Source organism: Heterocephalus glaber, unplaced genomic scaffold, assembly GCF_053883595.1.
Source record: "Heterocephalus glaber isolate CG9 unplaced genomic scaffold, H.glaber_assembly_v1.0 deba00001577, whole genome shotgun sequence".
Taxonomy (NCBI): Eukaryota; Metazoa; Chordata; class Mammalia; order Rodentia; family Bathyergidae; genus Heterocephalus; species Heterocephalus glaber.
Genome location: NW_028258358.1, coordinates 12690781 through 12762869, shown reverse-complemented (window position 1 = coordinate 12762869; position 72089 = coordinate 12690781). Strand labels below are relative to the sequence as shown.

Sequence of the window (72089 nt, the reverse complement as noted above, 5' to 3'; positions counted from 1 at the left end):
ATAGGTTTCCAAGAAGAAGGAGAGACTTGGTAGTGAGAATAGTTGTATAGATTGTGGGCTTCTTCCCCCCCCCCATGCAAAAAAGTAGGCTCCCTAGTTAAATTTGAATTTTAGATAATTATGGATAAATTTTGGTATAGATATGGCCTATGCAATGCTTTGAATATACTGAATATTAAAAAGTTGTTGTTTACCTGAAATTCAAATTTAATTGGATTTTGTATGTTATCTGATAACCTTAACTAGGGACAAGGTTACCAGAATGGTGGGGAAATAAAACAAAAATGCAGCAACTCTTCAACTCTTCCCCTAGCAAAGGAACCTGAAGAGCCTTCCCTTTGGTTTTAGTCATCTTTGAGTTGTCTAAGAGTATTGTAATGGCAAATGTTATAAAGAGTAAATAACACTCATCTGGTAGATCTTCAAGATCAGTTCTATACAGTAGATTGACTGGATCAGTTTTATTCTTTTTACAGCCCTGTGACTCATTTCGGGTATATCCAGCTTGTGTAACCCTTACAGAACCATTTGCTATAAATTTAACATTTTTTATCAAGGGTTGTTTATTTTCCAGAAGAAATAATTTCTGATTTATAGATTAGAAAAAAGGCACATCAGAGAACTCTTCTGGGTTCTTCAAAATATTTTAAGTCATCACTGGCTGTAGGCTTGGCTTGTAATCAGAGTTAGTAGTCTAGAATAGTGGTTCTCAGAGTTTACATGCAACAGAATCACAGAGGGCTCAAAACAACCAAGATCACAGGTCCCATCCCCAAAGTTTCTGATTCAGATGATAATTCGTCTGTCCTAAGTTCTCAGGTCATGTTGATGCTGTTGTTTGGGAACCATGCTTAGAGAACCACTGGTGTAAAGAAACTTAACCAAAGGATAGTATTATAAATACCTCTGAAATTGTAATATAAATTAGTGTATTTTATACCAGCTTTTAAGCAGTATTGGGATAAAGTAATATACATGAATCTGAATATTAGAGTAATGATGCTACTTTGAACTATTCTGTTTTAAGATGCTTTTTAGCCCAGGAAACAAATAACTTTTTAAAACCTCTCCTTCAGGGTTTTAAAAGATTATTTATTTATTTTTTGGCCATATTATCCTTTTCTTTCAGGAAATGTCTAGCCAGATGAATGTATGAGAATAGCTACCTCTTTTGGTTTAGATTTTCATGCTTGATAAGTTGAACACCCTTATTTTACTTTATTTTTAAAATTAATTAATGTATTTTTACAGTACCTGGGGATTGAACCCAGGGCCTTTGCACCAAGCTACACATCTAGCCCTTTATTATTTACTTATTTATTTATTTAGTACCAGGGATTGAGCTCACAACCTTGCACTTCCGAGGCAGGCGGGGTGCCACTGAGCTAAATCCCCGACCCAAGATCTTTATTTTTTGAGACAAGGTCTTGCTAAGTTGCTCAGGTTGGGCTCAGTCTCCTGGGGTGCTTGGACCTTATTTTACCTTACATACATCTTTCCATTGAAAATGTTAATGAATTCCAGGTTTTGCTCATGTGAATATTCTGAGTAGTCATTAGTTTTGGGTGCTTTAAAACGTTTACCATAGAAACTATACTTACAGTCTATTATTTGATCTACCAAATACAGAACTATTTTTCAAAGTCTATAAATTTGTTCCATTAGTTTATAGTCAGTTTGAAATAAATAGTGCTTCCAGTACTAAATAGATGTCTTATAGTAGGCTGTCTTAACAAATGCACTTATTTCTCAGGCTGAAGTTATAGGGGAGAGTGGACAATTGAAAGAGTAAATGTTCTTTTCATTTATAATGAAATAAACTAATAACTTTCTTTTTTAAAATTAAAATATGTACTGAGAAGTATAAATATGTGCATGGATAAAAGGTGTTTTCTTTATTAAGGTGGACAGCAGCAAAGAATCAGCTGAAGCAGCTTGTGATATTTTATCACAGCTTGTGAATTGCTCTTTAAAAACACTTGGACTTATTTCAACTGCTCGGCCAAGCTTTATGGATTTACCAAAGGTATCTCCTGCTTTTGTTTTTTTGACTATTACTGAGAAATCCAGTGAAAGCCTAAACACTTACAGTATTGACAGTTAAGAGTATAAGGAAAGTGAAGTACATAATGGAAAACAAGTTACTGTTTAGAATGTTGAGAAACCGTATTTTAAAAATAATTTTTAAAATCACTTAGTGCTTCTTGATTGGTAAGGTTAAAGAGTAAATGAATTTAGAGAAGATTCTCTAGGATGTGCTAAAAGAAATTAAGTAAAATTGAAGGCTGGGGATTTAGCTCAGTGGTTCCGCCACCTGCCTCTCAAGCACAAGGACCCAAATTTGATCCCCAATACCAAAAAACAAACAAACAAAAAAAGTAAAATTGAGAGGCATATCAGAAAAAAGAACATAGATATGTATTCTCTTTGGGCTTTCAGAGTAGATTGGGGAAGTGAGAATAAAAAAAGAGAGTGCCAATGTGGCCTACTTATATGAACTCTGGCAAGTGTAAAGATGTGTTCTTGAGCATAGTTAGTATCAATACAGCTTGCATTACTGTACATGTTTTAGGTAAAAAGAGCCTTGTGGAGAGTTAACTGTTTATATTCACATGTAAGTTTGAACATGGTGTTGCACATAGAGATAGCCTTTCTCACAACTACAATATTCTCTTAAATTAGAAAAATAAGGGCCGGGGATTTAGCTCAGTGGTTCTGCCGTCTGCCTTGCAAGTGGAAGGACCTGAGTTCGATCACCAGTACCAAAAAAAATAAAAAAAGAAAAAAAAAAGAAAAATAAGGTAGTTGATAAAGGTGTCTAAGGTTTTTTTTGCGGTACTGGGGATCGAACTCAGGACCTTGTGCTTGCAAGGTGTGTACAGTGCCTCTGAGCTAAATCTCTGGCCCCTGGTGCCTAAGTTTTATTAGTTGAGTTACATGATACAGTACAACTTTCTTCAAGCTTCATATGGGAAATGAAATGTTCTAGATTGATTTTGTATATGTCCACCATAGCTAATAAACTCATATACTTACATGTACTATATAAAATATACCATATTAAAGAGTATGTTGAATATAGTTTCTGGGTTTCTTATTTGGGGTTATCACTGCATAAATCTAGTGCTAATTTGAGAGCCATTGATAACAGCTGAGACAGCTTCTTATTAAATAGACCTGGGCTGCTTATACTGTTATCCTTTTCCTTTTAAGGGTTTTACAGAAAAGATTGAAATAGGTGTTATGGTGTCTTGGAAATCCTGAGAGAAGTAAAGATAACATAGAAGAAATGTATTTGACCATGGAAGAAGTTACTTGACTATAGTTAAAGCAGGGCAGTTGGAAAGAAATCAGTGGTACAGATATGCATATTAGAAAGGAAATGTGATTGCACAGTATACAGTTGAGTTTGATATGAAAATATTAGATGTTAACATTAAATAAGTTATTTAATCAAAATTTCAGTCATTAGCCAGTTAATCACAGTACAGAGAAACTGCAGTAGGGAATGTGACCAAGCAGGTGGAATTGCATTGTACTTTCTTGTCTGTTAACTTGCCTTCATCTTCTTGGTCCTGTTATAGAGAATTTATAAAGCTAAGGTTGGTTGTATAGAGAAATGTGTTGGGACCTTTCCTTATTCTTCAAATTCTTTGTGCATTAGCTATAGCTTATTTCAACTCTGATTCAAAGTCACGTACTTTGAACATGTTTTAACTCCTCTTTCACTACAGTGGTCCCCCTTTGATTAGATTCTGTGTCAGATACTTAACATGTATATAGTAAATTGAAAATACTCACTGATATATTTGTGGCAAAATAAAATCAAATAGAAGACTTGAAAATTTTAACGTTTTTGAATTTTAACATTTTTTGGTTTTGGGGTTTTGAGACAGGGTCTCACTGTGTAGTGTGGCTGGCCTTGATCTCAATATGTAGCCCAGGCTGGCCTGGAACTTGTAATGATCCTCCTGCCTCAGCCTCCCAAGTGCTGGGATTATAGGCATGTGCCACCACACCCAGCTCATTATTGCTATTTTAAATTGATCATTACTATGCAGTTTAGTGGTACAAAACACAAGAGTAAGGCTACCAGATATGGTGAAGGGAATTATCTGAAAGGTATTCTCATCTTGGCTTCCAGGCTTCTTCATTTTACTTACCACTGGTTGTTGTGATTTAGAGACGTCTGAAGGCTTGATATTCATTGTTCACCTATAGGTAAAAAGGTTCCTCTCAAAGACAGCAGTTAGTAACTTTTTTTTTGGTACCAGGGATCGAACTTGGGACCTTGTGCCTGCGAGGCAGGTGGCAGCATCACTGAGATAAATCCTTGGCCCAGTTAATAACTTTTTTAGAAAACCATATAACCAGTTACAGAGTATAGTGGTTCTAGCCCTTTAACAGTTTTAAAATACACCATTAGGATTCAAGTGAACCATATCTGGTATTATATGGAAACCTGTAAGTTATTCCTAAAATTTAAAACAATGTTTTAACCTTTTTGCTTTTCAGTCTCACTTTATCTCTGCACTGACAGTTGTGTTTGTAAACTCCAAATCCCTGTCCTCGCTTAAGATAGATGATACTCCAGTAGATGATCCATCCCTCAAAGTACTAGTGGCCAACAACAGTGATACTCTCAAGTTGCTAAAAATGAGCAGCTGTCCTCATGTCTCTCCAGCAGGTATGTTGATTTGTTTTTGCCAGACACACTTTTAAAATATTTTATCTGTTCATCAGATTATGGAAAAATTATGATTAATAATTTTAATAGTCCTTTTAACCCATTTGTAGGTAGGTGGGTTAAAAGGACCATTTCCTTTAATGTCATAACACAGTAGTGTAAATTTTGTAGTGTTATTAGCCCACAAACTGATAATTGGACTTATTCTCTAATCATTATTTGATAATACATGTACATCATGTGTTTAAAACAAGTATTTTTTTTAAAAGTGGAAAGATAAGAGCCCTGAGGTCCCTCTTGATGTAAAATAGCATTTTCTGTAATTGTAGTTGAACTAACAGTAGGTTTTAAGACATAGCAGTCACATGATTGTTTTTCTTCTTACTCTACATACAGAGGGAGAAGAGTTGTCCTTAGTAGTTGTCTCATATTTTGTAAGCTAATGCTTTTCTTAAGTTGAACTGTGGAGTCACAAGCCCATCACATGGGGAGTAGTAGCATTATAAGAGCGCTTTCCCACTTCCATAGAATTTAAGCATTGCTACATTACTCATTTTGAAATTAATTCCAGAGGGTTTGTATTAAAAAGTATATAAAATGTGATTTTCATATTATTCTCTGTTGTTTTATTCCTGACTCTTCTCACTATTGACATCCCTTCTTGTTTGTAGCTGTGTTATTTGGTAAACCTTTTTTACCTTCTTGCCATAACTAAAGCTCAAGTTACCTCAAGGAAATGACTTCTTGGATGGAGGTTACTTACAGTTCCAGACTTCCCATGTGGGAAGTCTTGGTGATGGGAATGGCTAGGTTTATTGCTGTATTTTCCTGCTTGTCTTTGTCACTTCTAGTTTATCATTGAGGGTATTTTAAAATAGACATTAAGAAAAATATTTTGCTTTAGCGCTGACTTCCCATGTGACATTGATCACATTGTACTGAGTACTGTATAGATCTGCTATGAGATTAAGGTCCATACTTTATAGCTGAGTGTACAAGGCCCTTTGTCTTCACCTCTTACTTGAACCCTGTGGAACTATAATTGATTGTTTTTCCCTTTGTGTGTGGTCAGTATACTGTACTCTGGAGTACTTTTTTTTTTTTAACTTCATCTAGCTAACTCCATTACAGCCTTCAAAATTCAGCTCAGATGTTAACCTATTTTAACCTCCCCCCTTCTGCCTAACCTTAGCTCCACCTGTATGTTTTCATAGCACTGTGAACAAAACATCATCGCTTCTGACACTTTTTTCGGTGGGGTGGGTACTGGGGATTGAACTTGGGACCTTGCGCTTGCAAGGCAGGCGGCGACACCACTGAGCTAAATCCCCGGCCCCCTTCTGACACTTTTTTAGTTTGTGTGTTCCCATCTGATGGCTGTTGGACCAGTTGATCAGTAAGAAAAGGAAGAGAAAGACCACTTGTAATATTTTTTAATGGAAGAGCATAATCACAGAAGATTTTAAACTACAACATTATTTGTACAAATTCTCATTATTTGCACATATTCTATCTATACTTCTCATGTTTGGACAGTTTCTTCCTCCAAATTGAAATTGTGGGCTATTTTATGTTCTGCTTTTCACTGAACAGTTGATCAGACTTTTTTCCATTTTCATATAATTGTTATACCTGGACCTCTAGGTACCATTTGATGCTAATTAATTTGTTGGCTTTTTTTTATATCATTCCCCTGATATTTTTGCTTACCTTTCTGTTCCTGCTGTTTGCTTTGCTGGTTTTGTTTTCATCTCTTAAATTTTGCTGTTTCCTTGTTTTCTCTCTGTATTGGCTAGTTTTTTGTTATACTCTGTAAAATCTAGCCAGTGTCATCCTCGTCTGTGGTTTGACTTATGTTCTGTATGTTAATACCTTCTAATTTAGGGTCTGTGGAACTCCAAAACTATATGTTGGATGGCTAAGGGCTCAGTGTGCTAGAACATCTCACTGGTGCTTCAGACCAAAGAACTTCCCTATCTTCCTTTCTAAATCTTATTCTTCCTTTAAGGTGGGCTCAGGAGATGCACTGTCCACCTAGCTGTTGGGGACATGATAGACATCTTTGATTGTTCCTTTCCATATTCTGTGCATGCCTCTTATCACTGAGGTCTGGCAACTCTACCACCAAAATATGCTTTGAATCTTTTCAAATCTTTTCAAAATATGCTTTTGAACCCCACTCTAAATAACTGCTCTAGATCAGATCCCTCTAATCTTTATATAGTACCCTCTTAACTGATTTCCTCATTTGTGGCCTTGTTCTTCTTAATCTGATTTTTATGCTACAGCCAGAGTAATCTTTCTAAACTATATTTTTGTCCTTTTTTTTCTTCAGAACTTGTCACTGTGCTTTCCGTATACCTAGACTTACAAGGTCTGGTATGATTTGGCCCTTGCCTATTTGGGCTTCATCTTTTGATATAGTCCCTTACTTAGATACTGTGTTTTGACTCTTTCAGTTGTTGGAATGCTTGTATTCACTTCCATGTCTGGGTGTCCACACAGAAAATACTGTTTTCTTCCTTTTCCACTCTTTGTGCCTTACCTTCATGCTAACTTTTTGGGTCTCTTTGTGTTAGTTCTGGGCAGTCTTCACTGATTCCCTTGTAACGAGTACATCCTTGTTATTTATTTGCTACTTCCTATTAGAATAAGGATGACTAGTTCGTATCGCACCTTTACCCACCTAGCATCAGTGCTTGTTATATAAGATGCTCATTAATATCAGATGAACTAATAAGCATTTATTTAGTATTCTACCTTATAGATAAACATTTACATCATAGTTTTTTTAAGTTTGGATAATTGTTTCTACTCTTTTGCTGTGATTTAAAAAATAATCAACTATTTTGGCACATAGCAGCTTGCTTCTATGAATTTCTTCCTTAATGAAAAATTCTGAAGAAATGAAAGTCAAGGCATCCAAATTTTTTTTATACGTTTTGCTGCACCCACCTCATCCCATTAGGTGTATGAATTTCTACTACCAATAATATACCTGGCTCATGACAGTTTTATTGAAATGTAATTCAGGTACTATACAGTCATCATTTAAAGTACGTAATTTTTGGCTTTTAGTATATTGGCAAATGAATTCATCACCACTGTGGAACTTTAGATTTTATTATCCTAGGAAGAAATCACATGCCTCTCCTGTCAAGCCCTAAAACCTCCATCGCAGCTAGTCCCCATTCATTTTCTGTCTCTGTGGATTTACCTATTCTGTGTATTTCATGTGAGTGGATTCATATATGATCTTTTGTGTCTGGTTTCCTTCACTTAGCATGTTTTGAAGGCTTATCTGTGTTGTATCATGAAGCAGAACTTTCTTTTTATTGCTGAGTAATCTTATTTCTGAGTAATATTGTATGGCTGTACAATATCTATTGCTCAGTTGATGGGTATTTGGGTTGACTATTTTGAGTAATGCTGCTATGAATCTTCATGTACCAGTTTTTGTGTGTACATGTTTTAATTTCTCCTGGATATATGTGTAATAATGGAATTGTTGGATCATATAGTAACTGTTTACCCATTTGAGAAACTGCTAGACTGTTTTCCAAAGCAGCTGCACCAGTTTACAATTCCTTTTCCATATTCTAACACTTCTGTTTAAGTAGCCATCCTGGTGGGTATAAACAAGTATCCCATTGTGGCTTTGATTTGCATTTTCTTGATAACTATTGAGGATCTTTTTGTGTGTTTATTGGCCATTTGTATATTTTCTTTAGAGATAATGTCTATTTAGATTCTTTATTTTTTAATTGTCATTTATTATTTAGATGTAATAGTTTACCAGTTTTATCTTTGTCACTATGCTGTTATATATAGCATAGGAGTATAAATGTGGTAGTTTATACCAATACTATTTATTGGCTCCACAGTTCTGTAGGACAGAGATACAGGGAGGGCTGAATTGGCTTTGCTTAGGGTCTTAAAGTGCAAAAGTCAAAGTGTTACGCTAGGCTTTTATATGGAGGCTCTAGGGAAAAATCCACATCCATACTCATTTGAATTGTTCGCTGAATTTATTTCTTTGAGGTTGTAGGCCTGACACCTCATTTTCTTACTGGCAGTTTGCAAGAGCCTACTTGGGGTGTTTCTCTGCTCTTAGAGGCTGCCTGCATATCTTAAAGCCAGCAATAATATGTTGACACCCTCCTTGTGCTTTGAATCTCTCTGACTTCTTTTCTACAAGGAGTAATCTCTTAAAGGAAGTAAGTGATTAGGACTACCCAAATAATCTCTGAATTTTATGAGGCCATCTGTGTCATATAACAATGCTGGACATCATACCATATTCCTAGATGCTAGGCGTTAGGATGTGGAATGGGGTGGGGATTAAGAATTATGCCTGCCAAATTGCTTTAGTAGTTGTTAAATGACATTGCAAAGTTTCTGTTATTTGCACCTTTGTAATTGTTCATGTGTTTTCTTTCTCTTTATATTAAGCTTTTTGATATAAACAGCAAGAGATGTGCTCAGGTTACCTTGGGTGATCAGGAGAGCTATATATATTTATCTCCATCCCTCCCTCCCCCTTGTGAAGAACAGAAACGTGCAGTGGCTAGTGAAGCATACTGGTCCATTACTCCCTCTTCTGACTCTCTCATTCTGTTGATTCAGTTTATCTCTTCTGATTGTATTGCCTATCTTCTCCTTCCAGTGCTGGAAAGCTTTGGCTTAATGATGGTGTTTGTTATGTCACTTCTTAGGTGGATAAACTTATAAAGAGTCACTTAGCCTGTTTGTGTTACAGCTTCACTATGTTTTGCTAGCTGCCTCAATTTCAAAAATTTCTAGTTTTTTTTTTAAGTAGTTGTGGGATAACATATTAGTACTTGTGTATTATACAGTACTTCTAAAATAAATAGATGAAGCTATGTATGCTTTATATACTTATTCCTGTTTCTAAACATAAGAAAGAAATGGGTTGAGTGGTTATTTATCAGGTAGTACAGAGTCATTACTCTTTAGGGCAGAATTCTTATACTGAACTTACTTTGGAGATCAAATCAAATATTGACCTTTGGTAAAGTCATCTGTTGCCAGGGTAATAGTTGTGGGAAAAACATGGTTTCCTGAATTTAGGCAATTATTCAAGGGGCTGCTTCCTGAATGTGTTAAGAGCTTCAGAAGTCATAATGTGCATTTCCCTTCCTATGAATCAAGTGGTTATCCTTGACCCATTTAGCTACTGATATCTTGGTATTTCTTTGCCCTTAGAAATTTGATACACTATTATCAGTTAAACACTGTTGATTTGTTGGATTTTTTTTTTAACTTAATAAATGTTTAGTTACATAAATCATAGTTTCGTGTAGTTATATTTTATCCTCCCTTATGTTAGAATTAGGTTTTGAGTTTCAAAAAAAATACTCTTTGGCCTCTGCAGTGATAATTTAATTTTTTAAATGTATATTTAGTGTTAGTGGTATTTTTTTTTAAATATGGCACTGCATATGCACTACTAGGGTAAATCTTAGTCATGATAGATTTTTAAAATGAGTTATTATGAGTTGTTAAAAATGAGCTTGAGTTTTAAGGAATTAAGTTTCATTTTCTTGTAGACAGAATTAGTAACAGCTTTTAAATGTTACCTTCTAATTCAGCTATACAGCTACATTTTAAATTGTATTTTTGTCGTGTACGCACATGATTAAATTTTTTGAACAGATGAACTTGTAAAAAAACCTTATAATTACTATTTTTTTTTCCTAAGGTATCCTTTGTGTGGCTGATCAATGTCATGGCTTACGAGAACTGGCTCTGAACTACCACTTATTAAGTGATGAATTGCTACTTGCTCTGTCTTCTGAAAAACATGTTCGATTAGAACATTTGCGTATTGATGTAGTCAGTGAGAATCCTGGACAGACACACTTCCATACTATCCAGAAGAGCAGCTGGGATGCTTTCATCAAACATTCACCCAAAGTGAACTTAGTTATGTATTTTTTTTTATATGAAGAGGAATTTGACCCATTCTTTCGTTATGAAATACCTGCTACTCATCTTTACTTTGGGAGATCAGTAAGCAAAGATGTGCTTGGCCGTGTGGGAATGACATGCCCTAGACTAGTTGAACTAGTAGTGTGTGCTAATGGATTACGGCCACTTGATGAAGAGTTAATTCGCATTGCAGAACGTTGTAAAAACTTGTCAGCTATTGGACTAGGGGAATGTGAAGTCTCATGTAGTGCCTTTGTTGAGTTTGTGAAGATGTGTGGTGGCCGCTTGTCTCAGTTGTCCATTATGGAAGAAGTATTAATTCCTGACCAAAAGTATAGTTTGGAGCAGATTCATTGGGAAGTGTCTAAGCATCTTGGTAGGGTGTGGTTTCCCGACATGATGCCCACTTGGTAAGGACCATGTTATATAGGGCATGATGAATAGCACCTTACCTTCAACCAAATGTATTGTAATAAAAGTTTATTTGCTGTAGTTCTGATATAATTCTGTATTTTGTGGTACCAAAATTTGCTATCCTCAGTGCATATACAAGCATTGTTTATTGGAAGACCTACGAATAAGTTCTGGTCAGAAAACTGTTTCTTTAGTTTAATAGCATTCAAATCTCTGAAAAGTAAAAGAAAAAAGTGATTTCATATTTGAAAGTAATAACCAGTTATAGAGACTAAACAGTTCATAGTCTTATGGAAATAAAAAACCTATATATAATAGCCAACAAGTACGCTAATAGGTTTTTTGAAATGTTACGTTCTCTATGCATTTTTTTAAAAATGTAAACTTGACATTTTTAGGGTCTTCAGTTATACATACACCTGTTATAAGGTGTTTAATATAGCTCAGGAAAGTGAGCATTTTGTGAGAAAAATGTAGGATATACAATATCGTATTTAATGAAAAAAATTGGTTGAATGTTCTCAAATGTTACACACCTGTTTAAAACAAGGGGTGTATATATAAGTAATTGGAACACTTACAAAACTGTTAAATGTCACACAGTGATTGTAGAAGGACAATACACAGAGCCAAGATCAAATTAAAATAAATGGGATAGAAGGGAGGCAGTTATTTAGCTTTGTAAAAACTTTTAGATTTTCTCTATAATCTGCTAAACCGTATAAGTTCTTTTTTGTAGTATGTTGTGTGTGGCACCTGAGGCATTGTAAGTAAAGTGAGGAATGCCTTAACACTTCTCCTTGGTTCTATCTTTGTTTAAACTAGTCTTTAAGTATTATTCAATAACTGAAATGAAAAGCTTATCTTCTTTTAAAAAGCCAAACTGAAATAATTAAAGACAGAACTTTAAAATGTTTATGAATTGTTTCTAAGAAAGAATATTAGTCTCCAGTGAATTTTAGTGATGGCTCATTTTTCCATTTTTGAATTATATAGTAATGTAAGTAGAATTTTAAATAAACACCAGTGTACAGTTCAGCATAAACAGTAAATTTAAGAGATATTTAAGTTCATAATCATATTTTTGAGTAAATGTTGCTCGATGAACTGGAAAATTTTAATAGAAAGATCTGCAGTTTTGTGATTGTTAATCTGGTTAAACTGCTATATTATTTAAGTAGTGTTTTATATTACTTTCATATAAATAAAGGTAAACCCATGCATTATAATTCAGTTGGGTTTCTTTTTTAGATACTATATAAACTTTGATTCTGGGCACTTCTGCTATTGAATACTACCTTCTTAAGGAAAATGAGAAGTGATTTACCCTTAATGGAACACATTAATGCTTGAAATGGCTGTCATCAGTAGTGTTAACTTTCAGTATGTTAGTGGTTATGGAAGCTAACAGTCTAAAAAAGTAGATGACCTTCCTAAAGAATAAAATAAAAAATGATTTACTATGTAATACATGCTTTTCAAAAGTGATCATATGCTATCTTTCAGCCACATATAATTAAGAATAAAGGCTGATCCAGACTTGAAAACTAAAAGCATTATTGTAATATTTCCCCTCTTACTAAATAGTAAAAAGCTTAGATTGTATAAGAAATACCGAGTTAGTGAATTTTTTTCTTAACTTTGTAAAATGGATTTGACAGTACATTATCAGTTCTAACCAAAGCTTTATTTAAAAATTTACTTTTTGTACAAATTATATAATGCTTGAAATACCTTAAGTCACTTTATAAGCAAGATGCATAGCACTTAATTTGTTTATACTGTAAAATATGTTAAATGCTTTTATCAACTTGAGAATAAAGATAGCTACTAATGCTGTTGTATTAAATTTTTTAAAACTTCCCAAACATATATACTTATTTGACTTTAAAACTAGTTAAATTTACACATTTAGTTTTAGTTTCAAATCCTTTGATATGTGTACAATGTTTAATATTAAACACCGTTTATGTAGATGCTTTGAAGATAAAAGGTTAGACATTTTGAATCTATTCTTGAAGTCAGCTCTGATGCCTATGAAATTTACATGAAATATAAATTATTTTTAAAAAACCATACAAAAAATGGTTAAATAGGCTTTTTCTACACTTAGAATGAGGAATTATAAAGCACTTTATTTAGAAATAGAATTCTTGGTCATAAAGAATCCTTGACTCCAACTTGCCTCTTTAAACTATAGAAATTATTTTCATTTTCTGGCAGTGAGTTTCAGAAAACATCTTCATTTTATGTGAGCAGTTTAGGGTATTTTAACAATATTAAAAAAACAAGTGTGACTGAAAATTACTTATTGCAGTCTACAAAGAATATTTTGTATTTATTAAACACCCCACTTTATCTGTAGGCCTAATTTTAATGTTATCAAGCAGTCAGGAAAATCCCACCTGCTTGTTGATGCCCAACTTCCTTTAAAAAAAAAAGTCACAAAATGATATACTGTGAGAGTGAATGAAGTGCTCATCCTTAGCATATTCAGTCCAATAAAAGGATAATTATCCTTAGTTTAAATAGAGAAAGATCTAGAAAAGGTAAGTTTGAAGAGTACAAGACTGCTTGATGATTTCCAGCTTACTTCCCCTTTGAACAGGGAAAAACATACCAGGTTTTAGAACATTGCTTTCTATACACCATGCTAAGAATTTATTATTCAGGAAGTGCCAGTGGAGCAGACTTATAAAGCTAACACTTCCCTAACATCTGTAATTTTATTTCTGATTTTTAACATGGAGTCAATACTGATTGAGGGCTCCAAATATTTAAGTTATTTTTATCTTTTGACTGTTCTTTTCTACCTGCAACAATGTTTAGATAACACATTATAGGTAACTTACCTGATACTGAGCCACATTAATGAGTAAGGACATTTATTCTAAAGCTGTCATAGTCAAAATTTTCTCCTAGGAGAAATTTTATATGTTTATAATTTCAGCAACAATAGAAATCACATATAAGTTATACCGTAGCTCAAAGAGTAGCAAAATTTAATTGGCAGATTCCTGCCCAGGCTCGTTTTGATTTCCCAACTACCATTTGAAAGCATGTTCTTGAATCGTCTTTGCTTGAAAGTTCTACTTCATCTTGTAAAATACTTGACAGGTTTCATAAATTCTTAAATACTAAATACTTTTGTGAATGCTATGCTGTCTGTGCTGTTGCCATCTGAATATAGTTCTTTGACAAAATTCATTTATTAATACTCTTAATAATGAAAACTCTTCAGTGCTTTTATGACATAGAATCCTGCTTCAAAAGTCAAGTTCCACATGGAAATGTCTTTATTTTCGTTGTGAAACCAAGTTAAGGGCCAGGGATTTAGCTCAGTGGTGCCGCTGCCTGCCCTGCAAGCACAAGGACCTGAGTTCGATCTCTGGTATGGAAAAAAAAAGATCTGCAGTTACTGCAAACTTAGTACAAGAATATTTGCTTATCACTTGAGTGCAGATCTGGAAATCCAGAATGACTTGCCACTGCAATGTTAAGAATCTGGTAGGAGGGTCCGGGGATTTAGCTCAGTGGTTCTGCTGCCTGCCTCGTAAGTGCAAGGTCCCAAGTTTGATCCCTGGTACTGGAAAAAAAAAAAAGAAAGGAAGAATCTGGTAGGAGGTGGTGTTGCCTGAGTTTAGCCACTAGATGGTGATAATTCGAAGAGCCAGTTTCTTGTGACACTCCAAGGAGAGGTTAAAGAGGCAACCCCAATTAGGAATGGTTTAGGCACTGTAGGCCAAGTGAGGGGCAGTGGAAGAAAATTCTCCCTGTGCTTTTGAGGAAGACTAGGTAGAATGGTGTAGTGCAATGCTGCTCAAGCTTTCTGTGGTGACTGAGTTTTTATTTTCAGACTTAGGCCTACACTCGAAAAACAAAGACGAAAATAAAAGCTCCAGAGTTTTAAAAAAATTGATTCAACAGAATAACAGTACTTTAAAAGTTTCTAAATGTTTCCACTCAGTAGCTCCACTTATTTCATAGACTAGTAACATTTGGTAGCCGAACACTGGTCCAAGGACCACACTGTTGAATATCACTGAAAAACTTGTATCTAAATTCATCAGCAGAACCTGAATTCAGTATCTGGCTTACTAATAGGGTAGCCATGGAAAGGTCGCTTAACCTTTGTAGACCCCAATTTAATCATTTGGACGAGGTAAACAATGATTGGGCTTTTATGAGAGCTCAATAATGTACTAACCTCTCAGGAAGCACTCAAATGTTAGCTGAAACTAAAGAATATAATTGGTCCACTTACATATGAAACATTGTTTCCTCTGGTTTCCATCTTACTCATGTATTTTCCATGAACAGAAAAAATGGCATTCATTTGATTATAACATACTTAAAAGATCTTGAAAGCCTGTCTGATGTCTAACATGAACACTGATTTAGAGATCTTGTCTCTGCAAAATATACCCTCTTCCACAGTAGTGGCAGCATTTGTGGGAGAAGGGAGAACTACAGAAAACAGTGAAGGAGTTAGAAGTACCTGTCCACTCAGAGGTGTCTGCAGCCAGATAATTCCATGCCCCACGTGGTTGAAGAACTGCTGAAGTACTACACTGTTAGCTCAAAGTCTTGATTAACAAAATCCAGGAGAGCTGGCACATAACCCACATTAGTGAAGATCAAAGATGACACCGATTAATCTTTATAGCCACCATTCACTGTGACCTAACTATGCCAAACATACACGACTTCAGTCTTTACAACAATCCTAACAGATGATTCATTTCAAAGATCGGAAAACTAAGGTATAGTGATGTTAAATTGCTTAAATCATAAAACCAGTTATAAACTACAAGGTAGAAAGAATCTTGGCTTTTAATACTATTAACCACATATGGTAGCAAAATTTCTCCAGCTATATTGTCCAATTAAGTCTTTCAAGTTAAGTGAATAGAGCACAATTAGAGTACTAGGCCTACTTTTAAAAGTTACAAAAGCTGTAAAATAAGTGTAAACTACCAAAAAGCACTTAATAAGAAAAAGTGTAACTTAGAAAAAATAGCTCCACCATGAAAATGTCGCTATTGGAACCAAAGAACATACATATTAGGCATGAACGATTGTTCTCCATACTAACTAAGGCTTGGGAATTGAAATCAAGATTACTTAATGTGTTCACTTTAGCCAATATAGTAATTTCATCTTCTTTCCAAGAAGAGTCGAGATATTAATATGCAACAGTTCTACCAAGATGCATTTTACCATTCTGCTCTGAGGAAAAAAGGCTTAAGAAATCCACAAATGTAAAATCACCCCCTAAAAAACAGATGCTGGTGGTTGGAGAAAAAAGAGCAGTAAATAGAATTAAGGTTTTATAAACCAGGAAATGTTTTGTGCCTGTTAGGTAAAGGAATTTCTTCATATGTTATTTTAACAAAAGGGAATTTCATAGGTAAGAACCAATATTCAAAATTATAAAACAAATAGAACTGCCTATGCATAATCACTGAATCAAAAATTTGCAAGAGACTCAACAGAAATTCTTTAGTTGACAAGTGTGGTTTGAAAGGGTAATAAAATCTTTTTATGGCTAAAGCAAGAGTCTTATTTCCTGTTGGCCCAAAAATAGATGTTTCATTTCCCAAATAAGTTGGTTCTCCACTGTAAAGAAATATTCTTGTATAGTTGGTGTCTATCTTCTTGAACTCTGCTCCAAGTTCAGCCAACTTCTCATATGTCCGTAACACAAATTTTGAACAGTCGTAGGACTCAAACCATGTCTCTGCCCCTTTTTCTGGGCTGGCTTGGGCAGTCCATGTCTCATAATAAATTCCTGTTTCATTGTCCTGTTTCACCCACTTTGCCATTTTGTTAAATGTGTTTCCTAGTTTAAAAACAAAACAAAACCTATATGAACAGCAAACTAACATTAGTTCTAAGTAAATATAAGATTTGTTTTGAATTTCCCAAACTCATGACAGTAATCCAAGCTCAGCCAATTTAAATTATATTCTTTAAGGCATTGCTGAATTATAAACATTAGACATAAGCACACAAAGAGAAGGCTTCCTAAAATCATTTGGGCTATTGTCAAGAGGGAGATTATACAAATGCAGCACCCTTTACACTATTCAAATTTTGGATTCAGAGTCAGAAAAGGAAAGCAAAGAAGGAATTGTGGAAAGAGGAAAAGGTGAATAGGCAAGGACACTGTCAGAAAAATAGGATGGTAAAAGTTGTGCTTTTCTCTTACAAAGCATGGGATACAACCAGCAATGAATGAGAAGCAGCTGCACCAGAAGGCTGGCCTTCCTTGAATACTTTTCCCCACTGTACTTGCACAGCTGTTGGAATGCAGCTAATGACTTCCCACCCACCCATCAAATTCTTCAAAGAACCAACCACACTGGAAATGTTTTTGGCCAACCTATACAGGCTCCAAAATTGCCAACTCTCTCTGCTACTACCCCTTTGTACCAGATCAAAAGCATCTTCCCAAATATTTAGAAAACGTGCTCTACATGGCTACAACCCTCATCTGGGCATTTGTAATGCTCAATAGAGCTAGGCTTCAATATTTCACTCAGTCATTGTACACAAACTTTTCTTTGGCTACTCCAACTTGAGTCCATAAAATAAATACTTCATTGTTCTGTGAAATGAATAGAGTGTCTGCCTTTATCAATTTAATGGAATTTCAATTGTGGAAGTATATAAAGCCTGTTTTCTTAGACCTAGAGGCACTGTTCCTACCATTCAACTTTGAAAAGCTACTGCTATACTTAAAGAGATGTGGCACTATTGTACTTCAAAACACTGTGTTGTAATATGAAGAAAAGGTCACTGACAGAACATGATCACAAGTCAGATGGACAACTTAAGATTTAAGTAGTAGCATATTACAAAATACATTACAGAAAACAAGGATTACTTGTTCATATGATAAATGTAGGTCAGAAGGAAAAGTCAGATAATGATGTAGGTGGAAATGGAAATAAGAGACGTGAACTGGCTTGGAAGAAAAGAAAGCAGTTATTTATTTTACTGAGCATTGTGGAAACAGATGGACTTTCATATTGTTGGGATGGTTTGGGACACATTGATTAGAAAATAGGAGGGATATCAGAAAATTGCCCTGTGTTCTCAGTTAAAAGGTCCCCAGATGACATTTACAGGATCTCAATTCTAGCCTTGGTTCTGCTATATCGAGCTCTATGACTGAATAAAAGTCATACCTTACCTGGCTGAGCCTCAATTCCTTATTTGTAAAAACACAGGGTGTCCCTTCTCCACTGCTGGTGGGAGTGTAGACTGGTGCAACCACTGTGGAAATCACTATGGAGATACCTCAAAGAACTAGGACTGGAAGTCCCATTTGACCCTGCTATTCCCCTGCTGGGGATCTTTCCCAAAGAATTAAAAGAATCATACCACAGTGATATATGTGCACCCATGTTCATAGCAGCACAGTTTGTAACAGCTAAAACTTGGAAACAGCCCAAATGCCCATCAACTGGAGACTGGATAAAGAAAATGTGTTTTTTTTATATAATGGAGTACTACTCAGCCATAAAAAATGAGAAATTAGAGACATTTATAGCTAAGTGGATGCACATTGAGGCAATACTCTTAAGTGAAATAAATAGGTCACACATGTGTAAATACCGAATAGTTTCTCTGGTGTGAGAAACTGAAAGTGTAAATAAGGACTAAATGTATAATAGGTAATGTGAAATAGGAAGAAAAGGGGCAAAGGGGAAGGAAGTGGGAGGGCTAGGGGAAAGGATAGAAGGGAATGGGATTAATATGAGAAAATGGAAAAATAGGAACAAAATCTTTGTAAATAGGGAGGAATGGAGGGGTTGAAGGGAGGGCTGGGCAAGGGTGAAAAATAAGAACCAAGAGAAACTATGTATAGGTGCAAATTTCCAATGATGAATGTCATTATATTGTATACCTAAAATGTACCAATGATTAGAATGAATAATCGATAATGTAAAATAGGAAGAAAAGGTCCAAAGGGGTAGGGGTAGTGGGAGGGGCAGGGGAAAGGAAAAAATGATGAGAAATGGAAAAAATGGAAATAAAGCCTTTGTAAATAGGGAAGGGTGGAGGGCGTGAAGGGAGGGCTAGGAATGGGGAAAAAATAAGAACCAAGATGCATTATATAAAGGTACAGTTCCCAATGAGAAATGTAATTGTGTTGTATACCTACAATGTACCAATAAAAGAATTTAATACAAAAAAAAACACATAGGGTGTCTTACTCTCCCCACAGAAATATGAGTTAACATACCTAAAAGGGATTTGCAAAAGTTACATGAGTAGAAAGCCTGATAATTTCCTTAAGTCCTGAGATCCAGCAAGTGATTATTTTTACAAAGAGTGTCTTCATTTCTGATGTTTCCAGTTTGGGGTGCATCAATTTTTAACGTAGAGCTCTGTGAATGTGGCATGGGCAAGTTCTTCTAAAATTCGATGGTAGCATTCTATGCATGAAGCAATGTACCAACAAGCTATTGATAAAAATTCTGCTGAACTCCTTTCATCACTAACCAATAACACAGCACACAAAATTTCAATTACATTAGCAAATTTGTAATACATCCAAAAGCATAGAAACTCTGAGAGAGAAAATACTTAAATTGCTCAAGAGGGCCTCAAATATGAAAGAATATATATATATTTTGAGAGGTAACATGCCAAAGTTGTTAATAGAATGGCCTACTGGACTTAACTGTTAGGGTTACTTGGCTGTGTAACTTTAACCTCTCTCCATATAACTTTTTCTCCAAGGGGAAAATAATTGTAACTATCTCAGGGACTCTTGTGATGATAATGACACACGTACAGCACTCAGAGCCTGGCCTGCTCTTAAGTCCATATGAGTAGGAGCTATTATTTCTTCACATGAAAACATTTTAATATATCATCACTTAGAAGTGTTCTTAGACACAGTTAATAGGGCCTTTAATTGGGTACTTTAGGGATTTCCTTTACTGTTTTACAGTGGTACCTCAGTTCATGAACTTAGTTATTGCCACGATTCTGGTCACAAATGGAATTGGATGAGAACTAAATCAAATTCAGTGGTTAGGTTCCATATTGATCTTATGAGGAAATTTGATTCAGTTCTTGTCCAATTCAGTTTGCCACCAGAATTGTGGAAAGAATTAAGTTTGAGAACCAAGGTACCACTGTATTTACAAAGTCCACTTTAATTTTACAAAGCATATTATTTCATTTTTTTTCTATAGAATAGAGCAAGAGATAAGCTACATATCACCTATAAGTGAACTTGTGAACGAGTACTAGTTTGGGTCAAAGTGTAGTGGTCCCAGAACAGCATTTTACAAATGATCTCTAAGAAGTAGAACATTACTGAAATGTCTCTATGGAAATAATTTTCATTTGCATACTGATAAAATCATCAAATACTGCCACATTTTTTTAAACTTACCTGATATGGTTGCTACCAGAACTAATGTCCCATTTTCCTTCCAGTGGATATCATCAATTCTTTCAAAAAAGCAGGCAGCTCCTTGATTACACCAGAAAGGGGCATCCATTTCAGGTCTGAGATGGGGAAATGTACAATTGCCAAGTTGGAAAAGTTCATACCATTCCATTGTGTAGTTCTTGCCAGTTAAGGTATTCCTGAATCCAATGGCATCATGCATAATTTTCTGGATAAAGATAATACACATATGAAAGCATCTATGAAGTAACTATGGGTCCAGGTAACCTGATGGGAGAAACTGGTACACTACAAATGCACATCGTGAAAAACAACTGTTCAACTGTTCCTCTTTTGTGTCACTATTCTTGTGTTCCTCTGTGGTCCCTCAAACTCCAGGCCCTCATCTACTTTGCTTTTGGCCTCTTACAATCTTAGGAGGGATACGTGCTATGTGGAACTATATGTCATTTTCTTACCCTTCGAAATAAGTACAAGAAGCCTGCATGCCACAGTTCTAGGAACACTCAGTATACCTCCCAGAGTTACATGGTGACCTAGAAAAGTGAGAAGAAGAAGTGTTGCCTGTCTGCCTTGCTTCTTATGTATGTTCTTCCTGCTCATTTTCCAAGAGCTGTGTGTAGCAGGTAGGTTCAGATTTGTAACATTAAAAGGTATTAAAGTAAATGCATTGGTTACTGTTGGGATTACAAAATCTGACCATGACTGTTTTTCACTACTCATATTTAATATTCTAGGGGTAAATCAACAAATTTGATCTGAATACTAGCTCAAGTCAACTTAATAGCTAAATCATTTAATTAACTAGAGTTACAAGATTAAGATGCATCCTTACAAAATGTCCTAGAAGGTCTCCGTATTTAAATTCCCATACAGGGGTTTGTAGTCTAAAGACTTCAATGACATCATCATTCTTCATAACTGGGATCGGCGAGCCAGTGGGACAGAAAGTGTACTTAGCTTGACAGTAAGGATCTGGTTCTGGACGGAAGGAAAAGCGTCTAATAAAGAAAGAGAAGCCATCAGCTTAGATTCTAAGAGGAATTTGGTTTCACACACACTTTAGAATCCAGATTTTCATTTCACCATAACATTTTTAGGGAAAATATTCAAAGCTTAGACCATATAAGTGACTACATATAAACATACATTTTACTTATCCTGTGAACAAACTTTCAATGATACCTTTTTAAATTTTTTTTTGGTACTGGGGATTGAACTTAGGACCTTCTGCTTTCGAGGCAGGCGGCAAAACCACTGAGTTAAATCCCCAGCCCTCAATGATACCTTTAATGGCAAACAATAATATGGAAATATATTTTACATTTACTTAAGAATTAACTTTCATTCAACCAATATTTATTGAGAATCTACTACACGTAGGGCTAGACAGGAAGGAGAGAAAAATAAAAATTCTGGGAGCTGGGAAGACACTAAACATGCCTTGAGGTGCACTGGGGTAAAGTGGTAAACTAAGGAAATAGTGTCATACGGCACAAAGATGAGAGAAATCATTTCCTCCGATGAGGGATGGGTGGGGTTGGGAAGGCAAAGAAAGAGATGAAGATAAGCTTAGGTATGAAGTACTTGTAGAGAAGGGTAGGACAGAAAGGGTTATGAGACAAGTATGCACATCTGAGGTCTCCAGTGAGCTAGGGTTAGGGCAGGACTGGGGAGGGCTGAGCTACCCAGAGGCTGACGTCACTCGCCCTGAGGAATGTGAAGTGCGACCCTAGGGTGCTAGAGCTGGGCAGGGTTCAGCCCTGCAAGCTTGAAAGATTTAAAGCGGCAGATCTGATAGGATTGAATATGCTGAAAAGTAAACCCTATCTTGCAAAATAAGAGGTATGAAGGGGCCAAATTAAGGCTAAGAGATCAGTCAGGAGGTGACTGCATTAATGCAGACAAGAATAGACCAGAGAAGGACACAACCATTGGATAAGGGTGGTGGCTGGGGCCAAATTCAGCCCAACATGCACTGACTGGTTATCTTCTATCCTTGGCACTGGGAGAAAAGGAAGAATAAAAAAGAAGCAGCTTGTATCCTCTAAGACTCTTAAGATCTCCATGATGATAGTCAGATGTACTTTGTAACAATCTTACATCTGAACAAAAATTTCTATTTTAATTTAGCTACTTACCTGGTTTAAACAAATATATAATTATATGTGGGCTTCTTTTACCCACAGCACAATCCCTTTTAGGTCAAACATAATTTATGAAGCATAATTTAAGTATGAACTTAATACCGGTAAACATTATATGCAAATGAAGGAATTGAATGGGGGCATGGACTTAACTGCTGAAAACTGAAGAACAGTAATAAGTCATAGCCAATGACATAGTATGAGGCATAAATAAAATATTTTGGGTTTATAATCTCTTCTTGGTTTTGCTGGATATTACTTCTTTTCGAACATTTTAATATTTTCAAGACAAATCAGCTTCAACCCCAAACTTTTTTTTTTTTTTTTAAGAGTACTGGGGAATGAACATAGGGCCTCGAGCATGCTAAGCAAGAGTTCTAAGTGGCATTAAGCTACATCCACATCTCCCACCTCTATTGTAATTTTTATTTTGAGACAAGGCCTCTCTGTTGTCCAGGCTGGCTTGGAAATTACGACCCTCCCACTCAGCCTTCCAGCAGCTGGGATTACAGGCCTGCATTTCCAGACCTCTTTTCATATACATCAAGTATAAATATTCCATGAGCAGTATACATGAATATTTAGGTTTGACGACAGCTAGTATTTATTAGAGTTAATTCTGTACCCCCAAAAGGTGTTAACTACTATTTCTATTTTTTGACTCTGAACATGTGAGCAAAGGGTTACTGAGTAACTGTCCCATGATCTGACCCGGTTAGACCTGCAGCAGTAGGAATCCAGAATTTACTGACCGAAATACTCCTGCCTTGGAATTCATTATTCTGTCAAGCAAAACAGCTGTGTATATTCAAAAGCTTCTGGCCTTTTCCCCTGCCTGATGTCACCTGTGTTTAGCTACCTCCCATAGTGTTAGACTGGGTCAATACTCTTCTTGGTCAAAGACTGGAATGAAGCATCTGTAATCCCAGCACCCTGGGAGGATGAGGTAGGTCACTGTGAGTTTGAGCCCAGCCTGGGTAATTTAGGGACTCTCAAAAACAAAAACTTTAAAAGGGATAGGGATGTATCTTAGTGAGAAGGCCCTGGGTTCAATGCCCAGTACTTTTTAAAAAATCAGCTTCACAGGTTTGCAGCCCTGTCCTCGATTTATGACTAGTGTTCTATACCTCCAGGTTCAAGAAAGTGGACCAGAGATGGCCAACCTTCCCGTTGGCCCAAGAGGGAACTGGGACTTAGAAAACTAAAATTGGGAAGTTCACTGCAGAGTGGGGCAAGTTGATCACCCCATATATTAAATAATTATGCAGTGATGACTGCTGATAGTGCACGAAGTAAGTAATAAAACAATATCTAAAAAGCGCTCTAAACTACTCAAGGAGTCAGTTTCTTGTACCTAGAAGTCACTGGCGCAATAACCTACTCCCGTTTCGCCCACTATTCGGGACAGCTCCAGCGTCGGGGAGAGAGAAAAGCCCCAGCGCTGCGCGCCCAGAACCGCAGCGACTCCCGGGGGTCCACAGGGAGCTAACCAGAGAGTCTCCCGGGGTTCCCGAAGGCCGCCCCCGCCCCGGCCGTGCGCGCGCCCAGGGTCCGCGCGCCGCCGCACTCACTTGTAGGGCACGGGCCAGTGGCGCCGGGAGGGCCCGCCCGAGGCCCGAGGCCAGCCCGGAGTCGCCGCCAGCCAGAGCAGCAGCGTCAGGACCCAGCGCCGCGGCGCACCCCCCGCACCCCCCGGCACCGCACCCCCCTCCAGCACCATCCCTCAGGCGTGGTGCTTCCGGCGCGGCCGCGCGCGGCGACGCCGAGGCCCCTCCCGCGAGCCTGCGTGCACCCCGCCCGACTCGGAGGCCCCGCCCCTGCGCCGCAGCTGCGTGCGAGTCCCGGGCGCGCGATGACCGAAGGTGAGGGCGTTCCCTGGCGGCGCCCAAGTCTGCGAAGGGTCCCGTGTTCTCTCCTTCTCGCGCCCTGAGCCGACCGGGAAGGTCTCCGGAGCACTCTTAAGGGCCTTGGGGCCTCCTTTTTCCAGCACTGGCCTGTGATGTCTGTGCTTCTGGCTTCAGGTCTCAGCTCCTCTTCTGTGGAGTTTCTCGGATTACCGCCCAGTGACATCCACCAAAACAAAACTGACAGGAGTCTGCCTTCTGGCTTCTCTTCTGGATTCTCCAGCCCTGTCCAGGGCCCACAGGCCCAGACGAGGTGCCAGCAATATTTGAGTGAAGGACAGTCTGTGTAGGGGTGGTGGAGGCAGTGAGGAAGAGAGACCGGCTAGTAATGGGGTCGTGACTTGTTCTCACCTGCCCTGGGCCGGTGGAAATAGTGCTGAACACCCAAGCACTACTGAATCTGCCCTCCTGTGTTGGAGCTACCACTTTATTAGAAGATTCTATATTGCCTTCGTATCTTTGCCCCTTCAACCACTGCAAGAGAAGGATGGGATCAGCTGCCCTGCTTCTGATGAGACTCTCGTGGCCTGCCATGCTGCTTTACGCCTATGCTAATTTATTCGTAGGAACTGCTCCATAAAGGATTTGTCACAGAGTCATCTGTTTAACAAGAGAGCAGCCTGCAATGCTCTTAGACCAGAACTTCACAAGTCTTTCACGTGTGCATTGTAATATTTGTAAATATACTAGAAAAATCCTCTTGGTCAAAGTGACCAGAACTGAGTCGGTGGGCATATGTTGGGGGCTGAAGGGACACTGGCTTCTTAAAGTCTGACAGGCAACACGCAGACCCACACATGCGCACACACAGATTTGCCCACGTGCTGCACAACATTTGAGTTCTAGGGAGGTTCAAGCAGGACCTCCCCTTTTTTGGGGGTACCGGGGATCGAACTCGGTACCTTGCACTTGTGAGGTGGGCGGCGGAACCACTGAGCTAAATCCCCGGCCCAGGACTCCTTTTAACTTCCACTTTTTGTCTAAGCCTTTAGATGAGACATCTGTCTCCTCCACATAGTATTAGCCCCGTGTTTCAGAATGACCAGTGCTAAACTGGCTTCTCCAAAGACCCACCCAAGGTGAGAGGGGAAAGCATTCTAGCTATTAACAGCTGGAATGGAATGTGTGATTTAAAGAGAACTTCTGTGGGCCCACCCTTGAGTATGGTGTAGAAAGTACTCAAAGAAGAGAGCACCCTAAAGTCATTAGAGCATTTACAGTTAATGGAACCATGCATCAGGATACAGTGGAACTTCCATCCAAGTCAGAGCTACAAAAACAAGTTCAGATTGACCGTGACCAGTAGTGGGGGCCCTCTCTTGGGACTGCAGTCCCCACTCTGTCCAGGGAGCTGTCACAGTACGCGAATTTCCTCATGTGCGCCTCAACAGCCTTCGGCTAGCCCCATGTGATCTGGTCCAGTTCTGCCATCTGGGGCAACTTGGATTACACCTGTTTGTCTAGAGTCATTCTATATAATTTTTGGGAAAAATCATTTCATAATTAAAGTATGACAGGCTAAGGCCCAGTGTCACCTTGCCCGAGAGCTGCTATGGCATGTGTAAACAAGTCTGTTTTACCTGTGGTCACAAGCTGAGGCCTCAATGGTCCCATGATGGTGTGACACTCAAGGTAAAGATTACATCAGCAAAAGACATCCTGGTTCTTCAAGAACTGAGTAGTAATAAAAAAAGAGAGAGAGAGAAAGGTTTCACCTGAAGGAAGGACAACTTCCTTATTAGCTTTTTATCTTGTCCCACCTACTATTATAAGAATGTTCTCCTTACTGCCCTCATCAACATAAGATCCTCACCAATATAGGATTATTGCAGCCCTGTGAGTCACCTGATATTCCCTCCAATGATTGTGTGTACCCAATAAATAACAGCTGGCTAGCTCAGGGTGTCTTTGTCTTTGCCCACTCTGAGGCACTGACCTCCCAGCCCCCCATGTACTTTGAAATTACAAAAGCCTCTATTGTCCTTTTTTCTTTAACCTCACCAGTCCCCCTTTCTAGGCAGTTGGAGGATTGATCGCCTTCTGATACCTGTTCTTGCTGTGACTCCACATCCCAAGCCGCTGATGTTTGTAGATTATATTTGCCTGATTTTTCTTTGTACTAGGGAGTGTAAGCTAGTCAGTCACAAACTTTGATGGTGTTTTAGATATAAAGCTGAGTAAAATACTCAGCACTAGCACTTTTTTTTTTTTAATACCAGGAATGGAACTTAGGGCACTTGCCAGGCAGGCGCTATGCCCCTGTGCTACATCCCCAGACCTTTTTGTATTAGGTACCTTCCTCTAATCCATGGCTTTTAAACCCTGAGGCCAACAGATATAACTGAATTTTAAATCAACTGGTTTTCCTCATGCCTTTGCCCAGATGGCCTCAGATTACTAGGAACATTAGTGTAGTCTGAAAAAATCAAATTTATGAGGCCATTGCAATATGAGGTTCATTTAGAGAGGGTGGAGTTGAGATGAAATTGAAATGATCAATGTTGGCAGCTCAGAGCAAAGCAAAACTGTGTGTCACCGCACAGCCTACAGGCACTCTAGATTACATAGTGCACCCACAGTCCTCTTATAGGATGGAGGGCCCTAGAGGAGTTGTTTCCAGATTATTGGTATCTAGAAGAAATAATTGAGCAGAACACTCAGGAATAACAAGAGCAAGATTTATTAAAAGTGAAAGAAGCTAAACTGCTCCACAGGATAGGAACAGGCCAATAAGAATAGCTCACAGTCTTGAAAGGGGCAGGCACTGGGGTCACGGGAGGGTCTACAGTTGAAGGTTGACAAGAGTCATGGCCTTACAAGATACCTGCCTTACTTGGCCCACCCATTGGGAAGGGAACTTGACCATGCAAGGTTTGTAGAGGAAGTGTCATGGCCTCCAAAGCCCAGTGGGTGTAGGGGGATACCAGGGCGTGTCAAATCCCCAATGCAAATGAGATTTCCAGATTCATGTACTTTTGGTTTTGCTTATGCCTGGGAGTCTTGGAGCGACACGGTCCTGTCTGGCCTCTCATTTCTTGCCTCACAGCTGCTGTTGTTTATTTGTCCTTGTTCCACCTCCTACTTCAGTCCTATTTCCTTGGAATCTCTGATGTTAAAACAGACATGGAATTTCATATCCAGAGAATCCTCTATCAGAAACTTCACGTCTATCTGAGTTGTAAATTGAGGCTGTCTGAAGTTTTCCAGGCAGAGGTGGAATACTTCATTCTTGCAGATATAATTTCAAACAGGAAATTTCTCTATAATTTTAAGGAACAAAGTTTTAGAGTGAGTAACAAAGCAGGAGGATGTTATGACCCTTTATAATCTACTGTGGCTTGGAAGAAATATTATTTCTGGTAATTTTGTTTCCAGTTCCAGGGATTGAACCCAAGGCCTCAAACATGCTGGGCAAGTGCTCTGTCACTGAACTATGTCCTCAGCCATTTTTATTTTTATTTTGAGACGGGAATTGCTAAGTCAGCAGGCTAGGCTTGAACTTTAGATCTCTTATCTCAGCCTCCCAAATAGCTAGAATTATAGGTTTGTGGCTTTGTGCATGTTGTTTTTTGGTAATTTTAAGGCTGCTTCTGTCTTGTATTCCAGGATGATGAGTAGCAGGGAAGATTTTTAAAGTTTGAACTAATTTTTACTTTCTCATGTATGATTACATGGAAATTATAAACCATTATTCTGATAAAGGGGTTTACCAAATTGCCAAAAGAGTACATAAAACTCAAGGAAAGATAAGAGCCCCTGCCCTCAGCGCACTAATTTTCCACACTGATTTTAATGCAAGCGGTAAGGAATCAGAACTAGATTATCGTGCTTCTAGATTTCACTGTCATTTTCCTCCTTTTCTTTAATGCTAGTTATGGCTTCTATCTAAAATGTCCCCCAAAGTCTCATGTATTCAGGTAGGTCTTTCATAAGGTCACTGGATTATGAGTACTCTATCAGCAGATTAATCCGTTATTGGGATCATAAGCGTTATTGGGAGGTAATGGAAATTTAGGAGGTGAAGGAAGGCATAGATGAAGAAAGTGAGTCATGGGAGGTATGGTCATTGGGACTATATCTGATCTTTGGCCCCTTTTTTCTGGCTCTCGCTTTGCTCTCTCTTTATGGCTCCTACGAGGTGAGCAGCTTCCCTCGGCCACACCCTTATGCCATGATGTTTTTGTCTCACCACAGGCTTAAAAACCACAGAACCAAGTGACCATGCATGGAAGCCCCTGAAACCGTGAGCAAAAACAAATTTGCTTCCTGTTAGTTGTTTTGCTCAGGTATTTGGTTGCAGCAACAAAAATCCTGACTAACAACAATGGTGCCCATGGATACAAGCAGCTGCTTATGTGCATGTCACATATATTTCCTCTTTCCAAATCTGGGCATCACTGACTGTTTTAGGTCATGTAAATATCTCACATATATGAGTTATGACACGTATTCTACTTCCAGGCTAAAGGTAGCTTTCTTCTTAAAAGCAGATACAGGTCTGCATTCAGCATGGGCACATGAGGGCTTAGTGAATTTTTGCTGGAGGAAGACGGAGCTAATAATTTTGTTTTTTTGTTTTGTTTTTTGATACCGGGGACCGAACTCGGGTCCTTGTGCTTGCGCAGCAGGTGACGAAATCACTGAGCTAAATCCCCGGCCCCGGAGCTAATAATTTTAAGATTCAGTAGAGTAAATAGAGATTTATTTCCTGGAGTTTAAAGATTTCATTCTTTAATGATGCAAGAATAAATGTCTTTCAAATATCTTATGAATATATGAGGTTATGCAGAGGAAACTCAGGGAGCATCCTAGCAGAACAATGTAACCGTATTCTTTGCTATTTTTTCCTGTGATCATATAGGAAAACTAGGGTCCATACAAGTAGCCCTGAACTTTCTAAGAACTTGCTACATTTGTAAGACACAAAATATCACAAAGAGCAATTAATTCCTAGCCAGGCTGCCTAGTTTTACTGCCCTTAGTTACTGCCCATGCTCTATTGAGACCTCAAACTTCCCGTTTTAAGAGTCTAAGAAATTATTTGTCCTCCAGCGCTGATGCAGACAAACAGATGCAATGGTGTCTCTTAGTCTTCCCTGTCAAAAACATCACTTTAAATCCCAGCTTTGAAAATGAGCAGTTTAAAAATTTATTGAACAAAATTAAAATTTTGTGGAGAACTAAAAGATAATCACATCAATACTGACATTTTTTTTCCTGGTTTAAATTCTTTTATTGGTATTTTACATATACAATACGTTTACATTTATCATTGGGTACTTGTACCTGTACGTGATGTATCTTGATTCTTATTTTTTCCCCATTCCCTGTCCTCCCTTCACCCCCTCCACCCTTCCCTATTTACAAACACTTTGTTTCCATTTTTTGGCCTCAATATGCATCCATTTAGCTATAAATGTCTCTAGTTTCTTGTTCTTTATGGCTCAGTAGTACTCCATTTTATAAAAAAAACCACATCTGCTTTATCCAGTTTCCAGTTGATGGGCACTTGGGCTGTTTCCAAGCTTTAGCTATTACAAACTGCCGCTGTAAACATGGGTGCACATATATCGCTGTGGTATGATTCTTTTAATTCTTTTGGGAAGATACCCAGCAGGGGAATAGCTGAGTCAAAGGGAACCTCTAGCCCTAGTTCTTTGAGGTATCTCCATACTGATTTCCACAGTGGTTGCATTAGTCTGCACTCCCACTAACAAAGGAGAAGGGTTCCTGTCTCCCCACACCCCCACCATCATTTGTTATTGGTTGATTTCTTGACAGCAGCCATTCTTTCTGGGGTGAGGTGGAATCTCAGTGTTGTTTTCACCTGCATCTCTCGAATGACCAGTGATGATGAACATTTTTTCATATGTTTATTTGCTGCTTTTACTTCTTTGTCTGCCAAATGTCTGTTCATTTTAGATGCCCATTTTTGAATTGGATCTTTGAATTTGGGGGGTCTGATTTTTGTCAGTTCTTTATATATTCCTAGTAGTCCTTTGTCTGAGGTACAGCTGGTAAAAAATTTTTCCCACATTATAGGTTGTCTGTTAGCTCCGTTGGTGGTTTCTTTGCAGTGCAGAAGCATTTTAATAAGATGAGATGCCAGTTGTTGATTATTTGTGCTAGTTCCTATGCTACTGAGGTTTTGTTCATAAAGTCTTTTCCCATGCCAATGTCTTCAAGAGTTCTACCTAACTTATCTTCCAGGAAGTATAGTGTTTCTGTTTTAATATTTAGATCTTTAATCCACTTTGATCTTAGTTTAGTACATGGTGATAAGTATGGGTCCAGTAGTAGTATTTGGCAGGTTGAAATCCAGTTTTTCCAACACCATTTATTAAATAGGCTATCTTACCTCCAATGAGGGTGGTTGGCTCCTTTGTCAAAGATGAGGTGGCTGAGTATATGTGTAGTTGTTTCTGCATCTTCTAATCTATTCCACTGATCCTCAGATCTGTTTCTTTGCCAGTACCATGATGTTTTTATCACAGTAGCTTTGCAGTATAGTTTCATGTTGGAGATTGTGATACCCCCTGCCATGTCTCTGTTACCTAGAAATGCTTTTGCTATTCTAGGTCTCTTCTGGTTCCAAATGAATTTTTGGATTGTTTTCTCTAGTTCTGTGAAATATATGTTTGGAATTTCAATCGGCATTGCATTAAATCTATATAGCAGTTTTGGAAGCATGGCCATTTTCACAATATTGGCTCTTCCTACCGAGGAACAAGGGATGTCTTTCCATTTTCATATATCCTCCTTGATTTCTTTTTTAAGAGTGCTTTAGTTTTCTGTGTAGAGGTCTTTTACTTCCTTTGTTAGATTGATTCCTAGATATTTCATTTATTTGGATGCTATTGTAAAAGGAATTGTTTCCCTAATTTCTCTCTCAGTGACTCTGTTATTTGTGTATAAGACGGCTATTGTTTTTTGAGTGTTGACCTTGTATCCAGCTACTCTACTGAATCTGTCAATTAGATCTAGAAGAATTTTGGTGGAGTTTTTTGGGTCTTTCATGTAACATATCATATGGTCAGCAAATAATGACAGTTTAACTTCTTCCTTTCCTATCTTTATTCCTTTTATTTCTTTCTCTTTTCTAATTGCTGTGGCTAATGTTTCCAGGACAGTATTGAACAGGAGTGGTGATAGTGGGCATCCTGGTCTTGTTCTTGATTTTAATGTGAAAGTTTTCAGTTTTTGACCATTTAGTATGATGTTGGCTGCTTTTCATAGATAGCCTTAATCAGGTTGAGGTAAAGACTTTCTATTCCAATTTTCTGTGGGGTTTTTTTTTTTTTTATCATGAATGGGTGTTCGATTTTGCTGAATGCCTTTTCTGCATCTATTAAAATGATCATATGGTTTTTGTCCTTGACTCTGTTGATCTAGTGTATTACATTTATTGACTTACATATGTTGAACTATCCTTGCATCCCTGGGTTAAATCCGACTTGGTCAGGGTGCATGATCTTCTTGATGACCCTCTGTATTCTGTTCTCCAGTAACTTGTTGAGGATTTTTGCATCTATGCTCATTAGGGAGATTGGCCTGTAGTTCTCTTTTTGGGTTGGGTCTTTCCCTGGTTTTGGAATCAAAGTAACACTTGCTTCCAGGAATGAATTTGGAAGTATTGCTTCCCTTTCAATTTCATTCATGAGTTTAAACAGTAATGGTGATAGTTCTTCTTTAAATGTCTTGTAGAATTCAGCAGTGAAACCATCAGGACCTGGGCTTTTCTTTGTTGGTAAAAATTTAATTATGTTTTCAATTTCACTCATTGTAATTACGGTGTTTAGAATTTCTGTATCTTCTTCATTTAACTTTGGCAGTTTGTATGTATCTAGGAATCTGTCCATTTCTTCTGTATTTTCCATTTTATTACAATACAGGTTCTTGAAGTAGGTATTGATGATCCTCTGGATTTCTGCTGGATGTGTTGTTACTTCACCTTTTTCATACTTAATTGCATGGATTTGAGAATTTTCTTTCCTTTTTTGATAAGGTTGGCTAAAGGTTTATTGATTTTATTTATTCTTTCAAAAAACCAACTCTTTAATTCATTGATTTTTTTGTATCATTCTCTTAGTCTCCATGGCATTCATTTCTGCTCTGATCTTTATAATTTCTACTCTTGTACAAGCTTTGGATTTGTTATGCTCTTCTTTCTCTAGGAGCTTGTGGTTCTGCATTAGGTTATTTAACTGAGTTCTCTGTGTTTTCCTACTATGGGTGGTAACTGCTATGAATTTCCTGGGTAGAACTGCTTTCATTGTGTCTCATATATTCCTGCATGTTGTACTGGCATTATCATTTACTGGTAGAAACTGTCCAGTTTCTTCTTTAAATTTTCTGTGACCCATTGGTTGTTCAGGAAAGTGTTATTCAATTTCCATGTGTTTGTGGGGATTCTGAGGTTTCTTATGCTATTGATCTCCAATTTTATTGCACTATGGTCTGACAATATGCAGGGGATAACTTCAGTTCTTTTACATTTACTTAAACATATCCTAAGAGCTAGCATGTGGTCTATTTTGGAGAATGACCCGTGTGCAGCTGAAAAGAATGTATATTCTGATTTTGTGGGGTGGAACACTCTGTAAACATCTATTAAGTCCATTTGTTCAATAGCTTGGTTCAGTTCTAGAATTTCATGGTTGACTTTTTGTCTAGATGTTCTGTCTATTTGTGATAGTGAGGTATTGACATCCCCCACCACAATTGTATTAGTGCTTATTTGGTTTTTCATGTCCATTAATATTTGTTTTGTATAGTTGGGGGCATTCGTATTTGGTGCATATATATTTATGATTGTCATTTCTTCGTCTTGGACTGTTTCCTTCACAAGTATGTAGTGACCACCTTTGTCTCTCTTCATTAGTTTTGGTTTGAAATCTACTTTGTTTGCAAATGAGATTGCTACCCCTGCTTTTTTCCGGGTTCCTGTCAAGTACAGTACTGTTTTCCATCCTTTTACTTTCAGTCTATGAATTTCTTTTTGAGTTAGGTGTGTATCTTGTATACAGCATATTGTTGGATTTTGCTTCTTAATTCATTCTGCCAGTCTGTTTCTTTTGATTGGTGAATTGAGACCATTAACATTGATGGTTATAATTGATAGACATTGACTCATCTTTGTCATGATGTTTTACTGTTGTTAGCTCTTTTATTTTTTATTTTTCCCCCTTTCCCTTTAGGTTCTTGCCTTGCCTGGTGGCTTCCCTCTGTTGGGTCTCATGGAGTTGTGGCCTTCATTGTCTTTTCCTAGGATATTGTTTAGAACTGTTTGGAATGCTGGTTTGGTGTTCATGAAATTTCTCAGTTGTTCTTTGTCGTGGAAGTATTTAATTTCCCCATTGATTTTGAAAGATAATTTTGCCAGATACAATAGTCTAGGTTGGAGGTTATTTTTTTTTAGGGCTTGAAATACTTCACTCCAGGCTCTCCTTGATTTGAGGGTTTTTTTTTTGAGAAATCTGCTGTGATTCTGATGGGCTTTCCTTTGTAGGTGATTTGTTTCTTTTCTCTACCTGCTTATAGGATTTTGTTCTTCTGTTGGGCTTCTGGGATCTTGACTATTATATGTCTAGGTGTAGATTTTTTTTTATTATGGCTAGTTGGAGTTCTATATACCTTACTTTTCTGTGTGTCCAATTCTCTACCTCTGTCTGGGAAGTTTTCTACTATTACTTCTGTGAATAGTTTTTTTAATGTCTATTGTACTTTCTCCTGTTTTTTTGTGGACTCCTATCAGTCTTATGTTATTCTTCTTTGCATCATCTAGCAGCTGCTGGATTGGTTCTCATGGTCCCTTACTATTTTTGAGAAATCTATTTTCATGGTCTCTAACTGCAATCCTGTCTTCTATATCTGATATTCTAACTTCACATTCCCTTAATCTGCTGTGAATACTTTCAGTGCAGTTTTTTTGGGGGGGTACCAGGGATTGAACTCAGGTCCTTGTGCTTGCACAGCAGGTGGCAAAACCACTGAGCTAAATCCCCGGCCCCTCAAAGGAGTTTTTAATCTCCTAGATATCTGTTTGAATCTGTTTCATGGATTCCATTTCTCCCTAATGTTGGGTGATCGTGGTTTCCATTTCGTTCTTATGCTGGGCATTCATGGCTTCTAGCATGGTTCTGAGCTCATCTATTTTTTTAAATCTGTTTCTGTTCTAGAGCCTCTAATCATGTCTTTCACTATGCTCACCATCTCTGTAGTTATCTGGGAAATTATTTCTGCTTTGAATTTTTCTAGAGCCTCATTCATCTGTTTTGTTACTTCCTGTGCTATCAGTTCAGGGTGTCCAGGTGGTTGATTATCAGACTTTTCCACCTGGTTTCCCCCAGAATTTGCCTTTTGTGTGGTGGAAGTCTGAGTTTGTGCCTTGCTTAAGTGTCTTCTCATTTTTGTTTTTGGCACTGTCCTGGGTTTAATTCCTGGGTTGATACCTCAAAATTGCTTATTGTAAGTGTCTTTGTTGCTTGTATTTAGAATCCTTGTGGCATGATTGCTTTTCAGAGGTGTCTTCCAGATATAGCTGGTGTTTAGATTTTGAGTTTCTAAAGACTCTGAGGCTATCTCATTTGTATTACACCAGGAAGGCAATCACAACACCTTAGCCCAAATGATACAATGAACAACAACATAGCATCAAGCACAGCTGAGCAAATGACAATTTGTGATAGTTATTAATCTATCACCTTTAATTGTGTGAATTAAATAAAAGTCAAGGACCAGCCCAACATTTCTTTATAGTGAATAAACTCTTCTTCAGTGTAGCAACTTTACCCTTCAGGATGGGGAGTTAGAAGGAGTTGGGGAGAGAGGGATAGGTAGAAGGATAGGGGAAGGTTAGCAGTGAGGCCAGAGGACATAGAAAGATCACACAAACTCTAAGAAACTGTTGAAGACCAGAGGAAAAGACAGAATAAAAGAACAAAGATGAGAACAGAACCTAACAGCAGTAGGGAGGCTAGAACTGTAGTTATTTTCCTTTAAAACTAATGACAATCGAGAGAAGAAAAAAGAGAAGAAAAGAAAAATAAGCAATCCAAATTAGGGCCAGAACAGGAACAAAAAGAGAGATGAAGAACAATGTGGGACAGTGAGAAAACGGTAAGAGAGAGAAAGAAAAGAGAAAAGAAAGAAAAAAAAGAAGAGAAAAATAAAAATTTGAAAAGTAGAAAAAAAAAATTAAAAATAAGAGAAAAATATTTTTTCAAATAGCAAATAAAAATGAAGGGCCTCCTTCAGGGTATGTCTCTGCTGTCACAGTAAACAATGTGGGCAGCATAAGTCAATGAGTCTCAGCAAGACAGTAGCAGACCCGTGAAATTCAGGCAGATTTCAGGCTGCAAATCCCAAGTTGAGTTCCCTGTCCTCCTGCAGGGTTGAACTCTGCAAGGCTCTACTGCAGGTTCCAGTTGCCCTTCCCCTGAAGATAGTCCAAGTTCTGATGGGAGGTAATGATCCCTCCAACTTAACAAGCACAGTGGTCTGGTGTGCCTTTATTGCAGAGATTCTCTTCACTTTTCTAGTGGGCTTTAGTTTTCATGGAGGAGCCTGAGAGAGGCCCTCTTTCTGTTGTTCACTTCTGCTCTATCTTCTGAAGCTAAAGACAATGGCCTTTATGACCCCCTGTGCCTCTGCAGTGTGGAACCAGGTAGTGGCACAGCGAGGAGGCCAGAGACGTGGCGGGGGGGGGGGATCAGGCAGGCACCTGTGCGGCTAAACTGGTCGCTGTGGGTGGGTGGCGGGGACAGAAGCGAGGGCTCCAGGAGGCCGAGGTCCTCACAGTGGGCCAGCTGGTATCTGTGGGTGGGGCGTGGGGGACCACCATTCTCTCAAAATAAATTAGATGGAGGTTACTTTAGAGTTGTCAAGCTAATGGTAGCATCCACTTTTTTCCCTTGCCCTTTCATTTAACAAAAAAAGAAAAAAAGTTACTGCTTGACCAAAACTAATTTATGGCTCCCTGGTGCACTTTTTGTGCAGAAGAGAAATGGACAGAATCTCTGCAACCTGAGCAAAGCTCCAATGAATGCTGTCTTCAGCAGGCAGGTTTCTCCCTGGACGGGAGATCTTGCCAGAGTCTGTGCCTTCAGTGTCCAGAGGGAATCTGCACCAAGCCCCACCTGCCAGGAGGGGGCGTGCTGCCGCCTGGAGGGCGGCTCTTACCCCAGGCAGCCATGGTTTACAGAGCAGCCAAGCCAGGGACCCTCGCCGTGCAGTGTCTTTAAAGCGGGGCGGGGCGGGGCGGGGCGGGGCGGGGCGGGGGCGGGGCGGAGCGCTAGGTAAGGGCATCCTGAGGCCTGCTGCTCTCTTCCCACTGCAGTTCCTTGTCAAGCCTTTATTTCCTCCTCCCTTGGACTTCCAATCTGCAAACCGCAGCCAATGTTCCTTTCCTGGTCCACTTCCCTGGAGACCTGCGCTTCAGACACAGTGGCCTGGAGCAGAAGCCAAGTCTTGCCCACTCTTCTCTTGTGCCAGCCTAAGACACACTCCCGGAAGCTTAGACGCCCCTCACATGTGAAATATATATAACAAACTACCATTGAGACCAGTTTTAGATTTATAATTCACACCATTAAATACCTCTGCAGCGCTGTTTAATAACCATAACCATTATCTGCCTTCACAAGTTTTTCCTCACCTCAAACTGAAACTGCATCCTTTAAACAATAACTCCTTATTCCTTTTCCTCTCAGCTCCCACACCCACCCCATGACATCGATGCTACTTTGTGTCTCCATGAATTTGCCTCCTCTGGGTAACTCATATAAATGGAATCATACTCTGCAGTATTTGCCCTTTTTGACTGGCTTCTTTTAGCAGGTCCTTAGGATTCACTCATGTAACTTGTGTCAAAATTTCCTTCTTTTTTAAAGCTGAATAATATATTCCATTGTATGCTGACACAGTTTTGTTTACCATTCATCTAGTAAACACTTGAGTCATCTGGACATATGCATTATTTTTACCTTTTGGCTATAAGGAACAATGCTGCTATTGATGTAGGGAGAAGAGATGTAACTCGCAAACCTGCTAGATATCTGAAGCATGAGTTTATGTTCTCTAAAATTGAAGAATAAATTCTAGGAACAATGGAGGTTAAGAGTAGGAAAAAATTACTGAGAGAAAGAAAGCTTCTGTCTAAGAGAGACAGAAGAGGGACTGGAAAATGGGTTGCCTGCTCACCCAATTCCTCAAAGGTATTTTATGGGACAAAGCCATGAGGTGAGGCAGGTTCAGGGTAGGATAAAACTATAGTCAACTAGTAAGATAGCAAGTACAGTTGCTTAGGTAATACTGATCCAGTGAGAAATCACAAGGTTGGCAAAACTATGTACAACCAATAAGATTATGACAAGTACAGTCGCTTAGGTAATATTGATTAAATGGGGATCCAATGGAGAAACAAGTCACATAGTAAGCATACAAGGAATGAGCAAGGATTTTTGGTGGTAAGGGATGGGTCAGGGATCTTTCTTGGATCTTGGTCCTCCACCCAGGTGATTGATACCTACTTAGAATATCAATCACTGCTATTCTTGTTATGCTGGTGTGGTAGTGTCTCTTCTTTTACAATGCTGGCTTTCAGTGAATGTCTCGATTGTCCTCCCTCTTGGCTCAACTGTCCTCCATGTTGGCTCCTCAAGGGCCAGCCTTAACTGCCTACAGATATCAAGTAACTTACCTATCTACAATACAATGAACATGGGTGCACACTGATCTGTTTAAATCCCCTCTTTTAACTCTTCTAGGTACACGTCTAGATGTGGAATTGCTGGATCCTATGGTGATTCTGTATTTCACTTTTTGAGAAACTGCTACAGCAGTGCACCTTTCTTTTCTTTCTTTCTTTCTTTTTTTTTTGTATTGGGGATTGAACTCGGGACTTTGAGCTTGCGAGGCAGGTGCCAGAACCACTGAGCTAAATCCCCAGCCCCTTTCTTTTTAATAATAGTTAAAATTTTTTTTGTCTATATGACTTGAAGTTTGAAGTCAGAGGACATCTGTATTCCATCTCTTGGTTGAGTTTCCCCAGGAGGAAAAAAATGACTTCTTCAGGTCATTAATAGTTAGTGACAAAGACAGTCCTAGACCCCAAGTCTCCCAACTCTAAAAATTATGAAGGGAAGTAGCTGGACCCTGTTTCCCTTGAGGGGTATTAAACTTAATATGGCTGTTATTCATTCATCTGTTCAACAAGTAGTTATAGACTTCCCAGTGGTGAAGGACAAAGCCCTTGTGTCCTGGTTGTGATTGTTTAATGAGCCAAGGTCTCCTAGGTGAAGTCTCTCCAAGCAGATGGAATTTTGTGTTCTTAATTACAATGCAGCAAATGCTCAGTGCTTGCTAACAGCTCCAGGGGACTTGTGCATGTTGAAACTGTTTCCCTCCTTGGGCAGGTGGATTAGATTAATTCAGCAAACAAGTGAAGGTCAGCCTGTGTTTTTGTTGTTATGTTTTTGTACTGGGGATCAAACTCGGGACCTTGTGCTTGCAAGGCAGGCAGTGGAACCACTGAGCTAAATCCCCAGGCCTGAAGGCGAACCTATTTGCTGCATTTTTGAATTAAAACCAAATCCACATTTCTTTGCATCTGTTTTTCCTGCCCTTCTAAATGTCCTACTATTCCCATTAATAACAAACTATATATTATTTAGAATCTCATATATGTATGTGTACATATATGAAGTATAATCAAAGACTATGGTGAATATTTAAATAAAAATAAAAGAATGAGGGCCGGGGATTTAGCTCAGTGGTTCCACCGCCCCTGCCCCACAAGCACAAGGACCTGAGTTGGATCCCTGGTACCAAAAAAAAAAAAAAAGAATGAACAGATGAATGGATAAAAAATGTATTTATGCACAATAGAATACTTTGTTATAAAGAAGGATGAATTTAAACCATTTGTAGGAAAATGGATGCACCTCAAAAATAATGCTAAGTGAAATAGATCAGACACACAAGTTTAAATATTTATATGGCTTTTCTTATATGAGAAAACCAAAGTCTAAATAAAGAGCAAAATAGAGGAAAGAAAGGTGGTGTTTGTTGTCAAGCCTGTCCTAAATCAACAGGGAAAATAAACAGGCTGTTTTTAACAAATACCAGCAGCTTCCCAGTAAGTGAGGTAAATGGACCAAAAAAATACGGCTTATGACCCCTTGATACCAAAACGTCCAGTAATTGTACACATATCTGTCCAGACCATCCTTTGGCATCTAAGTCATAAATATGTCACCCCAGATTCCTTAGCCCCTTCCATACCCATGTAAGCCTAATTCCTTTCCCTGTTAATTGCTAGTATCTCTTGCCCCTGGCAGTAGCCCATCCTGTCAGGGATGAAATCTCTCCCAGCTAGCTACCACTATCTCTCTCCCTCCCTCCCCTTGCTAGCCCTTAGAATCCCCTGACCTTAGTCCCTGTCCCTGTTCATTGGAATAAACTTTTCTTCTTTTTCTCACAACTGAGAGCCTGTCCTTTGTTGACAAGTGGATTCTTTATAACATTTGCGACCAACTGCTGAGAGGAATGAGACCACCCCAGCAGGCTAGCAGAAGGCAAAGAGGCAAGGACTCTATTCACCTCGGTGGAGGTGGACTGAAGGCAAGAGGCCCATCACTGCTGAACAGACAAAAAGCAGGAGTTTTTTGTAGGTGACTGGGAAGAAGAGGGTCTGGCACATCTGTCATGCATAGTGTAGGTGTAAACGTGTGGTCGAAGTCTATGCAGCGGTCAAGGGAGGGAAGATGTTGTGCTGTATTCTGTGGTCTTTCTTGTAACATCCTGTCCTGTGTTCTCTCTGCTCCGGGACAGCACGGCCTGCATCTGGTCTGGGGTGTGATGTGTCTTGCTGAAGCCTGCAGTTTTTTGTATCTATTAAACTGTAGCTTGGAATTAAGCAGTGTATTCATTAACCATTTTATGACCAGATCAAGCCTGACAGTATTTGTATACAATATAGTACATGCTACCATAAAAAAGATAAATTTGATTCATTTGTAGGAACATGGATGCACCTTGGGACGAGAAGCTTAAGTGAAATAAATCAGACACACAAACCTCAATATTGCATAGTCTCTCTTATATGAGAAACCCAAAGCATAAATAAATTAAAGAGCAAAATAAAAGACAGATAATATTTTTCTTGCAAAAGGGAAAGAGATCAAGATATGGAGGGAGGGGGAAGAGAGAGGGAGAGGAGGGGCAAGGAAGGGGCTAGAACAAGAGAATTAAGATGTGTTATTCACATGTACCAACTCCTCACAATGAATATAATCATTATGTACTGCAAACAAGTGCCAATAAAATTGTTTTTAAAAATAAAAAATTAATTAGAGTAAAAGACACATGACCATTAATTCCCCCCACAAATACTCTCTTCACTTTGAACATATTTCATTCTTGCCGTTTTCTTTTTGAGACAGGATCTTGTCTTGAACTCTTTATGTCTCCCAGACTGGCCTCAAACTCTGGCAATTCTCCTGCCTCAGCCTCCCAAGTGCTGGGATTACAGGCATGCACCACCATGCCCAACTTTCTTGCCACTTTCTGAAGCAGTTCTGGAAGTGGTGGCCTCAATGTTCTTAATCAATTCCAAATATTTACTTTTCATGGTCATTTTGACTTTGGGTAAGAAGCAGAATTTGCACAGTGCCAGATCTGATGAATAAGGTGGATAAGGACATGCCATGATGTGTTTATTTGACAGAAATTGCCATAAATATTTTGAATTGATTCATTACATGGAGGCAGCCATGACAGAACAATTAAAGACACTCATGAAACAAGACTTCCAGACCTGCTTAAGAGAGTGTCAAGAAGGATGGGTTAAATGTGTTTGAAGCAAGGGATGTATTCTAAGGGGGATTAATGACAATGTGTCTTTTACTGTAATAGATTTAAAAAATTTAAACATTCACTGTATTGTTATATTGGATTGTGAGTAACTTCTTGTGTGAGTGTTCCACAAGATGACAAACATTGCTAACAGATTTTAACTTGATAAACCAGCGATATCTTATAATAGTAGTATGTGATGCTGATCATCACATGATCACAATTAAACCAATGATTCCTCTCCCTCCATCTATCTCTCTGTCCATCTGTCTGCCCATCTGTCTGTCTGTCTGTCTCTCTCTCTCTGCAGGATTGTGGGTGATCATCTCTAAACAGCAAGATCATGCTTGCAAAGGAGGCGAAAAAGGCGGAGGAACCCCTCACTTCACAGGAGATTAGGAAGATGTGTAAAACATAGGAAACAGTGCAAAATTTGCAGAAAAACATCATGCAGATAAGGCTGTAGCAGGGCAAGCAATGAATCTGTTTAATGACAAGGCTGTGATAGCTAACCCAGCTCCATTTGTGTACCTGACTCCATTTGTGTAAAGTTGAGTGATTCCTCAGGGTGGTCACCTTCCCCTTCCTCCCCTGCCCTTGGGAGTCCCCTCAGCTAATACATAACAGACCACCACTGCATCCTGTGTGAGTCTGCAACTATGTTATCTTTACTACCTTGTAAACAGAAGACTCTAGCACCTATGTGAAACTTTGTTTTAACTAAACTGTGAAACTGCCCCTGATCCCCACTACTTAGCAAAGTTCTGCTTTTGTGAAATTTGGCTTGTGCTCCCTCTCTCTCTGAGCCCTCCCCAAATAGAAGAGCCCTTAAAAGGACCCTACAAACTGCCTTTCCTTTGTCCAGTGTTTGGGGGCCTGAGCCTGCTTTGGCTGCCAACTATGATAATAAAGGACTCCATTTAATTCAGTGTATGGCACATCTCTATAGTTCCAACTTGTCTGGCCATATAACAAGGCAATGTCACATTTTCACAAAATCCTCCAACAGAGGCAAAAGCAAGTATCACTGGACAGTTTCCTTGCATGAAAAGAAAAAAATTTCATTGAGCAATAGATAGCAGTGATTCCTTTACTGATAGTGCAAGTCATCCTACACAGTAACCCTCCTCTCTCTTGTCTCCCTCACACCAGCCACTAAGGTTTTCAAAGGTATGTTGAGGTTAAATTTGTTTATTTTTCTTTACATTTTTATTTTCTTTATTACTTTGTATTATACTACAGTATTGTAATCATTTTTATATGAATATTTTTGGCTTGTGGAACAAATCATCTGAGTTTCCATTATTTCTTATGGGGAAAGTCCCTTTGGACAAGTGCTTTGGAGTATAAGCATATTTTCAGAACAAATGCTTGCAAACCAAGGTTTTAAATATATATATAAATATATATATTTATCAATATATTTATATGCCACAAGGAGGAGCTGTTACTCAATTTTCAGGAATGTTTCTATCTATTAATATGTACTTTGTGAAATACAAAGTTTAGTAACAGAAGGCTGATACTTGTGAATTTGTGCTTTCTAGCCCTAATGACAGCTTCTCAGAGACTAAGTGGACTTTTGACTCAGACCAGCCTTGTGCACTTTGGACATAGTGGTGAAAGAGACCTGAGAGTTTTGAGTTGGAGTAGAAGCCAGTGAAGAAGGTATGGCTCAAAGGCCTACTGTGATGATCTGAGTATGATTTGTCCACCAACATTCATGTGGTGTTAGAAACTGGTCCCTAGGGTAAGTGCTGAGAGGTGAGACCTGAAGAGGTGATGAGATCCCCACCCTCAGGAAAGGATTCATGTAGTTCTCATAATAGTGGTTTACTCACTTTGAGAATGAGCTGTTATAAGTGATACAGGGGGAATAGAAGTAATTCCCAAACCTGCTGGATATCCAAAACTCAGGTTTGTGTTCTCTAAAATCAAAGAATGAATTCTAGGAACAACAGAGGTTAAGAGTAGGAAAAATTTATTGAGAGGAAGAAAGCTTCTAAGAGAGACAGAAGGGGGACTGAAAAGTGGGTTGCCTTGGACCCTATTTCCCAGGGGGGTTTTATGGAGCAAAGACACAAGGTGAGGCAGGGTTAAAATGGGACAAAACTATAAGACCCGATGGAAATTACAAGGTGGGCATGAAGTCGGGCAAAACCATGACCAACCAATAAGATTACAAGCACAGTCACCCAGGTAATATTTATTAAATGGGGATCAAATGGGAAAACAAGTCACATACAAGGAATTTCCCATTTAGAATATCAATTACTGCTAACTATCTCTAGAGGAAGTAGTATCTCTTTTCTTTTTTATAATGCTAACCAGTGAATGAGCCTCAATTGTTTTCCATGTTGGCTCCTCCCTGTGTTGGCTCCTTGAGGGCTGGCGCCTTGAGGGCAGCCCTGTCCAACTGCCTGCAAGATAATCTAATGGGGTAAGTGCTGGGAGGTGGGACCTTAAGAGGTGATGAGTTCATGAGACCCCCACCCTCAGGAAAGGATTCATGTAGTTCTTTACTTTGAGGATGGACTACTATAAGGAGAACTCAGCTCCCTCTCCTACACCCTCTCTCACCATGTGCTTTCTCTCTTCCTCAACCATCCACTTGCTTTCTCATTTTCTGTAGTACGTGGAGCAGCCCATAGCTTCTCCAGAAGCTAGCAGATGCTGATGTCGTGCTCTTAGACTTCTAAAACTGTGAGTCAAGACAAACTTCTTTCCTTTCTAAACCATTTGCCCTTGGGTATTTTGCTATAGCAAATGGATTAAGAACACACACCTAATAGACAGGTACCTCCTCTGAGTCCCCCTTGTGGCTTATGTTTCCCCAGATCACTGTCCCTACAGCATCCAGGGGTGGGTGGCAGGAAAACTGGAGTGATCCCTTCTCCCTCCAGGTGCTTCTGAGGGCGGACTGGGTGCTTAATCCAAAGCTTGGTGGGGCTGAATCAATCTGTCCATCTGTCTATCTGGTGCTTGAAATGCTACAGTGCTTCAAATACACATAAACACACATGCATTTGAAAAACAATCTTTTTGTGGTCTTTCTATCTGGAACCTAATTTATAGCTATATGTTTCTTCTTCTGGAAGGCTCCTGGATTTTCTTCCTTGTGGTTGAGTTGTAGTATTTGTATCTGGTGTGGCCCTAAAGGCATACAAAGTTACCTAGTGGTTTTCTGAGTTTCTGAATCTGAGATTGACCCACTTAAATGTATAGGCGATGGCATAATTTGTTTTCGTTTCTTTTCTTTTTGGTACCAGGGATTGAACGGGGGCAGGTGGTGGAACCACTGAACTAAATCCCTGGCCCTTCATTTCTATTTTTGAAGGTGAAGGTATTTGTTCTTAATGCTGAGCAGATGCACATGTTAATCACTTGAAAGAGAGCCCAGCAGAAGAGAAATGTGCAAGAGAAAGTGTCAGGAGAGCCCATGGAGACAGGCAAGAGTTGGCAGACCTGGTCATCACTGAGCTCAGTGCTGTCATTATACCTGGTGAGGTAGCTGAATGCTGTGAGACCAACTGTTCATTTTAATTAATGCTCACTGACTTTAAAATCTTCTTCCCCAAAGTGTTGCCAGCTCAGCTGCCATTTTGAACATTTCTGTGCCAGGCTCTAGGATTGTGGTTTGCAGTCTTTGCTGCACATGAGAATCAGTTGAGGAGCTTATTAAAACTCCAAGGGCCTGGCTCACATTTGAGACCAGTTACCACAAACTTCCTGGGGTTGGAACCCAACACTCACACTCTCCAGGACACTCAGGTGATTCCCCTGTGCTCTAGTAAGTGTCCAGTGGTTCCTGAATTTGGCTACACATTGGAATCACTTGGTCTCTCCTCAGCCAGCAATGCCTGTGTCCCGCCACAGAGATTGTGGCAGGCCTGACTTAAAATCTGGATTTTGAAATTTTTAAGATTCCCAGATGATTCTCATATACAAGCTATTTGGCAACCATTCCTCTGCACCATTACTTCTCCATTGTCAAAGGATGCACGCATCACCCAGAGGTCTTGTTGTCAGGTAAAAGGGCCTAAAACCAAGACCAGACCAGCCACAATAAGCCTTTATTAGGGGAATAAATCTGCCAGGCTGTCTCTGAACAAAGGAGAGACAAAAGCAATATGGCCAGGGCAGGGAGAGTCTTTTATAGAGACTGGGGTGGGGTTTGTAGGGGCTGAGGTGGGGTTGAGTGAGGTAGTGACTAGGGAATGGAGGAGCCGGTGACATCACTAAGTGGTAGGAGGTGAGCAAGTATTAGGTTACTCTCTAGGCAGGAACAGGGGCATGCTGGGAAGAAGGGTTTATTCTTTGGTGGGAGCAACCATCTTGGCATGATGTCACACAGGGGAGGGGGCAAGGCACCATAGGAAGAGGGCAGCTACTATACATAATAGCTGCTGAGGTAGTGGGAGACCTATCACTTGTCAGAAGGCAGACTCTGCCATGGCTTCCAGGGGACAAGTGGCATGTGCACCACACACTGAAGCTTCAAGGCTTTGGAAGTCACGGTGGAGGGTTTGTTTGTTTCTGGACCTTTTTGGTGTAGAAATCACTTTTTGATCAATGATGCTACTTTTCAAATAAAAATTTGATTTACAAGTATAACTGTTTCCCACATTTCTTTGACCTCTTGTTTAATCTTCTTCATAAGGAATTCTGTTATATATTTATTTCAAACTAAACAAAGTCAGTGTCATTTTAAGATGACTTTGAAAGTTTGCAATATTCTTGAAACTTTTGGAGACCTTTTGGACATCCACAGTGAGAACTGGGAACCACAGTTTTAGAACACGAGTGTGTTGCTCATTAATATTTATATATACCTACTTATGTAAGTTACTTACTGATATTTTACCTATATAATATTTCAGATATTTATGGCTGTGCAAAAAACAAAATCCAAATTGTGTGGCTTACCCAACAATTTGTGCTCTTGGTTCTCTGGATTGACTGAGCTTCACTGGGCTTCACATCGGCTCTCACATGCACCTGCAGGCATCCAGAAGCTCAACCAGGCTGCAACTGCAGCAGTGTATGCACTTTTCTCTGTTGCGTGGGCTGAGCTGGCTGGAACAGCTGTGGTTGGTTTAGCAGCCATTGGTCATTCCATATGGCAATCTTGGGCTTCTCTTAACCTATTGACCTGGGGGTGGCTGAGAACCTTACATGATAGCTGGTATTCCCCAGAAGAAGCATTCCTAATGTTAAAAGATAAATGTAAGCACAAAAATATTTTAATGAATTTATTTGAGGAGACATCAATCTATGAATTGGGCAGCACCAGCCTGTAAGTGGTTCAGGGCTCCCTGAGGATGGGAGGCAAAGGGCTCCTTTTTTAAAATGATACTGGGGATTGAGCTCAAGGCTTTCATACTGAGCTACATCTCCTATCTTTTTCTTTATTATTATTATTATTATTATTACTATTATTAATTATTTTAAATTTTGACACAGAGTTCTGCTATTTCACTAAGTTTCTCTGGCTAGACTTGAATTTACAATACTCCTGCCTCAGCCCACCAAAGTGCTGAGAAAGGTGTTCTTAGGAAAAAGACAAAGAAAATATTTGGTTAAAGTGGAGAGTGCCTGGTTGGAGGTAATATGGTAATCTCCAGTTAAGCTTCATTTTCATTTTTCTAGGCTATTATTGTAGACAGCTAAGTTAATTAGATATATTGTAGGCAGTTAGACAGGGCTGGAGCCTCGGAGCCAATGTAGAAGACAATTGAGACACATTTACTGAGGGCCAACGTTTGAAAAAAAAGAGAACTACTGCACCCACATACTTCCCCTACGGATAAATAACAGTGATTGATATTTTTTTTCATATATAGATATAATTTTATATGAAGGGAAACTATGGCAGAACTAGCAGGGGCCTTTAGAAGGAAATACAAGAAAGGCAATAAAGGAATCCTTCCATACAGACTTCTGATCTGCATTATTTGATTTTTTTTCTCAAAATACAAAACCTTAATATTAGAAGCAAAGGGCTGGGGATTTAGCTCAGTGGTTTCGCCGCCTGCTGTGCAAGCACAAAGACTGGAGTTCGATCCCCAGTACCAAAAAAAAAAAAAAAATTAGAAGCAAAGAGAAAAACAGCAAAGAAGAAAACTTTAAAATAAAAGACCAAGAATAAGAAATTGTTCTATGCAAATGCATTGCATATATAATATATATGTATGGGCTGAGTGATAACAAAAATACTTATGTATTATAATCAATTCTCATACAGAGTTAGAAACAGCAATTTCTAATCAAGCAGGATTGGACCAACATTTTCTCAGTCTTCAATTACATGAGGAATAAAGCTGTATTAACAGTCACTTCTGATTTGCAGTATCATGATAAATGTTTGACAAGATATAACTTTTTTCCTTGTTCACTTGTAAAAATTGGTGCCTTTTTGTAATGTTCTACAAGTTCTTCCATGGTGCTGAATTTACACTCCCCAATGCAGTAGAAGGTCTCTTTTAGTTGGACTTTAAAATGCTTGTTTTTCCCCTGTGCTTTCTTTCTTTTTATTTTTTTTTGGTACCGGGGATTGAACTCAGGTCCTTGCACTTGTGCAGCAGGAGGCGAAACCACTGAGCCAAATCCCCAGCCCCTTTCCCTTGTGCTTTTAATGATACTGAAAAATCATCTGGTGAAGATTCAGTATCCTGGATGAGAAAATCTCCTTCATGTCCCCTTTCATTTAATGCCATTTCTGCTTGATATCTGGCAATTTTGCCGTAATACCAAGGATTGCCAACAAACTTTCCAGTGAGTGAAGGGTAATATAATCACACTGTGGAGGTGGCAGTTCAAAACTTGAAGTTAATGAATTATTCTGCATAATGGTGACGTAGTTTTTTGGCACCAGACCAACCATCCTATTGATCTTCCTGCATTTCCACCACTCTGGGTCATTTTCTGGCTTTTCAAAAACATCCATTACGTCGCCTTTCTCAAAATTAAGTTCTTCATCATTGGATGAACTGAATGGGCAAAGAGCCTGTATCACATGCAACACTTGCCCAGTGTTTAGGTTACTGACAACAGCTGCTAATTTCTCTGACAGTGAACTCACATGGTCACCCAAAGGACTTCACCTTCTTCAGTTACACAGTTTGAAGAGAACCATCCAATTTGTCCATTGTAGCTACCCCACCACCACCCATCACTGTGCTTCTCCATGACAATCACTTTTGTTCCTTTTATCAATGATAATTCATCTTCTCTCTCAGCCATGTAGTTAAATTTCACATAGGCTGGCATGTTGAGGTCGTAAAGATGTTCCCCTGGGTCAACAAAACTGTCATCAGCAGGAGATGCAGAATCTGGAACACTAGGTTTTCTTTTCACTTTTCCAATGTGTAAGGTATCCTTTAGATTTTTTACAGTAGATGCTTTTCGAGCACAGTTTTTCCTTTCCACATAGTTAGAAGGCACAAAACCTGTTTTATTCATAGAATTTCTAACTCATCATCAGGACTTAGAATCATCCAGAAGCCATAATCTCTCATCCTTCTTGATATCCAGCTCTTGTTCTTATTGGCGCACATAATCAAATTTGGCTACTGCCACTTCTTCTGCCATCTTTCAACAGTTTCAGCAAGTTTGTAGAGGTGTGACTCCATAGTCAGCTGGCTCCAAGGCAGAGAAGCATGGCAGAGGAGTATTGCATATAAGCTTCCCTATGTGAGCCCAGGTGGCTCCAGTCTCCTGAGGAGGGCACCCGGACGCTGCTATGGATGCCAAGATGGCCATTACCGATTGATATTCTAAATAGACATCAATCACATTGAGAACCAAAACCTCCCTAGTCTGTTTCCTTTCCAGAAAAATCCTTATTCATTTCATGCATTCTTACTACATGACTTGTTTCCCCTTTTGATCCACATTTAATCAATATTGCCTAAGCTACTGCACTTGTAATCTTATTAATTGATCATAGTTTTGCCCCACCTCATACCTACCTTATGATTTTCCTTTGGAATGTAGTTTTATCCCACCTTGAACCTGCCTCTAATCATGGCTTTGCTCAAAACATCCTTGAGAAGCAGAATGGGTGGGCAACCCATTTTTCTGGGTGTCCCCATCTGTCTCTCTTAGAAGCTATCTTTCTCTCAATAAATTCTTCCTGCTCTTAACCTCTGTTGTTTCTAGAATTCATTCTTTGATTTTAGAGAACATGAACTTGGTGCTTTGGATATCTAGCAGGTTGGTGGGAGTTTTAATATTTCCCTTACATTATTTGGATTTTTTGGAGGTCCAGTTGGAGGTCTTCCACTGAGATAATTAAGAGTATGCTTTTTTTTTGTTTCATAGATTCTAATTTGTTGTTTCATAAATTCTGCCCTTTGTTTCATAGATTCTGCCTTTTGTTTCAAAATTATTTTAAGATAGGGCCATTGAACTGGTAAAAGGTGGCAAGTCTGGCTCAGCCTATCTTCCAGTTTTCTCCAGATGGCAGCCACCTGTTCTGGAGCAAGTCACCTCAGGGACACTTTGAGGATTTAAGAATCAAGTAGAAATTAAAGGGATGCTATTCTTTCTCTTAGATTTCTTTTGGGAACTCAATGCCAAAGTTGAAAGGCCTGGCTACCTCCTGGAACCAAAGTAGAATACAGAGAGAAATATTTTTTATGATGTTATTTCACAACTAGAATTGTACTGTAAGAAAGATTGTCAGTATTGTCTTATGGTCAATATTGTCTTATGTTCAGATCTTCTTTACATTAAGAAGTAATCATTGCTTGTGTTCAAAATGTAAATGTAAACCACAGGAAGACCAGACACCTGACTCTTAAGGCATTCATTACATTTAAGCCTGAGTCTACTTCTTGCCCTTTAGAATTTAAAGGTGAGGTTTCTGAGACAACTTTAAAATGTAAATGTGAGCCACAAGAAAACTAGACACTTGGCACTTAAGGCATTCCCTACCGCTAAAGCAGAACTTAAATCAGTTTTTCTGTCATAAAGCCCTCTCCTAGCTCCTTGCAGCTCTTACCCACCATGTAACTGTTTTCCTCCACTCTGCTATAGAAAGGGTAAACAGCCAGATTCTTGCAGGAGTCTGCCTTTCTTCAAGGCTGACCCCCTCATACTAATAGGGTGGACAGTTACATTCCTATAGATAAAGTCTTTGCAACCTTTAAGGAACCATGTGGCCTCAAAGATATAGATTACACTAGCAACTATGTCCTGAAAACAAAGTTCATGATGCCCTGTTCTCACAACATTCACAAGGAAGAAAACTGTTGTCATGTGAGACATGACTAACCTGCTTTTTGCTTGCTTCTGTGACTTTGTTTCCTCACTTCCCCCCAGCTTCATGTCACTAGAAAGACCCCCTTTTGGAAAATGTATAAAAACCAAAAGCATTTCCTTGTCCGGTACTCAGTCTTTTTGGACAGAAAGTCCAACTCAGTCAAGGACAACCAATAAATCCTCCTGAGTTCCCCAGTGGTCTCTCCTGTGTCTTTTATCCCACAACATTTATGACAACCATGAAGGGACTGGAGATAACAGAATTTCTATCTCCTTTGCCTTCAGGCTCAAGAAGGGCCCGAGCTTCAGGAATGCAGCCACCAGGTACAGAAATGATGCCACCAGATGAGACTTCAGCTCAGAGAGAAAACCAGTCCTTCCAAGCTCAGAGACCTCTTCACTGTCAGCACAAAAGAAACCCAAGGGGATTCAGGATAATTCTGGAACAATAGCATGCTACAGGACCATGGCAAGTTTTTGATGGCCCATGGGGGAACCTGTTCTGTTAGGATGGAAGGGGAGCCTGATCACCTCCCGGGTTGTACCTAGTAATCAAACTCAAGGGGAGTTGGATGAAACCTACAACCCCAAGTAGAACACAGGAGCAGCCTGCAAGTAAGAGTGGCTCACAAACAACTCTCAGACAGCTTGTGGGATAGGCCAGCAAGGAGAGTGATGTGCAAAGTGGGTGTCTCAGGTGGTCAGACTTAGGGGCAGTTGGATTAAACTCACACCAGGTATTCTGAGTAGCCAGACTCAGAGGGAGTCAGGTGAAACCTGCACCTGGACTGGAAAGTGGGAGAGGGGAGGCATGTGATTGTGTGTGAAAGAGGGGAGTAAAGTATGTGGAGCTGCCGGTCACTTGATACATACTGTATGCTCCAGGCAAGTGTGGGGCCTTCTGGGGCTAGTGCCCATCCACATAAGGCTTAGCAAGTTACCCTATTAACACTAGGCATGTTTAGGAGTCTGAGTTTGGGATTATGAACCCTCTTAACTGCTAAGCAGCACCTGAAAACTCCCACAAGGAAGGTGGTCTAACCAGCTTGAAGTGAGAGTGCTTGAGAGAGTGAATTGCATTGTAACAGGGTGGAAATGGGAGGAGAAGCATCCAAACCCACCCCACTGGAATGTATGTTAAATAACTTTAACAGAGGCTATATAGGGGACCGTGGAGTAAAGTTGACCTCCCAGAGGTGGAAACACTTTGTAAAGTTGATTTGCCTTCCTCTGATGTGGGCTAGCCAGCTGAAGGAACAATTGACAGAGTAATAATTGGATGTGTATATAGGGTGATAGTTGGGGGATGAAAGAGCATGACTAGGACATCTGGATCAGTTTCCCTATATTGACCCCTGCTTAAATTTAGTCCAGACCTGACCAACCTGGCTGCAGCCCTGGCTGGAGGCATATTGTAAAACACTCATAGCCTGAGCCGAGCCCTGGACAGAAGGGAGGGAAGAATCAGCCTTACTAGGAAGCTCAGCAATAAAAGAAAGACAACAAAGGGACAAATAAAAAAACCAAACAAATCCAGTTTTGCAAGACCCACCAGAAGAGGAAGAGATCTCTCCCCCTTAAGCTCCCATTTTTCCCTGTTGCCAAGGCCAATCTGTAGGAAGGCAAGATCAAGTGATAGTGAGGCCCCCACACTACTCAGGGAGGAAAAACCAAACTAAATGCCCCAGAGCAAAAGCAAGGAAAACCTAAGCAATCAAACAAGCTGTCTTTGCTCAGGTCAGACAAAGGCCCTGCAATTGCCCCTCCAAGAAACTAGGGGACCCATTTATTATGATATGGGAGGCCACATTTGGAGGGAGGATGGACCTTAGTCTGTCAGCTCTTTTCATCTACTAATCTCCTCAAGTGGAAACATCATATTCCCTCTCACATAGAAAAACTCCAATCCCTCATAGATCTAAGGCAATCCATTTTTCAGACTCACAATCCAACCTGGACAGATTGCAAACAGCTTCTCCTAACAATGTTTAACATTGAGGAGCACTGAAGAGTTACTCAGGCAGCCCTTCACTGGCTGGAAAACAATGCACCAGGGGGCATATTCAATGTTCAAGCCTACACCCTATAGTAGTTCCCAGGAACTGAACCAAACTGGGACCCAAATAATGCAGAGCAATTAGAAAGTTTACAAAAATATGGGGAAGCCCTTCTAGAAGGTCTAAAAAAGGGAGAAAAGAAAGTAATAAATATGGGAAAGATCTCAGAAATATTCCAGGGTACAAATGAAAGTCCCAGCCAGTTTTATATGAGACTTTGTGAAGCATTCCAAGTGTGTACTCCATTTAGCCTGGAAGCAACTGAGAATCAGTGTGTGATAGATATATGCAAGTTTTGAGACAAGCTCATGGAGACATCAGGCAGAAGCTAAAAAAGCCAGAAGGTTTTGCTGGCATGAAAGCATCCCAAATTTTAGAGGTAGCTACCAAAGTATATGTAAATTGGTACCAAGAAGCAAAGGAGAGGCTGACCGGATGCTCAAAAAGAAAGCAAACCTGCTATCAGCAGTACTTATGGGGTGGGGGTGGGGATAGAGGTTGCCAAAGAATGGGGGCATGGTGCAGGCAGAACAAAAACAAACCCAGCCAGGAACTGCCAACTGACCAAAGATAGATTGGGATCAATGTGCATGATGTAAAAAGTATGGACACTGGAAAGATGAACACCCAGAAAATGCTGACAGAGATGATGATGATGAAAATTCTAAAACTAGGAGACCATTCACAAAAGCCTATTAAAGTTGCCCCTGGGAGAAACCAGATGCTGGCCTTATTGAGCTGGCAGTAACTGAAAGTTATGAGGATTAGACTAGACTGAGCATAATATGCTTGGGCCCCAAAGAGCCTATGGTCAAGATGAAAGTGGCGGGGGGTGGGGGGGCAGTTGATGGACTTTATGGTAGACAGTGGAGTAGAGCACTTGGTGGTCACACACCCTATCAGGCCTTTATCCAAGAAAAATGTGACTATTGTAGAAGCCACTGGAGTTCCAGAAAAGAGACCATTTTGTCAACCTAAAAGATGTGTTATAGGGGGAAAAAAACCCAGTGTGAGTTCCTGTGTCTGCAAAACTACCCAGTTCTATTGTTCAGGAGAGATTTACTCTAGAAGCTGCAGGCTTAAATTACCTTTGCACTACAGGGAAATGTGACTTTACTTTAAGCTTGACTCAACCAGGGGTCATGGTGTTAACCCTTAATGTCCTGAAGGCAGAGGAATGGAAGTTATATTTGGATAAGTCACAAAAGCTGACAGATGAGGTAAATAGACTAACACACAAGATTCCCAAGATCTTTGCTGAAGGCAACCCACCAAGGCTAGCTGTAAAGCAAACACCAGTAATAATAGAACTAAAGCCAAGAGCAGCTCCTGTTTGAGTCCACCAAGACCCCCTACCTTGGGAAGCCATACAAGGTATTTAAAGGCATTTAAATCAGCTCTTAGAACGTGGAATCCTGGCTAGATGCTAGGCATCTGGAACACCCCACTCCTGTCAGTATGTAAGCCAGGGACAAATGAATACAGACCAGTACAGGACTTGCATTCCATGAATAAAGTTACTGAGACTATACATCTGAGAGTGTCTAATCCATACACACTGATGGGACTTATTCTAGCAAGTGCTGCCTGGTTTACCTGCTTAGATATAAAAGATACTTTTTTCTGTTTATGCCTGGCACAGATTAGCCAGCCCATTTTTGCATTTCAATGGGAGAATTCTGTCACAAGCACAAAGAAACTACTAACCTGGACTAGGCTTCCATAGGGGATCAAAAACTCTCCCACAATCTTTGGAGAAGCACTAGCTAATGACCTCAAAGCTTTCATCACACCAGGGGACAACTGCACCCTTCTGCAGTATGTAGATGACCTTCTTCTGGTGGCCCCAACTCGTGAGGACAGTTATCAGGGAACCAAGGACCTCCTTTATTTGCGTTGGAGGGCTGGATACAAGGTATCCAAGAAAAAGGCACAGATTTGCTGACAAGAGGTCAAATACCCAGGCTTCATAGTGACTCACGGGGAATGCCAATTAGGCACAGAGTGAAAGCAGGCTGTATTCACCCTCCCAACTCCAACCACCCAGTGCCGAATAAGAGAATTTCTGGGGGCAGTGGATTCTGTTTTATCTGGATCCCAAATTTCTCACTTAAGGCTAAGCCCCTATTTGAAGCCACAAAGGGAAGAGAAAAAGAGCTTCCTCTGGGAAGCTGACCAGGAAAGCTCATTTAAACAGATCAAAGAAGTCTTGACTCAGGCCCCAGCCTTGGGACTGCCAGATATAACCAAGCCTTTGTTCCTATATGTCCATAAATGAAATAGCTATAGGAGCCTTGACTCAGGTTTTGAAATCCTGGCACTGCCCAGTGGCATACTTGTCAAAACAGACTGTGTGGCTCTAGGATGGCCTCCATTTTTCAGGGCACTTGCTGCCATTACCCTGTTGATTCAGGAAGTTGACAAGCTGACAATGGGACAACTAATTATTTTAGTACCACATTCAATGATAATCCTAATGGACCAGAGAGGACACCATTGGTTATCAGATCAGAGGATGACTCATTATCAAGGGCTGGGTGAAAATCTCTGGGTGAAAATTCCCACTGTGAACACTTTTAATTTAGCCACCTTGCTCCCAGTTGAACTGGGAGCCCCCCTCCATGACTTTGTGGAAGTAGTAGATGAAGTGTTCTTGAGCAGGCTCCCCTCAATAATCATCCCCTCAGAGAGCCAGATGTTGAATATTTCAAGGTGGAAGCACCCTTGTGCCAGAAGGGGTCTGATGGGCAGGATATGCAGTGGTGACATTGGACCCTGTGGTAGAGGCCTGGCCTCTGTCCACTAGAACCTCAGCCCAGAAGGCAGAGCTGATAGCTTTGTTAAGAATTCTTTTATTAGCAAAGGATAAGAAAGATAACACCTATACTGATTCAAAATATGCCTTTGCAACATTGCATGTGTATGGAACCATATATAAGCATAGAGGACTTTTGACTGCTAAAGAAAAGGAAATAAAGTATAAATAAGAAATTTTGTGGTTACTAGATGCAGTATGGGCTACAGAGAAAGTGCCTGTTACACACTGCAGGGAACACCAGTGAACTGGAACATTAGAAGCCAGAGGGAACCAAAAAGCATGCAGAGAAGTGAAACAGGCTGCTATGACAGCCCTCCAATCTGAAAGAGGGACCCTAGGTATTTCTCTCATATCCGAGGCTCCTTTCTCAGAGACCTCAAATTATTCTCCAAGTGACAAAGCCTGGTTTTCTCGAGAAGCTGGAAAGTATGTAAAGGGAGAGTGGTGGAAGTTTGCTGATGGGAGGCTATCCATCTCCAAAGTGCTGGGTCCTAGGTTTGTAAAACAATTCCATCAAGTGTCTCATATGGGAAAGAGCATTGGAAACATTACTAGGCCTCCATTTCTATGTGCCATGGCTCACTGACATTGCTTGAGCTGTTTGTGAGCAATGCTTAACCTGTGCACAAAACAACCCAAGACAGGGGCCCATCTGTCCTCCTGGTATCCAGGAAAGAAGAGCTGCCCCATGTGAAAACTTGCTTATGGACTTTGCTGGATTGCCTTGAGCAGGAGGCTATCAATATATGTTAGTGCATTCTCAAGATCGGTTGAGGCCTTCCCCTCCTTAACAGAAAAGGCATGAGAGGTGACCAAGGCACTACAAAGAGACATCATAGAAAGATTTGGACTACCCCTGACCTTAGGGTCAGACAGTGGGTCAGCATTTGTAGACAAAATAGTCCAGGAGCTCACATAGATGTAAGAGATAAAATGGAAGCTTCACATGGCTTACCAGCCACAGAGCTCAGGAAAAGTGGAATGCATGAATGTGACATTCAAACAATTGCTGAAAAAATATTGTCAGGAAATCCACTTGAGATGGAACCAAGACCTACACATGGTCCTCTTTGGAATCTGAGAGAGCCCCACCAAACAAACTGGGTAGTCCCCTTATGAAATTATATTTGGCTGGCCACTTTCCATCATAGATCAAATCAAGGGTAATCTCTGTGAGCTAGGGGAATTGTCTCTGAGGAGACAGATGCAGGTTTTAAGAAAAGCCATGCAAAGTATTCACGGATGGGTACAAGAAAAAAATGTCCATAAGTCTAGCAGACCCAATACACCCCTTCAAACCCAGGGGCTCTGTTTGAGTCAAGAAATGAAATCCAACTACCTTGGGACCCATATGGGATGGGCTCCATATTGTAATTTTGTCTATTCCTGCTACCATTAAAATTTCAGGAATCGTGCCTTTTCCCACCACAGTCAACTGAAACAGGCTGCCCAAGACCCATGGACCAGTCAGCAAGATCCAAACCACTCAAACTGACTGATCTTGCCATGAGACCAAGGTACTGCCAGAGATGATAGCCCTGCTCTAGTCACCTCTAGAAGCTGACTAGTGTATGCATGGCAGAAGCCTGAGGAAATGACATACCTACCCAGGTCACTCTGGAAGCTGACCAGTATATGCATGGCAGAAGCTTGAGTATCGTCATGGAGCTACAACAACCAGATAAGTCTCTTTTCCTTTCTGTTGTAATTCTTTTCTTGCTTCAGTCAGGAGGAAAATCCTTAGAAGAATGCTCCCACTGCATTTATACTATGTGATCAGGAAACATTATAACAAAGGCCCTGCTATATCATACCTATTATGAGTGTACAGAGATGCACCAGGGAACTTGCACTCACAAGAGACAACCTACTCAGTCTGTGACCAGGGGATAACCATCCCTATGTCTAGTATGACCTCAGGTCCCCTCCATATAAAACCTGGTTTGAAGTCTGTTGGAGAAAAAGAGACAGGTGAAGGTGGCCTTTTAAACAGAATTAAGGTCCTTTCAAACTATAAAGGGACCATTTCTGTGTACTTTGATATATGTGGAGCAAAACATATCTAAACCCATTTGCAACCTCATGCAGGAGGTTAACAGGAAAGATATGATAGAGATACTCTTGTGTTCTTATGTGGCCCTTGGAAAGGAACCAGCCATTACCATTGCCTGACCCAATCACAATAGGATGATGCATGGAACTGCTGGAATTGTGTAACTTGGACTATCAGCTGGTCTATTACAAATCACAAAATACAGATGATAATATCAGGACAAGAAGTTGCCACCTTCACAAGATTACTAAACCAGACTGTCGAACACAGGCATATAATCTTGTAAACTTCACTGTACTATAGGTAGAGTTGTCTGAACAGGCTACAGGTTACCTTATGATATTAACATTTTGTTATGGGGTATCAGCCTCAGGAACCTATATATATATATATATATATATATATATAAATAAAAAATATATGTAATATAAATATATATATAAATATAATATATATATATATTTTTGTACCGGAGATTGAACTCCGGACCTTGAGCTTGCTAGGCAGGTGCCGGAACCACTGAGCTAAATCTTTGGCCCAAACCTCTGTATATTTTATCAAGAAGACTCAAACCACTCAACTCAAATATTTCAGGTTTTTGACTCACTCTATGACCATCTCCCACAGGAATTGCCCAAATCTTATCCCTTAGCCAGGAATCTGTTCACTCAGAGGGCTGAGAATATAGCCCAAAACCTAAATGTCTCCTCATGCTATGTCTGTGGGGGAACTAACATGGGAAACCATGGTCATGGGAGTCAAGAGAACTGTTGCTGAGGACAATTTCACCCTACCATTAACTCCCCTCAACCTTACTGCCACAAATCCAAGCATTTGACATTTAAAAACTTCCATTATAGGAAGGTTCTGCATTGCCTGCTGGGGAAAAACTTTCACGGAATATAAAGGAAAATTAATTTGTGTGGGGGAACAATATGACAATGAGACTCAGGAAAAACCTTGTGGTGGGGAAAACAAAATTGGTCATATCCATTGCTCTCAAATCCATTTTCTTGTTTTTCCTTCTTGAACCACTTCTGGTACCAATTAGAGGCTCCAAATGACAGGAAAGCACCCCTTGGCTTTTACTGGATTTGTGGACCACAAGCCTATTGGCAATTGCCAGCCAGGTGGATGGGGCATACATACCGGGGACAATTAGACCATCCTTCTTCCTAATTCCCTTAAAACAATGATTAATTTAGGGTACCTCATTTATGGAGAAAGTGATAAGAGGGCCAGAAGGGCAGAACAAATAGGAGACTAAAAAGACAACAAATGGCCTCCCAAAAGGACCATTCAGTGTTATGGCCCAGCTACTTAGGTGGAAGATGGCATATGGGGATGCTGAGCCCCAATTTACATGCTCAACCGCATCAGAAGTTTACAAGCTGTACTTGAACTTATCAGCAATGACACAGCAAGGGCCTTAAACCTCCTTCGTCAGCAAGCCTCTAAGGAGAAATGCCATCTATCAGAATAGACTGGCCTTGGACTACCTCTTCACCCAGGAAGGAGGTGCATGTGGAAAATGCAATTTGACCAAGTGTTGCCTAGAGATTGATGATAATGGCAAGGTCAATAAAGACATGACTTCCAGAATCCAAAAGCTTGCTCGTATCCCAGTTCAAAATTAGAAAGGACAGTCACCTGACACTCTCTTTAGAGGTTAGTTTTCATCTTTTAGGGGATACAAAACTTTAATAGGAATGGTCCTAGCTACTCTGAGAATATGCCTCATTGCTAGTCAGAAACATTGCTTTTTGCCCTTGCTAGTCAGAAACATTCAGTCAGCTTTAGAGACCCTGGTAGACAGACACACCACTACTAGTCTAATGGTCTTAACTAAATACCAGTCTCTACCTGTTAGAGAACTGCCCCCTAACAACAGAAATATGGATGATAATGATGCTTTCTATTAAAACTCATTTATAGTAGTCATCAAAAGGGGAACAAAGCAGAACTTCAAAGAAAATCAGTTTTCTTTTCAGAAAGCCATCTCCTATCTCCTTGCAGCTCCCACTCCCTGTGTAACTGTTGACCTCTGCTCTGCTATAGAAAGGTAAACAGCCTTCCTTCGAGGCTGACTGCCCCATACTAATAGGGTGGACAGTTACACTCCTATAAATAAAATCCATGCAAACTTTAAGGAACTATATGCCCTGAAGGATATAGATGACACTGGCAACTATGTCCTGTAAACAAAATTCATGATGTACTGTTCTCAAACATTCACAAGGAACAAAACTGACATCTTGTGAGACCTGCTTTTTTGTTTGGTTTTTGTTTGCTTCTGTGACTGTGGTTGCTCATTCTCCCCCAGCTTCATGTAACTAGAAAGACCCCCTTTTGGAAAATGTATAAAAACTAAAAACATTTCCTTGAATGTTGCTCAAGTCTTTTTGGACAGAAAGTCCAACTGAGTCAAGGACCACCAATCAGTCCTCCTGAGAGGCTGGGGATTTAGCTCAGTGGTGCCACCGCATGCCTCTGAAGTGCAAGGTCCTGAGTTTGATCCCTGGTACCAAAAAAAAAAAGCTAAATCCTTCTGAGACCCCCAGTGGTCTCTCCTGTCCTTTTTATCCCACCACACCACTGAGCATGAGACTACTTTTTGCCATTTAGAACTTGAAGGTGAAGTTTCCAAGACAACTTTAATCAAAGCTCCTGGGGGCCCAGTTTGAATCCAGTCAGGTCTGTCCCAGTGAACAAAAGCAGATCTGATCACCTCTCACAGTCTCAAGTTACTGAGTCTGAGGCTTCCCCTACTCGGCCTTCAGATGCTGAGGATGGGGTTTCTAGGCCAGCCATAATTGAAACCTCTATGGGGCTATATCCATCCTTAGCTAATTTGTTCAGGCCCCTCAAAGACAATATCCCTTACAGGAAGTAAATGGCAAATATCGGACTACTCATGTTTGTATGTCCTTTCCTCTCAGTGACCTAAGAAAGATCAAATGAGACCCAGAAAACTTTTCATACAACCCTAATGAGAACATTGAAGTCTTTAGAGGACTTATTCAGACCTACAAACTAGATTGGAAAGATACAGTTATTCTTAAATCAAACATTAACTTCTAATGAGACAAGCAGTATTATAAGCTACCACTATGTTTAGATATAAATATTATCTTAAATTTAAAGGTCAGAAGACAGGCATTCAGGGGAGCAGCCAATTCCTACTGAAGACCAAACAGTCCCTATACAAGGTCACCCTGGCCTGTCAACCAGACAGGAGATTAAAATAGGAGACACTTTCCAGGAATATATTCTTAAAGGTAGGTCTAAGAAAGACAAGAACTAAGCCCTTCAGTTATTTTAAATTGTCAACTATTTATCAGGAGAAAGATGAGAACACCTCTGCCTTCCTAGATAATTTACAAGAGGGCTTGATGAAATATACATATCTAGCTCCTGATTAGATGGAAGTACAGATTATTCTTAAAGACAGATTTATTATCCAGTCAGCCCTAGATATTAGGAAAAGGGTACAAAAATGGCTCTTGCTCCAGATAGCTCACTTATACTTCAGTAAAATTTTCTCCGCAATATCTTATAATTGAGGCCCAGAGAAAGCCAGGGAGAAAAAACAGAGGCCAAAAGAGAGTGACTGCTTTAAATTCAGCCTGAAAAGAGAAAGACCCTAAGTCTGATTCTCAAGGCTCAAAAAAGAGCTCAATAACTAACCTTACCTGCTACCACTGCAGAAAGCCAGGCCACCTTAAGAGGGACTGCCATAGGAGGCCCCCTAAGCCATGGTCTGATTGCCGAGGTGGCCAGTGGAAGTTGGACTGCGCTCTGAGGCAGGGACCCCAGAGCTCAGGCCCATCTTACCAGGATTCAGATAGACTAATAGGCCCAGGGCACTCTTTGCCTTCTCTCTCTGGCCAAACTGTCATCTCCGTGGAGGAGCCCCAGGTAATCATGACTAAAGGAAAAACTAGCCTATATTTGGACTCTAGCACATGTCTCTTTGTCATTTTTTTCAACCCTGGCCTTCCTTTCAGCCATCATTCCTTAGTAAAAAGAGTCACTGGAGAGGAGGTAACTTGCTATTTCCCACAACACTTGGGCTATAACTGGGACTATTTTCTTTTACACATTCCTTTGAATTATGCCTACAAGTCTTGTTTCCCTCCTGGGAAGGGATATTTTATCTTGTTTAAATACTATAGTTTTTTCACAAGTCATGGACTTGGAATATACTGATGGTATACTGGCATATGCCCCCTCAGAAGAGCTTCCTAGCCAAGACACCTGTGCTCTGCTGAATTTTCTAGCAGACAGGGGATTATAAGGTTTCTAGATCTAAAGCACAACTTTACAGCCTTGAGGTAAAATATTTGGGCCTTATCGTATCTAAGGGAACCCAAAGACTGGGGGAAGAAAGAATTAAACCAATTCTTTCCCTTGCACAGCCCAAGACTTTGGAACAGCTAAGGGGACTCCTAGGAATTATACGCTTTTGTCATCTTTGGATAGCAGGATATAGTAATATTGTGTGGCCCCTCTATCAGCTTACAAAGAAAGCCAAAGGATAGAAACCCATACTTTTTTTTTTGGTACTGGGGATTGAACTTGGGACCTTGCACTTGCGAGGCAGGTGGCAGAACCACTGAGCTAAATCCCCAGCCAGATACCCATATTTTAACATGGGAACCTGATAAAAACTTTCATTTCTCTCTCTCTCTTTCAACAGGCTAAAAATCAGCTATTCAGTTTCTTTGAGTACGTATTTAATTTTCTGCTTGGTAACACAGAGTAAACCATAGCTCTTGTCTCTGGAGACATAGTTTGCTAAGGATCAGAGATTCACTCTGGGAGAAGCTCTTGCTCTTAATTGTCTTTCTACACCAGAGATAGTTAGGATTTAGTTGTTGTATCATACTGAGAGTTACTCTGTTGTCCCTTCTCCACTGCTTTGTTCTTGAGAAATAATGCAGGTTTCAACAGTGTTTGGTCCAATACAATTCCCTCCTCTGTGGCTGCTGGGTTTCAGGACCAAGATTCCAGAATGGTGAGTTTCCTCTCCCTGGGACACTTCCAGAGTCAAGGTGACCTTCACTTATCTCTAGGCCATATTAAAAAAATTGGGCTAGATTTAATCCTGAAACTGTGAAAAAAGATATAAAAGTTTTAATATAAATTTATCTGCCTTTCACTCTTTAGCCAGAACTGGAGATTAATTTCTCTTACTTCCCTATCCCCTCAAGAATGATGCTGACTACTTTTTATAGCAAAGGGCAGACTGACTAATGACTTTTTATAAGTTCATTGACAGAACAAAACATTCCTAGGGAACTTTATAAGTTTAACAACAGTTTTAAACAAAAAATAGGTATTAAAGAGTAGGCGCAGACCAGCCGCCAGCTTGGTGTCATGGTCAGAACTGTCCCAGGTAGCTGCACCCTGCTCCTCTGGCATCCAGGAGACTGTGAGGTCCCCCCACCCTGGGCATGCCCACCAGCTGCCAGCTTGGCCTTGAGTTCAGACTGGTCACAGGTGACTGCAACAACAGCCCCCCCCCCCCCCGCCTCTGGCCTCTTGGCTGTGCAGCTACCTGGTTCCACACTACAGAGCCACAGGGGGCCACAAAGGTCATTGTCCTGAGCTGTAGAAGTGAACAACAGAGAGAGGGCCTCTCTCAGGCTCCCTGATGAAAACTGAAGCCCACCAGAAAAGTGAAGAGAATCTCTGCAATAAAGACATACCAGACCACCATACTTGGTAAGTTGGAATCATCACCTGCTGTTTGAAACTGGACTATCTTCAGGGGAAAGGCAGCTGGAACCTGTAATAGAACCTTGCAGGGTTTAACCCTTCAGGAGGACAGGGAGCTCAAATTGGGACTTGTAGCCAGAAATCTGTCTGAATCTCATGGGTCTGCTACTGGCTTTCTGAGACTCATTGACTTATGCTGCCCACATTGTTTACTGTGACAGCAGAGACATACCCTGAAGGAGGCCCTTCATTTTTATCTTCTATTTGTTATTTTCAAAATTACCACTTTTTTTTTGCTCTTATTTTTGATTTTTTCCTTCTTTTTCTACTCTTAAAATTTTTATTTTTCTCTTTTTGCTTTTTCTGTTTTCTTTCTCTCTATCTCTCCCTCACTCCCTTGCTGCCCCATATTGTTCTTCATCTCCCTTTCTGTTCCTGTCCTACCCCTAATTCATATTTCTTCTATATTTTTCTTTTCTTCTCTCACCTGTGCCCTCTGGCCTCACTGCTAACCTTCCCCTATCCCTCTATCTACCTATTCCTCCCTCACCAACTCCTTCTAATGCCCCATTCTGAAGGGTAAAGTGGCTATATTGAAGAGTTATTCACTATAAACAAATGTTGGATTGCTCCTTTATCATGATTTAATTAACACAGTTAAAGGTGATAGATTAATAACCACCACAAATTATCATTTTCGAAAAGGTACTTGATGCTATTGTGTTGCTGATTGTATCACTTGGGCTAAGGTGTTGTGATTGATCTAATCAGTTGTCCTTCCTGGTATAATGAAAATGAGACAGCCTCAGAGGCATTAGAGACTCAAAACTTAAAGACCAGCTATACTTGGAAGACACCTCTGAGAGGCAGTCATTCCATAAGGGTTCTAAATACATCAACAAAGATACTTATAATAAGCAACTTTAAAGTATCAACCCAGGAACTAAATGAAGGACAGTACCACAAACAAAAATGAGAAGACATTTAAGCAAGTCACAAACTTAGACTTCCACCACACACAAGGCAAATTCTGAGGGAAACGAGGTGGAAAAGTCTGATAATCAACCACCTGGACACCCTGAACTGATAGCACAGGAAGTAACAAAACAGATAAATGAGGCTCTAGAAAAATTCAAAGCAGAAATAATCTCCCAGATAACTACAGAGATGGTGAGCAGAGTGAAAGACATGATTAGAGGCTCTAGAACAGAAACAGATAAAAAAAATAGATGAGCTCAGAACCATGCTAGAAGATGTGAATGCCCAGCATAAGAATGAAATGGAAACCATGATCACCCAACATAAGAAAGAAATGGAATCCATGAAACAGATGCAAACAGATATTCAGGAGATTAAAAACTCCACTGAAAGCATGCAGATCAGATTAAGGGAATCTGAAGATAGAATATCAGATATAGAAGACAGGATTGCAGTTAAGGACCATGAAAATAGAGATTTCTTAAAAATAGTAAGGGACCATGAGAAATCAATCCAGCAGCTGCTAGATAATGCAAAGAAGAATAACATAAGACTGATAGGAGTCCACAAAAAAACAGGAGAAAGTACTATTGACATAAAAGAAACTGTTCACAGAAGTAATAGTAGAAAACTTCCCAGACAGAGGTGGAGAATTGGACATACAGATAAGTGAGGCATATAGAACTCCAACTAGCCATGATCAAAAAAAATCTACACCTAGGCATATAGTAGTCAAGATCCCAGAAGCCCAATAGAAGAATGAAATCCTACAGGCAGTTAGAGATAAGAAACAAATCACCTACAAAGGAAAGCCCATCAGAATCACAGCAGACTTCTCAACACAAACCCTCGAGTCAAGGAGAAACTAGAGTGAAGTATTTCAAGCCCTAAAAGAAAATAACTTCCAACCTAGACTGTTGTATCCTGCAAAATTATCTTTCAAAATTGGTGGAAAAATTAGATACTTCCACAACAGAGAACACCAGAGAAATTTCATGAACACCAAACCAGCACTCCAAATAATTCTAAACAATATCCTAGAAAAAGACAATGAAGGCTACAACTCCATGAGACCTAACAGAGGGGAGCCAACAGGCAAGGTAAGAAACTAAAGGGAAAGGGGAAAAATAAGAAATAAAAAAGCTAACAACAGTAAAACATCATGACAAGGATAAGTCAATATCTATCAATTATAACTATCAATGTTAATGGTCACAATTCACCAATCAAAAGAAATAGACTGACAGAATGGATTAAGAAACAAAGTCCAACAATATGATTTATACAAGAAACACACCTAACTCAAAAAGAAATTCATAGACTGAAAGTAAAAGGATGGAAAACAGTTCTCCACATGACAGGAACCCAGGAAAAAGCAGGGGTAGCAATATTATTTGCAGACAAAGTAGGCTTCAAACCAAAACTAATGAAGAGAGACAAAGATGGTCACTACATCCTTGTGAAGGGAACAATCCAAGAGGAAGAGATGACAATCATAAATATATATGCACCAAATACAAATGCCCCGAACTATACAAAACAAATATTAATGGACACGAAAAACCAAATAAGCACTAATACAATTGTAGTGGGAGACCTCAATACCCCATTATCCCAAATAGACAGATCATCTAGACAAAAAATTAACAACAAAATTCTAGAACTGAACCAAGCTATTGAACAAATGGACTTAATAGATGTGTAAAGAGTGTTCCACCCCACAAAATCAGAATACACATTCTTTTCAGCTGCACATGGGTCATTCTCTAAAATAGACCACATGGTAGCTCAGAGGACATGCTTAAGCAAATGTAAAAGAATTGAAGTTACCCCCTGTATATTATCAGACCATAGTGCAATAAAATTGGAGATCAATGACATAAGAAACTGGAAAACTCACACAAACACATGGAAATTAAACAACACCCTCCTGAGCAACCAATGAGTCACAGAGGAAATTACAGAAGAAATTAGACAGTTTCTTCAAGTAAATGATACCAGTACAACATACAGGAATCTATGGACACAATGAAAGCAATTCTATGTTGGAAATTCATAGCAGTTAACGCCCATATTGGGAAAACAAAGAGACCTCAAATAAATAACCTAATGCAGAACCTCAAGCTCCTAGAAAAAGAAGAACATAACAAACCCAAAGCTCATGCAAAAGAGGAAATTATAAAGATCAGAGCATAAATCAATGCAATGGAGACTAACAGAATGATACAAAAAAAATCAATGAATCAAAGAGTTGGTTTTTAAATTGTATTTTATTTTATTTTTGGTACTGGGGATCGAACTCAGGACCTTGCACTTGTGAGGTAGGTGCTGGAACCTCTGAAAATCCCCAGCCAAGAGTTGGGTTTTTTTAAAGAATAAATAAAATCGATAAACCCTTAGCCAACCTTATCAAAAAAAGGAAAGAAAGGGCTCAAATCCATGCAATTAAGAATGAAAAAGGTGAAGTCACAACAGACCCAGCAGAAATCCAGAGGATCATCAATACCTACTTTGAGAACCTGTACTCTAATAAAATGGAAAACACAGAAGAAATGGGCAGATTCCTAGATACATATGAATTGCCAAAATTAAATGAAGAAGATAGAGAAATTCTAAACACCCCAATTACAATGAGTGAAATTGAAAATGTAATAAAACATTTACCAACAAAGAAAAGCCCAGGTCCTCATGGCTTCACTGCAGAATTCTACAAGACATTTAAAGAAGAACAATTGCCATTACTCTTTAAACTCATCAGGGAAAGTGAAAGGGAAGCAAGGCTTCCAAATTCATTCCTGGAAGTGAGTGTTACTTTGATTCCCAAACCAGGGAAAGACACAACCCAAAAAGAGAACTACAGACCAATCTCTCTAATAAACATAGATACAAAAATCCTCAACAAGATGCTGGCAAACAGAATACAGAGGGTCATCAAGAAGATCATACACCTTGACTGGGTTGGATTTATTCCAGGGATGCAGGGATGGTTCACCATAAGTAAATCAATAAATGTAATACACCATATTAACAGAGTCAAGGACAAAACCATATGATCATTTCAATAGATGCAGAAAAGGCATTCAACAAAACCCAACACCTATTCATGATAAAAACCTTACAGAAGATTGGAATAGAAGGTCTTTATCTCAACTTGATTAAGGCTATCTATGAAAAACCAATAGCCAACATCATACTAAATGGTCGAAAACTGAAAACTTTCATGCTAAAATCAGGAACAAGACAAGGATTCCCACTATCACCATTCCCATTCAATATTGTTCTGGAAACAATTGCCATAACAATTAGAAAACAGAAAGAAATAAAAGGAATAAAGATATGAAAGTAAGAAATTAAACTGTCATTATTTACTGATGATATGATACTTTACATAGAAGATCCAAAATACTCTGCCAAAAGATTTCTAGATTTAATTGACAGATTCAGTAGAGTAGCTGGATATAAGGTCAACACCCAAAAAACAATGGCCTTTTTATATCCAAATAATAGACTCACTGAGAGAGAAATTAGGGAAACAATTCCTTTTACAATAACATCCAAAAAAAATGGAATATCTAGGAATCAATCTAACAAGGGAAGCAGAAGATCTCTACACTGAAAACTAAAGCACTCTGAAAAAGGAGATCAATGAGGATATAAGAAAATGGGAAGACATCCCTTGTTCCTGGGTAGGAAGAATCAATATATTGAAAATGGCCATACTTCCAAAACCACTATATAGATTTAATGCAATGTCAATTGAAATTCGAACAATGTATTTCCCAGAACAATACAAAAATTCATTTGGGACCAGAAGAGACCTAGAATAGCAAAAGAAATTCTAGGCAACAGAGATATGGCTGGGGGTATCAAAAGCCCCAACTTGAAACTATACTGCAAAGGTACTGTGATAAAAACAGCATGGTATTGGCAAAGAAACAGACCTGAGGATCAGTGGAATAGATTAGAAGATGCAGAAACAACTCCAGACTTACTCAGCTACCTCATCTTTGACACAGGTGCCAACTACCCTCACTGGAGGAAAGATCACCTATTTAATAAATGGTGTTGGAAAAACTAGATTTCAACCTGCCAACGATTAAAACTAGACCCATACCTATCACCTTGCACTAAACCAAGATTGAAGTGGATTAAGGATCTAAATATTAAGACAGAAACATTAAATTTGCTGGAAGATAAGTTAGGTAGAACTCTTGAAGACATTGAAATAGGAAAAGACTTTATGAACAAAACCTCAGTAGCACGGGAACTAGCAAAAAGAATCAACAACTGGGATCTCATCTTATAAAAAGCTGCACTACAAGAGAAACCACCAACAGAGCTAAGAGACAACCTACAATTTGGGAAATAATTTTCAGCAGCTGTACCTTAGGCAAAGGACTATATCTAGAATATATAAAGAACTGAAAAAAAATCAGACCCTCCAAATTTAAAGACCCAATTCAAAATGGGCATCTGAAATGAACAGCCATTTCTCAGACAAAGTAAAAGCAGCAAATAAATATATGAAAAAATGTTCAACATCAATGGTCATTTGAGAGATGCAGCTGAAAACAACACTGAGATTCCACCTCACCCCAGAAAGAATGGCTATTATAAAGAAATCATCCAATAACAAATGCTGGCATGGGTGTGGGGAGAAAGGAACCCTTCTCCATTGTTGGTAGAAGCTCAGACTGGTGCAACCACTGTGGAAATCAGTATGGAGATACCTCAAAGAACTAGGGCTGGAGGTCCCATTTGACCCAGCTATCCCCCTGTTGAGTATCTTCCCAACAGAATTAAAAGAATCATACCACAGTGATATATGTGCACCCATGTTTATAGCGGCACAGTTTGTAATAGCTAAAGCTTAGAAACAACCTGAATGCCCATCAGCTGGAGACTGGATAAAGAAAACGTGGATTTTTTTTTTACAAAATGAAGTTCTACTGAGCCATAAAGAACAAGAAACTAGACATTTATAGCTAAATGGATGAATATTGAGGCCATCCTCTTAAGTGAAATAAATAGGACACACGTGTAAATACCGAATAGTTTCTCTAGTGTGAGATACTGAAAGTGTAATTAAGGATTAAAATGATTAAAACAAATAACTGATAATTTGAAATAAGAAGAAAAGGTTCAAAGCGGTAGGGGTGGCAGGAGGGGAAGGGGAGAGATCAGAGTTACAGGCTGGAATCTGGAAAGAATCCATATATAGATTGTGTTTTAAACTACAGGAAGAGATGTAGATAGAGGCTAAGCTGGAGGTCATCAGTGGGTTAGGAAGGAAGTGTCACTGAGATCAAAGGAGAGAAGGGTATGTTTCCAGAAGAAGCACATACAACTATGTATAGTACACAGTACTTGATAGTGTGATAAATGACTGTTACGGTTTTAGGTACTTATCATAGCATGCTGTACTTTTCATCCTTTAGAGCATATAAAAGATTTTACTGTAAAACAGTGTGCTGCTATACCAGTGGTAGCCTCATGTATCTCGTGTTTAACTGCGTATTTAGATAATATCAAGGGGCCGTCACAGATGATTGACGTGTATCTTTTCAGTTTGCCCTGAGAAGATGGCACTCTGTGGTAATTTGTGATACACATGGATGAAGTTGCCTAATAGCATATTTCTCAGATTATATTTCCATCACATGTCACATCACTATTGAAATTTAAATTTAAAAAAATTGAGCCTATGTGGAATCTACCAGTCAATTAGAATTTTTTCTCCAGACCACTATTTGTTCAATATTAGTTTTGAAAAACTTTCTAAAACACATCACATCTTCTGATTTCTTGTTAATTTTTAAGATTTTTAAAAAAATTATATGGAAAAATGTTTAAGTACTTTTCCATTTTGCTTTGGTTGAGTTCTATTATATTTGAATATTATTATAGTTTTTTTCCCCTCGCATTTCTTTTCTTTGAATAATTTTAATTTTTGTATATGTGTGTATTTAGTGAATGATAATAAAGTTATACATTTAAAAAAAGAAAAAAGAGTAGGCACAGCTCTAGTCCCCAGAGGACTGCCTCTCTTGTCATGATTTTTCCCCAGGACATCTTGCCAGGCCAGCCACTTTTATCAGAGATATGCTAACTAAGGCTCTAAGAAAGAAAAGCCTACATCTAAGTATGGTCCAAGAGTCATGGGCAAAATGGGAAAAGCTGTCTTATATAGACATCTGCCTCAGGACAGATTAGAACCCTGAGAGGCCTTCTTCCCCCACTGTTTAAAATATATACTTTGCTTCAATGGGTGTCATCTAGCCTTTTTCTACACCCAGTCCTGAGCTATGTGCCTACACCTAAAAATAGTTAAAATTACCTTTTAACGGTCTGCCCCTGTAATTGGGAACAATTAACTAGGGAACAATTACATGTGGCTATCAAAACAGCAATTTTAGCTACCAGCTATGACTATCCAACAACTATGGCTACCAAAACAATGAGAAGCTTATATAGCTAGATATTCCAATCAGATAAACCGACAGCCCAGGGTCCATCTTGAAAACTGTCTTTGGGCCAGGATTTAGCTCAGTGGTTCTGCCACCTGCCTTCAAGCAGAAGGTCCTGAGTTTGATCCCTGGTACAAAAAAAACCACCAAAAAACCACCAAAAAACAAAAAACTGTCTTTGCTTTCACAGGCATAAAAGCTTTTTATCCCTTCTGATTCTTGTTACAAGAGATCTCTGTTAATTGACCTACAAAAGTTCTGACTAGTCTTATTTATAGTTACAAACCTAAAAAACTATAAAGGGGTTATTATAATTCGACTTGGCCAAATACATCTGAATGCACTCTGGTTTTACAAAAAAATTGTCTTATGTGTGTTTGTCTGAGCTGTTTTGAGTGCAATAATTTTTTTCTTTTTGTGCCTTCTTGGATTTTTAAAATATTTGCCTATAACTTAAATTGGCTTATAGATAAATGTCATTAGAATTAAAGACATGCTTCTACCCAGCTGATCAAAATGATATCAAGACTGGCTTTACAAATGCAATACATATTGTTATCTCAGTGTAATAACTCGGCAATCTTTCACTGGTCAAAAATAATGTATGTGTTAATTATTATGATCTGGTTCTCATAGATCATCTAAAAATTTGTTAAGATAATTAAATGGGGGAACTTAGGCCTAGGAAAACTGCTGGATAAGATTTCCCTTGGTAAATAAAGAAGCAGCTGCATGGAAATTTCATTTATTCCAGCCTTTGTTCACAAAGGGGACCCCAATAATTTCCTTGGCATTATGAGAGACTCACCCAATAAACATTGCTAAACATTATTGTGATATGTTTACATTGGTCATCATCAAAAAGTTACATTTTCTGTGAAAGAGAAAGAAGGTTTTATTAAAAGATGCTCTTGGTACAAAACTAAATTAAGGGACAGAGGGTTTCATATAACTATGATACTCATCATTGCTAATTTCATGGTGTACTAAATGTATTAATGCCTTTCAGATATACAGGTCTTCTAAGATATTGTTTATTATAATAACCTTTGTTTGGACTCAGGTTGAGGCAGAAAGAGCTATCAAACATAATGAATAATTATGGTAAAATATTTGTTAATGAACTCTGTGCTAAAATCCTGTTTGAAACTTGTGTGTGGTTTGAAACTTGTGTGAAATTGTCCCTGCTTGGAAACTCTGGGTGGGCCTCCTCCCTCTTGTGGGGGCAGCCTGCTCCTGGAGAGATTAGAAGTTAGCCTTAAAGTGTGTCTATCTAAATACCGCATACTCAGTGCTGCTGTACCACACCCTTGCCGCATTCTGTAATCGCAACTTAT

The 72089-nt window shown here is 39.3% G+C and overlaps 2 protein-coding genes, 1 long non-coding RNA gene and 1 pseudogene across 4 annotated transcripts in view; 2 read left to right on the top strand and 2 right to left on the bottom strand.

Moving 5' to 3' along the window:
• Fbxl3 (F-box and leucine rich repeat protein 3) overlaps window positions 1–11131 on the top strand; it is a 16870-nt gene extending 5739 nt beyond the window's left edge. For both annotated transcript variants that reach the window (XM_021258660.2, XM_021258662.2), the window contains exons 3-5: window positions 1904–2026; window positions 4516–4687; window positions 10410–11131. In XM_021258660.2, the coding sequence (XP_021114319.1) occupies window positions 1904–2026; window positions 4516–4687; window positions 10410–11053 (939 nt within the window). In that variant the 3' untranslated portion in view covers window positions 11054–11131. The remainder of the gene's footprint in view (window positions 1–1903; window positions 2027–4515; window positions 4688–10409) is intronic.
• A 4559-nt stretch (window positions 11132–15690) lies between these two features.
• On the bottom strand, window positions 15691–24409 carry Cln5 (CLN5 lysosomal BMP synthase). The gene is made up of 4 exons (XM_021258663.2): window positions 24208–24409; window positions 21325–21490; window positions 20472–20697; window positions 15691–16895 (listed from the first exon to the last, which is right to left on the bottom strand). Exons 1-4 carry the CDS (start codon window positions 24354–24356, stop codon window positions 16384–16386), a joined length of 1053 nt encoding a protein of 350 aa, XP_021114322.1. The 5' UTR covers window positions 24357–24409; the 3' UTR covers window positions 15691–16383.
• A 17086-nt stretch (window positions 24410–41495) lies between these two features.
• Window positions 41496–51720, top strand: LOC147823511 (uncharacterized). Its single transcript, XR_015443744.1, has 3 exons — window positions 41496–42564; window positions 42942–44097; window positions 50944–51720. It is a non-coding gene; the product is annotated as an uncharacterized LOC147823511 (long non-coding RNA).
• On the bottom strand, window positions 47688–48984 carry LOC101714139 (SH2/SH3 adapter protein NCK1-like; annotated as a pseudogene).
• Window positions 51721–72089: the final 20369 nt, after the last annotated feature.

Coding starts and splice junctions, on each gene's coding strand:
- Cln5 (XM_021258663.2), bottom strand. CDS start 24,356: ATGGTGCTGGAGGGGGGTGCGGTGCCGGGGGGTGCGGGGGGTGCGCCG. Junction 20,698..21,324: donor GAGACCTTCTAGGACATTTT/GTAAGGATGCAT, acceptor ATCTTTATCCAG/AAAATTATGCATGATGCCAT. Junction 16,896..20,471: donor TCTGGTAGCAACCATATCAG/GTAAGTTTAAAA, acceptor TTTTTAAACTAG/GAAACACATTTAACAAAATG.